The sequence below is a fragment of the Mauremys mutica genome, chromosome 13 (assembly GCF_020497125.1).
Source record: "Mauremys mutica isolate MM-2020 ecotype Southern chromosome 13, ASM2049712v1, whole genome shotgun sequence".
Lineage (NCBI taxonomy): Eukaryota > Metazoa > Chordata > Testudines > Geoemydidae > Mauremys > Mauremys mutica.
In genome coordinates, this window is record NC_059084.1 from 50,570,492 (window position 1) to 50,636,692 (window position 66,201).

Here is a 66,201-nt window from a genome sequence, read left to right on the forward strand (position 1 = left end):
GCAGTGTGGACTCTCACTACTCACTGCACTCAACACCCCTCCCTCTGCAGTTTGGCCCGGCTGAAGTCCAGCACCCGCTGCATCGTACTCCAAAGTAGAAGGTTGGGTATAACCCCTGGACATACACAAATCTGGAGCTGTCCCTGGGCCCCACCTCCTCTTGAGACCTTCCCTTCCCCCAGCTCCCATCCCCCTCCCTGCTGATGATTTTTTTCATTTGACTCTCTCCTCTTGTTATTGTCTTTCAGTAAAAGAACTGTGTTGATTTGAAAGCAAACTTTATTACGTGAAAGCAAAAAGAGCCCTGCAAAGCAACGTACAATTATGTTAAGGCCCCTTCTTGCATCCTGTGCACCAATCACCTCCTAGCATTACAGGCACTGCGATCCCGAGCATACAACAAATATTAGTGGCTTTCAGCTTCAAATTGCTGCTTCAAGGCATCCCTGATCCTTATGGCCCATGCTGTGTCCCTCTAATAGCCCTGGTCTCTGGCTGTTCAAATTCAGATTCCAGGCACTGAGCCTCTGCGGTCCAGTCCTGAGTAACTCTTTCACCCTTCCCTTCACAAATATTATGGAGCGTACAGCACACAGCTCTAAGCATAGGAATATTGCCATTGGCCATGTCCAGCTTCCCATACAGGCATCGCCAGCAGGCTTTTAAATGGCAAAAAGCACACTCCACAGTCATTCTGCACTTGTTCAGCCTGTTGTTGAACCTCCCTTGCTGCTGTCAAGGTTCCCTGTGTAGGGTTTCATGAGCCATGGCATTAAGGGGTAAGGGGTCTCCTAGTATCACAATGGGCATTTTGACTTCCCCTACAGTGATCTTCTGGTGTGGATAGAAAGTCCCTGCTTGCAACTTCTTGAACAGGCCAGTGTTCTGAAAGGTGTGTGCATCATGCACCTTTCTGGACCAGCCTGCGTTAATGTCTGTGAAATGCCCACAGTGATCCACAAGCACCCGGAGAACCATTGAGAAATACCCTTTGTGATTAATGTACTTGGTGGCTAGGTGGTCTAGTGCCAGAATAGGAATGTGCATGCCATCTATCGTCCCTCTGCAGCTAGGGAAACCTATTTGTGCAAAGCCATCCACAATGTCACGCACGTTGCCCAGAGTCACGGTCTTTCAGAGCAGGATGTGATTAATGACCCTGCACACTTCCATCAACATGACTCCAATGGTCGACTTTCCCACTCCAAACTGGTTAATGATGGATCGGTAGCAGTCTGCAGTAGCCATCTTCAACAGTGCAATCGCCACACACTTCTCCAGTGACAGGGCAGCTATCATTCTTGTGCCGCAGGGCTGGGGCGAGTTCATCACCCACTCCCAAGAATGTGGCTTTCCTCATGCAAAAGTTCTGCAGCCACTGCTCATCATCCCAGACGTGAATCACAATGTGATCCCACCACTCAGTGCTTGTTTCCTGAGCCCAGAAGTGGCGTTCCACTGTGGTCAGCACCTCCGTGAATGCCACAAGCAATCTCGTGTCGAAGCTACTACGTGTGGAGAAATCAATGTCGCACTCCTCTTGTCTTTGTAGTTTAAGGAATAACTCCACTGCCACTCGTGATGTGTTGGTCAGAGCGAGCAGCATTCTGGTCAACAGCTTGGGATCCATTCCTGCAGCATAAAAGAGGCAGTGTGCGCAGTACCCAAACCATTGAAAGATGGCACCAAATGTAGATGGAAGCACAGGGATTGCTGGGATGCAAAGCAATGTATCTTGGGGCATTGGGACAGGACTCAGGATGCCCCATGACCACTTCCACCTTCCCACAAGTCTTAGCGGCAAAAGAGAAAGAGGTGCTCTGTGGGATAGCTGCCCAGAGTGCACCACTCCGACTAGCGCTGCAAGTGCCGCAAGTATGAACACGCTATTGCGCAGGCAGCTGGCAATGTGAACACACAGCAGCATTTTTTCTTCTGTGCTCTCTGAGCGGTGCTGTAACTGCCGGCGCTGTAATTTTGCAAGTGTAGACATGCCCAAAAGTAACCCTTCAAACCCGAAGGAAGCCTTCTGTGTGAAGTTGTTTATTCCTGTTGATTAACCACAAATGAGCCACTGTGAGATTGAGGATCAAAGACTTTGCTAAATGCATTTGTCTCTCTTCGCTGCAGGAAGTTCAGGGGGACACCCCGGATTCCTAGACTCCTGCTGTTACAGGATGGCTAGTCTTGCCTCCCATAGCCGGGAAGAAATAGAACCCAAGCGTTCTGGTAATGGGATAGCAAAGCCTGGCATTGGCTGACCGGAACATTTATTCAGAACAAACAGCTTTCAAGGTGCTCAGACTTCTAGGAGTGTGTCGCTGTCGTGACTTCTGATGGGGGTGCTGTGCTCTGTGTATTACACCCATTGGGCTAAGGGACAATGCACCATCTCCAGGGACAACCCCAACCACCTCTTGTATTTACAAATGAGCAACCTGAGAGACCTGAGGACACCACCCTGTATTAGTGAGTGACAGATACTGGGTGAGGAAAGACTCATAGACTTTAGGGCTATCAGGGACCACCCTGATCATCTAGTCTAGCCACAGAACCACACCCACCCACTCCTGTAACAGACCCCTACCCTCTGGCTGAGCTACTGAAGACCTCAAATCATGGTTTAAAGACTGTCTGAGCTCAGCTAAAAACCTTTGTGTCCCTCAAGGTCTATTTAACCTACAAAAACTTAATTGGGAGAAAAGAGACAATTCTGGGAACCCATGGATTTTATTTAATCTCATTCCTTTCAGTCCTAGGACCAATCCTATTCAACTTATTCATAAATGATCTGGAGAAAGGGGTAAACAGTGAGGTGGCAAAGTTTGCAGATGATACGAAACTGCTCAAGATAGTTAAGACCAAAGCAGATTGTGAAGAACTTCAAAAAGATCTCACAAAATAAACTGATTGGGCAACAAAATGGCAAATGAAATTTAACACAGATAAATGTAAAGTAATGCACATTGGGAAAAATAACCCCAACTATACATACAATATGATGGGAGCTAATTTAGCTACAACTAATCAGGAAAAAGATCTTGGAGTCATCATGGATAGTTCTCTGAAGACGTCTACGCAGTGTGCAGAGGTGATCAAAAAAGCAAACAGGATGTTAGGAATATTAAAAAGGGGATAGAGAATAAGACTGAGAATATATTATTGCCCTTATATAAATTGATGGTACGTTCACATCTCGAATACTGCATACAGATGTGATCTTCTCATCTCAAAAAAGATATACTGGCACTAGAAAAGGTTCAGAAAAGGGCAACTAAAATGATTAGGGGTTTGGAGCAGGTCCCATACGAGGAGAGATTAAAGAGGCTAGGACTCTTCAGCTTGGAAAAGAGGAGACTAAGGGGGGATATGATAGAGGTATATAAAATCATGAGTGATGTGGAGAAAGTAGATAAGGAAAAGTTATTTACTTCTTCCCATAATACAAGAACTAGGGGTCACCAAATGAAATTAATAGACAGCAGGTTTAAAACAAATAAAAGGAAGTTCTTCTTCACGCAGTGCACAGTCAACTTGCGGAATGCCTTACTGAGGAGATTGTGAAGGCTAGGACTATAACAGGGTTTAAAAGAGAACTGGATAAATTCATGGTGGTTAAGTCCATACATGGCTGTTAGCCAAGATGGGTAAGGAATGGTGTCCCTAATCTCTGTTCGTCAGAGGATGGAGATGGATGGCAGGACAGAGATCACTTGATCATTGCCTGTTAGGTTTATTCCCTCTGGGGTACCTGGCATTGGCCACTGTCGGTAGACAGGATACTGGGCTAGATGGACCTTTGGTCTGAACCAGTACGGCCGTTCTTATGTTCTTATGTTATGTACTCCGTCTCCTTGGGCACACTTGCTCCCCATTCATGGTGCCACCCTGCTCTAGCAGTGAGTTTTCCATTCACAGCAAACTGCAGCATGAGGTTTCAGCTACCATACTTCCTACCCCTCCCTTTCTTGTTGATAGCAGCCAAGGGAATGCTGGGAAATTTAGTTCTTTCTCTGCTCCAGGGCTGGCTCTATAGGCAGGGAGCTAACCAAGGAACTACAGTTCCCAGGGCCCCCTGTTGGTTCTCAGCACCCAAGGTGGATCCCTGCCAGTTGCCGCCCCTGCAAATGGGCTGCCCCAAGCCCCTGCTTGCTTTGCTGGTGCCTAGAGCCGCCCCTGAAGACAATAACCACTGGTGAAGGGCTGCCACTGTGAGAGGCCCCACATTGGTTATAGTGAATTAATCACCTTCCACTGCATTAATACCATAAACATCCCACATTGCTTAAAGAGGCAGATCCTCAGGTGGTGTAAATCCAGAGTAACTGGAGTCTAGTGAAAGCAGCTGCGGTGACTTTACACCAGCGGAGGATTTGGCCCCAGGAGCAATTCGCTCCATCCGTTGGATCTGATGCAAACCCCAATGTGCTTGTTCCATTTACACTGACAGATGCTGTCCTGTGAGTCGGACACAGAGACGGCTTCGGGAGAGGCAGCGTGCCAGGTCTCCGAGGGGAGAGCGACTCAGAATCAGGGGCGGCTCCAGGCCCCAGCTGGTCCCAGGGCTTCGGTGGAGCATCCGCAGGCACGTCTGCGGGAGGTCTACCAGCCGTGGGACGGGCGACTGGCAGAGCGCCCCCCGCGGCGTGCCACCCTGCTTTGGGTGGCGAAATGGCTTGTGCCGCCCCTGCTCAGAACAGGACTCACTCCGGATTGGGGTTCACAGATGAAGCGAGGGATCTCTGCGCCGCATACCCAGTGGGGCTCTAGACCAGAAAGGAGGCACATTGCCCGGGAACGGAAGGGTTAAAACTGCCGGGAGGTTTGTGTTACATTCACCCGGGTACCGGTCCCGTCCGAGCCCGGAGCGGTGTGTGTGTCACTGCTGCCCCCGCGGGGCTGCCGGGAGAAGGGCGATTCCGCAGCCTGGGTTTTTGTATGACCACAAACCGGTTTCGTGTCACTGTGTCTCTCGCACAGTAATAGCGGGCGGTGTCCTCGGGCTTCAGGCCGGTCATTTGCAGATACAGCTCACTCTTGGGATTATCCCTGGAGATGGTGAATCGGCCTTTCACTGAATCAGGGTAGTATATAGTACTCCCATCAGTGCTTATAAAAGCGACCCATTCTAGTCCCTTGCCAGGAGCCTGTCGGACCCAGTCCATATGGTAGCTGCTGAAGGTGAAGCCGGAGGCTTTGCAGGAGAGGCGGAGAGAGTCTCCGGGCTTTTTCACATCCCCTCCGGACTCCACCAGCTGCACCTGGGACCAGACACCTGAGAATAAAGACAGGCCATTAATATCGGTATAAAAACAGCGGTAACACAATATTCTTCTCTGTCTGTCAGTTATTCAGAGGAGGAAAATACCTTCCAAAGCTGCTAGAGCGAAAATTACAAGAATCAAAAATCCCATTTTCCCAAGTGCTGGAGGGGAAAGTTCTCAGGGACTGGCTGGTCACTGCACAGACCCAGGGGCTGCGGATTGTGTCTCCGGGTGCAGCCTGGGCAGAGAGAGGCTCAGATTTAAACAGGAAACTGTCTCCCTCATTTGCATGTCCCCGCTTTATAAGAGACACACACTCCTGCTGCCAGTGATCTGAGTGACTCGCCCTAGGGCTCCGGGTGCGGGAGTCAGAGTGTCCCGTCCTGTGTCTGTGCAGCCCCGGCACAGGGCGCTGGGGTGCTCCTGACACTTTCGGACCCCTGGGATGCATGAACTCTCTTGGGAAGGAGGTAACACTTTCTGTTGAGATTCAGTGTATCACTCTAATTAATATGTCTCCCCAGTCTGGTGATTCACAGAGGCTCACAATACAACCACTTAAATATGACGTTACTCTATGGGATACATATGTTACAAGTGACATTAATGCATGCAACAACTCACAGTATTCAAAAATCCTAAACCCTAAACATGTTCTTATCATTCTAATACCTAATTTAGCAATACTAGCACACAGGTGAGACAGACCGGTTCCATCAGCTTTCACACACCTCTGGCCCTGATACACAGGAATTGTCAGTTGCGTCGGCCCTGCTTTCTAGCCAAGAGTCTTCGCCCTGAAAGCCTAATCCCAAAACTATAATGGAGGCTTTGCAGTGAGTACAACAGACATTGGACCAGACACTAGAATCATCTATATGAATTTCAGGCAGTTGTTCATTCTTCCCTTAAGCAAATGCTTATTCAGAAGCCCACCGCAGGTTGTTAGTTGCAGAAACATAGAGCTAGGCCGACTCCCGTTGGAGCCCTACTGAGAGTAATTCACATGGTTAATGGAAGGAGTCTCTCTTTTATAAGGAGCGGGATATGCAAATGAAGAAGACAGTGTCCTGTTTAAATCTGTCCCTCTCTCTGCCCAGGTTGTACCCGGAGAGACAATCCGCAGCCCCCTGGATCTCTGCAGTTGCCAGCCAACCCCCCTGAGAACTTTCCCCTCTAAAACCAGGTGAAATGAGACTTTAGCTCCATTTAGTTTTCATTTTTGAAGCTTTGGGAGGTATTTATGTCCCGAGTAATTTGCACAGTCAGGTGACTGTTATACTATTCCTCTTTCTATGTGATTTGTATCGTGGCTTCCTTCCCAAGTGTAGCTGGTGGAGTCCGGAGAGGATGTGAAAAAGCCCGGAGACTCTCAGGGCGATTCACCAGCTCCAGAGACAATTCAATTAACACGGCACAATTACAAATGACCGGCCTGAAGCCCGAGGACACCGCCCGGTATCACTGTGCGAGAGAGACAGTGAGGGGAAGCCGGTCTGAGCTCAGACAAAAGGGGAAGGGGTTTCCTAGGGGTGGCGCTCTGGTTCCACACCAGAACGGACACAAAGTATCTCCCCGTATGGACACCGCACACAGCTGTAATGGGAGAGAGCCTGACTCCATCTGCCCCTGGGGCGCGCAAGGAGCAGATGCCCAGGGTGGATGTCAGAGGGGCAGGAGAAAAGAACAGAGCCCTTGCTCTGTGGATGCCTCCAGTGACTCTCTGATCAGACACTCTCCAGGTTACGTATCAGAGGGGGAGCCCTGTTAGTGTGGATCTGTAAAAAGCAACAAAGAGTCCTGTGTCACGTTATAGACTAATAACAGAAGTATTGGAGCATGAGCTTTCCTGGGTGAATAGCCATGCGTCTGACGAAGTGAATATTCACCCACGAAAGCTCATGCTCCAATACGTCTGTTAGTCTATAAGGTGCCACAGGACTCTCTGCTGCTTTCTCCAGGTTAAGGCTCCCCCTTCTCCCAGTGCGGTCAGTGGAGAAGCCGAGCCCTTAGTGCAGGTCAGGGGGCATGCAGAGCCCTGAGTGAGGGTTGTTTGACAGGCAGGGTGGGGTCAGTGATCGCTGAGTGATCTCCCCCCTCAGCCCATTGATCATCCTCTGGATAAAAATCCACCCTTTTGTAGAGGGGGCAGCACAAGCGTCTATGCACCTCCTGAGTGGCGCCGAAGCTTTTGAGGATCTGATGCCCAGATCCACATTCCCACCACAATCCAAAGGAAACACGTCTGTGAGTTTCATGCTCCGTGGTGGGAAGAGGAAGGCCAAAGTGGGTATGGATCCAACATAAATATGAATGGGAAGGGGAATCGAAACGGAAGTATCCAGGGGGTATTAATCAGAACCTGAATCGGAATGGGGATATGAAGTGGAGTATGAATAGGACTGCAAAGGGAAATAGGAACTGCTATATGACTATGAACTCCTATGGATGGGATTGGCAATATGAATGGGAGGGTGTAAATAACTCTCTTGTTTCTATTCTTATTTAATAAATCTTCACATAGCATAGGATTGGCAAAAGGGGCACGAATCCATAGGTCTCATGCTCTCGAACAGCTCTGGAACAGTCACTGGGAGGAGCCCTTCAGTGTGTCAGCCCCAGTGGGGTCACACTCTCACTAGGGTAAGCCACAGGGATTCACCACCTCTTGGGACCAAAACTTAGAGAGTTCAGCCCCCCTGCTTCACGCCATGGGCTCCCTTCAGTGAGTCCACCTGAGTTGCGCACCTGAGGAAGACGTGTACCCCGAAAGGGAGCAATTCACTGTGAACTTCCTTAAGCTGACACTAGGTGAGTTCTTGAAATCACTAGTTTATGTTCCCTTTGGAGGTGAAATTTGCACTTGGGGTGTGTTTTGTTTGTTCTCTTCTGTTGGTTGATTTGTTTGTTCCATATTTTTGTTTGTTTGTTTATTTGGTTGCTTGGAGTGGGTGTTTAAGTAGAAGAGGTCCTGCAGTGAGAGTCCTTCTTGGTATGGTTGAAAGGAGCTGCAAAGTAGAACTTCACTCGCCTAAAAAACAAGGAGGAGTCTGGTGGCACCTTAAAGACTAACAGATTTATTTGGGCATAAGCTTTTGTGGGTTAAAACCCACTTCTTCAGATGCATGGAGTGAAAATTACAGATGCAGGCATTGTTATACATGAAGAGAAGGGAGTTACCTCACAAGTGGAGAACTTAGGCATCTTTGAATTTCAGGCCTAATTAATTCATTTAACTGTAGAGAGACATAACCAGACAGGTCTCAATATGAAGCAGTAGGAGGCTCTGTAAGATATTTAGGACATCAGTTTTTTAACGGGAAATCCAACATCTTCTCCTCCCTAAGCTCCCTAAATATCAAGGGATAGATTCACAAACGGATTTAGGAACTTAATGACCACATTAGAATCCTCAATCCTACAATCAGGCCTAAAATGGGATTGAAGCCCCACCCCAGCTGTCCCTGAATTCTGTAGACTCCTGAGCTCACTTTGCACCTCAGTTTTTGCAGTAAAAGTTCCCTGGGCACCTATATTTCTGCCTGTGAGTATGGACTTTGCAGGCCCAGGTCTTTTCTCCATGGTGTGGCAGTGTGCAGCACAAGGCTGTAACCTGTAGAGCGCAGCAGCCCATTGTGGTTAAAATGCCCCATGTAGACCCTGCTAGTGCACAGAGATATTGTTCTGGTTCAAACAGGGAGGAGTTAGAGCTTCAAGCTGGAGCACTGAGCAATTCTGGGAAGGAGATAAACTCCCCTCCTTTCAGAGTGAGATGAATCTAAGAAGGAGGGCGGATTATGAGAAGTCTTCCCCTTTTGAGCAGGTGAGTTAATAATTGCCATATATTGGGCTGCTTCCTATAAAATAGTGGGTGCTGACCCCTCTGGGAGACAGAAGGTTGAGCTAGGTGGGCCCTTGGGAGAGCGTTAGTGCTGGCAATTCTTAAGGTCCCAGGTTAGGTCCATCAATGGCTATTAGCCAGGATGGGCTGGGATGGTGTCTCTAGCCTCTGTTTGTCAGAAGCCTGGAATGGGCGACAGAGGATGGATCACTTGATGATCACTGATTCTGTGCATTCCTTCAGAAGTACCTGGTATTGGCCACTGTCAGAAGACAGGATACTGGGCTAGATAGACCTTTGGTCTGACCCAATCTGGTGGTTCTCATGTTCTTATTCCTGGGGCCTTTCCCTTCATTTCTTAGGGACACCATAGACAAAATGCAGCAGCCAGGACTCCTGGGTTCCACTCCCAGCCTTGGGAGCTCTGATGCAATAGTTGCCTTTCAGTGCTAAGGGATTAGATTCTGGAGTGCTTGTAACGCAAGGCAGAAGCAGTGTTGGCAGCTGCTCTTCCCTGGGGCTCATAAACCCAGACTGGTTCTCCACAAGGTTAGTTTTAGTGCAGGCTCTAATAGGATTTACCTCACTGTGTGTATCTGACACAGTAATACACGGAGGTGTCTGCGGGCTGCAGGCCGGTCAGTTGGAGGGACACTTGGCCTTTGGAGGTGTCTCTGGTGATGGCGAGTCGACTTTTGAGAGCATTGCTATAAGCAGTGCCCCCATCAGCCCAGATACCTCCCATCCAGTCCAACCCTTTCCCCGCTGGCTGGCGGGCCCAGTGCACCGCGTAGCTAGTGAGAGAGAATCCGGACACGGTGCAGGTCAGTCTGAGGGTATCTCCAGGTTTCTTGATTCCCCGTCTGGACTCCACCAGGTTGATCTTGGAATAGACACCTGCAGAGATAAAGGGGGAATATTGCAGTGATTACCGGAGGCGCAGTTATTAGGGAACACGCGGTACCGGCTGCGGAGCGGCAGCGCAGGTCCCGCCTGTACCCGCGGGGAGCAGCAGGAGGAGGCGATGGCCAGGCTGGGGGTCATGTCTGCGGCTGGCGGCTCGGTCCCCAGGCGGGATGGGAAGCTGAAGCCCGGCGCTGGCTCTGAGCGGGGTGAGCGGCTGGGACTGGGCTATGAACAGGGCCCCGGGGAGCTCATTTGCATGGGCCGGGGGTGGGGACAGTATAACGGGGGGACCCAGGAGGTGTGTGATGCAGCGTCGCGTTGTTAAGTCTCCTGGCAGGTGGATTCCAGAGTCCAGCTGTGACACGGAATGTTCCCTTCTGCTCTTTCTTCTGCCCGCCGGAGATTTGCAACTATGAACGAACTGGATGGAGACAGTCTGTCTGTCTATCTTCTGCTCTATTGATCGCCATAGACATCTATCTGTCTATCTATCCCCATACGCCCCATCTATCTATCTATCTATCTATCTATCTATCTATCTATCTATCTATCTATCTATCTATCTATCTATCTATCTATCTATCCTCACCCACTGTATCTATCTATCCCCATACACCCTATCTATCTATCTATCTATCTATCTATCTATCTATCTATCTATCTATCTATCTATCTATCTATCTATCCTCACCCACTGTATCTATCTATCCCCATACACCCTATCTATCTATCTATCTATCTATCTATCTATCTATCTATCTATCTATCTATCTATCTATCTATCTATCTATCTATCCCCATACGCCCCCTCTATCTATCTATCTATCCTCACCCACTGTATCTATCTATCCCCATACACCCCATCTATCTATCTATCCATCCTCTCCCCTTTTTATGTTGGTGTCAATATTATAAATTAGGAGCCAGTTTCATTACTGAACCATTCCTTGTTCATGAGAATCTGGAAAATTAAGATGGAGACAAACTGTACAGAAATGCTTCGGGAAAATGTTGGGGGCTGTATTGTTGGAAAGAAGGTTGGAGTCAAACTCCTCAGTCTGAGGAGAAGGGTCAGTGCTGCGGGGGCAGGAGAAAAGTCGCCCCTGGTGCTCAGTAGCTGACAGGCCCCTGTGAGGCCCCTTTACAAAGAGGTGAATTTCACACACAGGATCACCAATGGGCTGCCGGGGAAGGTCACTTCTAGTTTATTGGCCAGAACCCTCCGGCCCATAATCCGCACTCCGGACTCCGCGTTCCCACCGCTCTTCACTGAGGGCTCAGCTTCTCCAGTGACTTCGCTGGGAGATGGAGGGAGCCTTAAAGTGGAGCGTGTCTGATCAGAAAAAAAAACAGGAGTACTTGTGGCACCTTAAAGACTAACAAATTTATTGTAGCATGAGCTTTCGTGAGCTAAAGCTCACTTCTTCAGATGCATCTTTAGCTCACGAAAGCTCATGCTACAATAAATTTGTTAGTCTTTAAGGTGCCACAAGTACTCCTGTTTTTTTTTTTTTTTTTTGCGGATACAGACTAACACGGCTGCTACTCTGAAACCTGTCTGATCAGAGAATCACTGGGGGCGTACACAGGGCGAGGGCGGAGCCAGCTGACCCTCCCTGCTCCGCTGAAACACACTCTGGGCATCTGCTCCCTGCAATAACTGATAACTGGTTATCGATAACTGAAAGGATTCTCCCTTATTCCTCTCCTTAGTGCTGCCGGATGGTTGGTGGGTACTGAACAAAGCCGTAGAGATGTAGCTAGAACACTCATTTAAATCAGGCTTGCAGGTTCAATTGGGTGAGTGCCTGGCCCGCATCTCATTGCATCGCTAGGTCCCTTCTGGTACCAATGTTTTAATCTGTTTGAATGAATGGGCCAGAACACCAGCTATAGTCAGTCGGGGTAGCAGCCTTGGGATCCGCGGAGCTTCCAGAATTAACACCTGTGAGGCTCTGACCCCAGAACGATTGTCCTCCTTTCGGCCTTGCCCAAAGCTCAGTAAAGTCAGAGAAAGTTTTCAGACTCGATTGAAATGAGCATCCGATGAGCCCCGAAATGCATTTATCTTCCTGAAGGTGTCAGACGTTGTACTGTGAATCCGGGTAAGTGTCGGTCACCCAGAGAACGGTGGGTGTGAGTGGGGATAGCTAGCTAGATATATAGATCCATTCAGGTCTTTTATAACATTAGTTATGAAAACAAAACATCAGGTCACACATTTCTGAGAGACAAAGCCTGAATTTAGCCCTTTCCTTGGGCAAGTCTGATCAGTGGACTTTCTCCAGCAACATCATCTGGTAAAATGTGAACAGCCAGTACCGAGGAGCTGCCCATTTGTGGCCTGGATAGAGTGAGCCCATCGACCTAGGGCACCTGCTGACAGCCCCGTTCAACTCCCAACCTCCCAGGGTGAAATATGCATGGAAATCCCTCGGGGGGCGGGGACGAAGGGTTCCTGTTTAAATACAGGTAGGTTAATGGGGTTACACTGAGAGAGGGAGTTGGGAGGATGAGAGATCCGCGATGTGACATGGCCCTAGGTTCTCACACCGGCTGGATGGGCGTTGTTTGATGAGGTCCATACACGTGAGACAGTGCGCAGGGCAGGGAGTCGATTAGTTATGGAAGTTGTTTAACACCTTTGCGCACATAGAACAGAAATACCCAATGATCGATAGTCTCATTGGGGGTAGCCCCGTGCCTGGTTCTGGCTGTCAGTGTTACTGGCTTTGTTTCTCGCGTTTTATTTCCGCCCTGCCCCTCCCCGCGCGCCCGATTTTAAGAGTGTGTAGAATGGGAGTCTTGATTTGCACATAGAATTGATTAAAAATCAGAGGGAAAGGTCCAGGTCCAGCCCTTTTCACTCAGGAGGGGACCGGCCCCTGGACCTGTGCCTTGGCTGAAGCTGTATTTGGCCAGAGCAGGGCACCTTGACATGAACACGCTGTTTCCTCTTTTCAGTTTCCAGTCCCGGGAGTGTCAGGGTCTCACCAGCTGGGACTTTCCCTGCTGACCGCAACGGGAGGTTTTTGTCTGAGCTCAGCCCGGCTTCGCCTCACTGTGTCTCTCGCACAGTAATAGCGGGCGGTGTCCTCGGGCTTCAGGCCGGTCAGTTGCAGATACAGCAGGTTGTTGGGGTTGTCTCTGGAGATGGTGAATCGGCCTTTGACCGCGTCGGCGTAACGCACAGTGCTGCCGGCCCAATAGCTTATAGCTGCGACCCAGTCCAGGCCCTTGCCAGGAGCCTGCCGGACCCAGCTCATCCAGTAGTCACCGAAGGTGAACCCGGAGGCTTTGCAGGAGAGGCGGAGAGAGTCTCCGGGCTTTTTCACATCCCCTCCGGACTCCACCAGCTGCACCTGGGACCGCGCGCCTGGGAATAAAGACAGGTTACAAACACATTGGTATTACAGTCAATAACTCAATAGTCTGCAGGGCATTCAGGGGCTAACCTACCTCCCAGAGCTGCTACAATGAAAACGAAATGGAGCCAAATCCTCATTTTCCCTGGTGCTGGAGGGGGAAGTTCTCAGGGACTGGCTGGTCACTGCACAGACTCAGGGGGCTGCGGATTGTCTCTCCGTGTGCAGCCTGGGCAGAGGGAGGAACAGATTTAAACAGGAAACTCTCATCCCGATTTGCATATCCCCCTCCTTATAAGGCACACAAACCCGCTCCCTGCATGCTCGGAGGTATTTGGCCGGTGGCTCTGAGGGAGGGAGTCGGACTGGTGCTAACTCTGTGTCTGGGCAGCGCCCAGTGCGTGCGGGGCCATCCTGACCACACTGCTGCACAAAGAGCTCCCTTGAATCCCCTCCCATCGCTCCAGGTGTAAGGGCTGAAGGGAATGGAAAGCTCCACCACGGGCTTTAGGGGACTGTGGACCAGACCCTTAGAAGGAAGAATATCAGGCGGGTGAGCAGGGCAGCATCGTTTGAAAATCTGGTTTTCTGTTGAGGCCAGAGGTGTTTGTGCCTGATGTGCTCGGTCTATAGTGGCATGTTGTCGTTTTTCAGAGAAATCTGAGAGTATTTCTATCCATCCCCCAACAACCCACAGAAGCATCTTGCCAGTCATCACTTTTAGGCACCTCCAGAAACCCAAGTGCTAGTTATCACACCTTGAACAAATGAGTCCCCAAATATTCTTCTTGTGCAGCCTGCATTTTAACTTCAGTGTCCGATCAGTGCCACGTTTAACCATGTGAGTGCTCAAGTTGTTGCAGTTTTTTATTGACACATGATCGAATATGGGTGCAGAGATCCGAAACCAGCTAACAGATTTGTTAGCACTCTGCCTGTTGATCCTGTTCTAAGAAGGACAATTCTGCAGTTTGAATTTTTGGATTAGCCCTACCAGGATTCCCCTCACGGTGTGTCCCGCACAGTAATAGCGGGCGGTGTCCTCGGCTTTCACGCCGGACATTTGCAGATACAGCTCACCTGAAGATGGTGAATCGGCCTTTCACTGAATCAACAAACTACGTACTATCCCCGCTAGGGATAATATAAGCAGCCAATTCCCAGGAACCTGCCGGACCCAGCTCATGCCATAGCTGCTGAAGGTGAAGCCGGAGGCTTTGCGGGAGAGGCGGAGGGAGTCTCCGGGCTTTTTCACATCCCCTCCGGACTCCACCAGCGCCTGGGACCGGACACCTGCAAGTAAAGACAGGTTGTAAATATCGGTATAAAAACAGCGATAATTTAATATTAATCTAACTCCACCAGTTATTCAGAGGTAGAAAATACCTTCTAAAGGCTCTACAGAGAAAATTAAAAGGAGCACAAATCTCATTTTTCCTGGTGTTGAAAGGGAAAGTTCTCAGGGACTGGCTGGTCACTGCACAGACCCAGGGGCTGCGGATTGTGTCTCCGGGTGCAGCCTGGGCAGAGAGAGGCACAGATTTAAACAGGAAACCGTCTTCCTCATTTGCATGTCCCCTATAAAATACACACACTCTTGTTGCCAGTGATTTGATTGATTCGCGCTAGGGCTCCAGGTGCATGAGTGAGACTGTCCCGTTCTGTGTATCTGTGCAGCGCCGGGCACAGGGTGCTGGGGTCCTCCTGACACTTTCGGGCCCATGGGAGGAATGAACAGCTCCCTGCAGTGATTGTATTTCCTCACCCAGGACCTGAGGGCCTGCGTATTGTGCGGCGATATGCGGGGAGGGGACTCATCTCTGGAGCCCTGTCCCATGAGGAGAGGAGCCATGCAACGTCCGGCCAGTGGGGTCAGCTCTGCGGAGGAGTCGTGTCCCAGGGATCCACTGGACACGGAAGATTTAACCTCCCGCTGGGTGGGATTTGGGACGGAAGCCCCTCCTCTTTCCCTTCCTTCCTAGCATTGACCAGCTGCATTGAAATGATCCATGACACTTGGAACAGGATCTTGTATTAACTCCGCTGGCTGTTAATTGCACGGCGTGACCCCTGGTTTTTGTATGTGGGGGAAAGGGTAAATAATTAGTTCCCTCTTCACTTTTCCCACCACCATTCATTAGTGTATAGACCTCTGTCACATCTCCCCTGGAGCCTTCTTCTTTCTAGATAGATAAGATAGATAGAGGGGGCTTATGGAGATAGATAGATAGATAGAGAGAGAGAGAGAGAGAGATGGGGTTTATGGGGATAGATAGATGGATGGGGTTTATGGAGATAGATAGATAGATTAAATTAGATTAGATTCAGCAATGACAATATTCCTCAAGGGCTTTTGTAACTCAACTTTACGTGCTTCATCACTGTTTATATTTCCTGCCATGGTAGCGTCAGACCAATGATTCCTGCAAGAAGTTAGGGAATATAGAACATGAAAGGATTTTATGCAGTGCTCCGGACGTTCAGTCAAATTCTAACTATTTCATCTGCTCAGTTCTGAGCATAAACCGGTGCCTTTGACATAACATTGACTATTGGGGTTAATTCCTATATTTTCTTAAATTTAGCCATTTTAAGAGCCAAACACAGTATTTTGGTGATGGGCTTTGTGACTGGTCCAGTCTCTCACACAGTGATACCGGGCTGTGTCCTCGGGTCTCCAGCAGCTCGTTTGTAAATCCAGCCGGCCCCCGGGATTGTCTCGGGAGACAATGAATCTCCCCTTCGCTGAATCGGTGTAGTGTGAACTCTTTCCTGTGTACTTCGCCCTGGAGACCCCGCTCCAGACGCTTCCCAGGAGCCTGAGTTTAACCCTGAGACATTACTAGCGAGGTGGAGTCAAAGGGCACCTGCAGGTTTTCTATGTGCAAATGAGCAGTTTGTGTAGGTACAGAGTTAAAAAATGATGTTTTCCAACCCTCAATGCCCTTTTTCAGGCGTGTCTCCAAGGCTGTGCTGTGCTGTTTTTTCATTGCCGCCTCCCTTGCTGGACGGGAGAAGGGGACTGAAGGGTTAAAATCCATATGCACTTTATATAACAACCTGGTACGTGAATTGTACCAGCTCTTTTCCAGACCCAAAGTCCAGAGTTTGGTCAGGAGACCAGAGGCCTAGCAAATAGTGATTAGCTAAGAGAAAGCTGGGTAAACAGATAACCGCCTTTGCTAGGATATGCTTGGTCAGTAGAAATGACAGATGTTGAAGCAATAACTAAATAATTATGTTTCATCTAATGCTTCAGATTGAACAAAGGATCCCTGTTCCTATTGTGTCAGTCTCTTCTGTAGGGAACGTTCTTTCCACAGATCCAACCTTGAGTTTATGAAAAGTTGGCACATGTCAGTATAAGATATGGCATCCTTCCAGCTCCCTTCCCAGGGACCAATGCCTGCCTTAAGACATAAAGGGGACAATCTTTATTGCCATATACTTTCACTGTTCCTTTGCTTTAACCACTAGGAATGTACCTTTTGGACAATCAAAGGAGTTGCTCCATTCCTATGGACTCCAAATAAGAATTCAATATATATATTTATATTAATAATATTTTATCAAAGTATTAATTAAATGTTAACTTGCTAACTTGAGACCATGGGCGGAGACATTATGTAACCTTTTAACCATTGGCTAATGTGCTATCTTGTCTTGCTGCAAAACCTATCCCGGAGTGTGGAACTGCCTACCCTGTCACTTTCCCCCGCCCACGGAAAATCTATATATTCTTTTGTAATCAATTGATTGACAGTGTCTCTGAGCCTAATAAGCCAGGTGACACTCCACCAGCGCTGTGTGTAATAAACTCCTATGCTTTACATGGTGTGGATTTATGTCCTTCAGGGACCCTGCACCCCACCCCCTCTCTCTGTCTCTCATGTGTTGTCAGAGTGGTACCGGTATGGTGCTCTGCTCTCTCCTTGTTGATATCACTCGGCTGCGTGCGTGAGTTCCCTCTGTGTGCTGCCCCAGCTCTGCGCAGATAGCTGACACAGTAGACCCGACGAGAACCCCCAATAACCACAGAGTCCAGTAAGATGCAAAGTCACGTCGGCTAGGTTTATTGCGACCTCGGACACAATGGCAGTTCCCTGTAGGTTTCTTAGCCTAATTCAGGGCATACTACGAGAAAGTGCCTCTTGGCAATGGACCCGGCTCAGTGGTGGGACTTTCCACTCCCCCTTCGGCCGGACAAAGACACCGCCCCAAGGATGCATTCTTATACACAGATACAAACAAGTTACACATCACACCTGACATATTGAGGTGCAACCCCTCTACGTAGCAAGGTACAATCCCTCTACGTATTAAGGTGCCGCCTTCTACCTTGTACATGTTGGTTCGATCAAAACAACTCTATCCATCATTTTACCCTTTTGCCCCTGTCATTGGGATTGGCCAGCCTGTTCTTTGTTATCTGTGTGGAATGTGCAAGTATGTGAATGTTCTGATATCTAGTGTTCAGTACCTTTTAGGTACGTATCTTCTTGCAGCATCAGCCCTTTCCTTGCCAGCTTCTGTGAGCAGGGACTGCCTCTGGCTCACAGCTTAACTTTGCTTTATGTTAGCAAAGTCTTGACCATTACTTTAGTTTAGGCCTCAGGCCTCATACCAGGCCTCTGATACCAAGGTTTATATCTTAGGGCCTCCTCTTACTACATTCCCCCACTTTTTGTCTTTTTATGGGGAGGATGTTTACCCATCGTCCTGGAAAAGCATAATGCATGGACTATAGATAACCCAGTGGGCTAAACACTGTTATGTGGTTACCTTATTTTACCATCCATACACTCATGCCCCATCTGTCTGTTTAGTCTGCACATTCCCTCGTACGACTATTAGACAGACTTTATTATTCAATTATTTTAGTCCCTTATGTTGGGCCTGGGAATGTTAGGCCCGGGACCATGACTGAGGAATGTAATATTATGATTGCGCTTTAGAGGCACTCCCAAATAATTAATCTATATGAATTATATGGATATGGCATATATATTTGTAGTGTGTATGGGCATATATGTATAGTATAAATGTGTACATATGACCACCTTATATCCAAGCATAACCATGTTTTTCTAGTCTGCTGGTGTACTTTGGCCCTTTTACTTTTGTGACACAGATAGAAACACACTCTTATTAGGGCAATTCAAGTGACTATCTCTCTCATTATTAGTAGTAGGCTGAGTGTTTTGAAATACTGGGATAGGGATTGTGATAGTGTGTCCCACACTGCTATGTATATGAGAAGTAAAACTGAAATTTGGAGTAGTGACACTACCACTGAGGCCTTTATATATAAATATATAGTAATTAGTTACTACATGTACTGTCCATTCATGGTATAGGTTATCCTTAAAGCTGGTTGTCACCCTCTGGTCAGCTTTACTGGGCAGGAAACAGAAGTGGGTAGCTTCTTTGTTCCATTGGTTGATGTAGATCCAGTTTTTTTTTTATGGATGCTGTCTTCCAGATAACCTACTGAATGGACAGTAACCAATTTATGAAATATTGCTGTGTCAGGATTTAATATTGGTACCCAGACACTGAACAAGATTGTTTTGAATAACATGTGCCTGAGTTAGGATGCAGTGTTACTGACCCAAATTATGACTGGTACTAACAGGCAATTTGTTTACCCAATTTGTAGTTACTATGTAACTTAGTTTCTTTACCAATTTGTTTTTTCCTTGTCTTCATGTTGTTTGCTGCTATTCATTTGTTGATTTTTACCTGTGTGTTGATTAAACAATTTAGCAAGGTTATACATATTGTACATCAATCATACAATACAGCAATAATACAGCAATACAATAATAATACAGTAGTAGAGCAATCATACAGTTGTTTTTACACAGTAACCAAGTTGAAATTAAATGACAGTTTTTCTGGTCCAGCTAATGGTTTTTAGCTGATTGTTAAATTAATTGTCCATATATTGTAGATAAAGGTGTACTTGACCAGTCTCTTATTTATAAAACACTTCATTTTTCTTTTCTTGATGCTTGGGGGTTTCTTCACTGTATACAGATATGAACTGGTGTCTTCAGGGTGTGATATTTTCTGGTGTCTTTGGTCTGTGGGATGCAACTTAAACAACTTTTGTTAGTTAACATAGTAAAGTTTTTTTTTGTTTGTTTGCTTTTCAGTAACCCAAACTTAATACACAGTTTTAACTTAGTTTCTTTACAATGTAATAAGAACAATGTAATAGGGACCGAGTCTTTTATAACACAAGCTATACTTTTGCAATTGTTGTATAGACATTCATTTTCATTTGGGGTGCATTACTAATATTTAATACTAAATGTAATGCTTAATGGCTACAATAAATGGTCACAATCTTCCATAAGAAGGTATATTGCTTTCCCTTGCTGAACACTTTGTTTCAGCAAAAGAGTTAGTAATATAATTTTAACTAGCTTTTTAGAGTTAATTTGCTTGTGATACCAATTTCACTCTTGTTAACTGTTTAGAAGCACAAACCTTAACAACCATTGCTTCCCATTAACACAACATAACAAAAGAAAAGCATATAAAATTAAACCAACTATAAAATTAAACCAAAATAAATTTTAAATACAGATACATGCAAATACTTTGAGGGTATTTGAAGGTATACTTTTATGATGCTTTGTTATGTTTGGGAGACAAAGGTGGAAACCTGTTGAAAATGTTAAAACCTGTTGAAATTGTTTCATTAGCTTTATGCATAAATTGTTATTTTAAAACATCTTGGTTATGACATTTTTATAACTATATTTAAAAGTGCAAACAAGTTTATAAAAAGCATAAACAAGGAATTGACATTTTGTTAATATTATCTTTACCTTAATGTTGAGGTTTCCCCTTACATTTTTTCTTTGAATAACAAATTAAAAAAAAAATTAAAAAACAAAACTGTGATTGATAAAAGAGAATTCTTTTTGTTTGCAATTGCATTATTTGTTGAGGCAGAAATATATGTACATATATTTGTAACTGATACCTTTTTGAACTTTGCACAAAAAATTGGTGTTAATAATATGATTATACCCCAACCATGATCTTAAAATACTGTGGTACCACATTTTATATATATTTTTAAAAGGGTATAAAATTGACTTTTGTTGCAACAAAATAAAAATAATTTTAAAAAATAGTCACGTGACACACCCAACATAGACATAAGACACACACATGACATACAGGACAAACTTACAATTAAAAACAAATGGTGCCAAAATTCTATTAATAACTATACAAAATAACACAACCAAAAATAAAAAGTAAAAAGGGTTAAACATTTGAATAAACAAGTTATTACCTTATTTAAAACTTGTAGCATAAATTTGATAAAAAATATATTAATATTTGCCAAATGTATTGTATTAATTTGGTAACCAGGAATTTTGCATTACTTTATATTTAACATTATTTTAAAACTTTGCTATATGGAAATAAGAAAAGCCCATGTTTCCAATATTAGTTAGTACTTAGAATTATAAGCAGAGAGTGCTTTTCTGTTGCTTGGCAACCATATCTTCAAGAAAGTTAGGAATAATTCCAGCTGTTGCATTCCTGAAGGGTTAAAATAATTAATTTACTGGATTTAAAGTTTTTATCTTGTTGATTTTTTGTTTCTTGTTTTGTTCTGTTTTCAATTGCTTTATTTTTGGAGGTTTCTGTAAAAACTATAACTTTTAACTTTTAAAACAAAAAGAGAGCCAAAGTGAGGAGAGGCGGAGGGGGGGAAGGAGGTGGGTGAAGAGCAACCTAGCTCTTCCTAGGAAGGTAGCGAGACCTGAGCCAAGAGAGATTAACTCTATCAAGGTATTTGAAAGTACAGGCAGCAGCAGCAAGTTTAGCAAACTGATAAAACATATAAAAGACAAAACTTAATTGATATGTACAAATATTTGAGAAAGAAGGTTATACTTTCAGATATGAGCGCGGAGTGTGGTTCCATGGGTCAAAGCAATTGGGAACCTACACAGTTGGGAATTGCGCCCCTGGTTTTTATCCTGGCTGTGAGAGGAGATTGGGGGTAGTTACCTGCTCTTGTAAAACCTGAATTTGTTCCCCCAGTGTCTGTTGCTTTTGTGTGCATGCCAAATGGATAGTGGGAGTGCCCTTTTTTGCTGCAGTTAACTGTTTTGGGGCAGCTCCATGTATTAATGCATCAATTGTAGGTGTTAACCCACTTAATTTCAGTTTTTTACTTTGAAATTCTTTTTTATTTACTTCCCTGCGATCAAGTCGCAGCTCCTGTGTGCTAAAGTGCTCTGTGAACTGTTCCATTTTTTCCTTCATTTGATTTACCAATTTAGTGAGAGTATTGTTTGCTACTTCTATACACTTACTTGTCCCGTTCTGACAGGCACCAGTCTAGGTTCCGGTTTAAGTTTAACTGGAACCTGGCTTTTATCATAAGGTGATGGTTGCAATGCAGTGGACCCCATTTCATCTTTTAATTTTACTAGGGCCACCTTTTTCCACTTCTGTCCCCATTCTTCAGGCACAGGGTAGCTACCTGAAGCCTGCTGTTTACCACCAATATTTATAACAGGGGACGGCACATGTATTTTTTGTAAGTTCCTTACAGCTGTTTCCAGTGTTTCACTCTGTTCCTGTACTGGTTGTCTCTGGGCTGCTTGCCACCCTGCAAGGGGGGTGGGATCATTCCAGGGCTGTGTAGCTTCTTTTGATTCTTTTAACTCTTTCTTTGTTACTGTTACTTGCTTGGCCAGCATGCCAGCATGCTGTTTAAGCCATTTCACTGCCATAGACAGGAGTTGCAAAATTCTTGCTTTTTTACTTTTATTACTATTTCTTAGAGCCTCGGTCTGTACCGTCGCTCTACATATGCCAGTCCATGTTTCCCCACTCTCTTTTTTAAATTCATAAGGACCCCCTTTACTGGCAGTCCAGCGGGTCCAGGAGTTATCAAACTCCATGGGGCTCAAAAGGGAGAGGGTCAGGGGGTTCCCTAGCACGAGGTTTGCTGCCATGTTGGATTGCGATTCTTACCACGGCAGGTTCGCTTACTCACCAGATCAGCGGTCGGGGTCACCAGTGTTGTCAGAGTGGTACCGGTATGGTGCTCTGCTCTCTCCTTGTTGATATCACTCGGCTGCGTGCGTGAGTTCCCTCTGTGTGCTGCCCCAGCTCTGCGCAGATAGCTGACACAGCAGACCCGACGAGAACCCCCAATAACCACAGAGTCCAGTAAGATGCAAAGTCACGTCGGCTAGGTTTATTGCGACCTCGGACACAATGGCAGTTCCCTGTAGGTTTCTTAGCCTAATTCAGGGCATACTACGAGAAAGTGCCTCTTGGCAATGGACCCGGCTCAGTGGCGGGACTTTCCACTCCCCCTTCGGCCGGACAAAGACACCGCCCCAAGGATGCATTCTTATACACAGATACAAACAAGTTACACATCACACCTGACATATTGAGGTGCAACCCCTCTACGTAGCAAGGTACAATCCCTCTACGTATTAAGGTGCCGCCTTCTACCTTGTACATGTTGGTTCGATCAAAACAACTCTATCCATCATTTTACCCTTTTGCCCCTGTCATTGGGATTGGCCAGCCTGTTCTTTGTTATCTGTGTGGAATGTGCAAGTATGTGAATGTTCTGATATCTAGTGTTCAGTACCTTTTAGGTACGTATCTTCTTGCAGCATCAGCCCTTTCCTTGCCAGCTTCTGTGAGCAGGGCCTGCCTCTGGCTCACAGCTTAACTTTGCTTTATGTTAGCAAAGTCTTGACCATTACTTTAGTTTAGGCCTCAGGCCTCATACCAGGCCTCTGATACCAAGGTTTATATCTTAGGGCCTCCTCTTACTACATCATGGATCCCCCCATTTTGTATTATTATTAAAAACAGAAAATAAATATTTTGGGGGTTATTTCTTTATTCATTTAACCAAGGATTTTTGTCTCCTAGGAAAATGCTCCTTGTGCCAGAGAAGCCTGCATTGGTGGAAACATTATTCAAATAAACAGACAAAGAAACAAAAAACAAAACAAGAAAAGAAAAGAAACAAATCGTGCGTTCTAGTGCCAAAAGCAGAGAGAGCGGTGTGTTTCCGCTGGAGTGTGTCACTGATACTGACAGTGGTGACACTGAGCGGAATCCCAGCATGGTGAATTGAAGAGGGTCCTAGATGGAACCGGAATGAACCGGGTTGAGGCTCTGTGACCTGTGTTATGCAGGAGGTCAGACTAGTTTATCATCCTGCTCCTTTCCAGCCTTTAGGTCTATGAATCTGTGACTGTCCAGGACACTGTGAGTGGGCTCAGAATTTGTCCCCAGAAGAGGAAAGAAAGAGGAAGGGACCCAAATATTTTTTCTCTCCTTTGTGGGAACTGGTGTAAACTCTTTGGTCTTCAGTAAGATCAAAACAGGAGGAATAAGATGAGTAAAAAGGGGTTGTTGTTGCTAGACCTCTTCCCATAACTGATCTCATTTTCACTTACAGATCCTGGGCGCCTCCAACCTTCTTCACTAATTATTGCAGGGAGAGGTTTTTGTCTTAGCTCAGCCCGGCTTCCCCTCACCGTGCTTCCCCCGCACAGTGATACCGGGCGGTGTCCTCGGGCTTCAGGCCAGTCAGTTGCAGATACAGCAGGTAGTTGGAGTTGTCCCTGGAGATGGTGAATCGGCCTTTCACTGCATCAGAATACTAGATATTTCGCCCTCTGTTGCCGATGAATGACACCCACTCCAGTCCCTGCCCGGGAGCCTGCCGGACCCAATGTATATTGTAGCTGCTGAAGGTGAAGCCGGAGGCTTTGCAGGAGAGGCGGAGAGAGTCTCCGGGCTTTTTCACATCCCCTCCGGACTCCACCAACCCCTGGGACCGGGCACCTGGGAAGAAAGACACAATAGAAATCACACAGAAAGAGCAATAGTATCACATTCACCTGACTGTGCAAATTACTCGGGAGACAAAAATACCTTCCAAAGCTGCAAAAATTAAAACTAAGTGGAGCCAAAGCCTCATTTTCCCGGGTGCTGGAGGTGAAAGTTCTCAGGGACTGGCTGGTCACTGCACAGACTCAGGGGGCTGCGGATTGTGTCTCCAGGTGCCAGGGGCGGCTCTAGACATTTCACGCCCCAAGCACGGGGGCATGCCGCGAGGGGCGCTCTGCTGGTCACCGGAGCCGCGGGACCAGCAGACCCTCTGCAGACATGCCTCCGAAGGCAGCCTGCCTGCGGCCCTCCCGGCGACCGGCATAGCGGCCCCCCGCGGCATGCCCCCAAGCACGCGCTTGGCGTGCTGGGACCTGGAGCCGCCCCTGGGTGAATCAGTGTGGTCAGATGGCCCCGCACTCGCTGGGCGCTGCGCAGGCAGAGCGTTAGCACCAGTCCGACTCCCTCTCCTAGAGCGACTGGCCAAATAACTCTGATCATTCAGGCAAAGGGTTTGTGTCTCTCCTATAAGCAGCGGAATATGCAAATAAGGGTGAGAGTTTTCTGTTTAAATCTGTGCCTCCCTCTGCCCAGGCTGCACCCTAATGATTCCCAGCATTCTGCTCATTGTTTTGACCGCCACTGCACATTCAGTGGATGTTTTCAGAGAACTATCCACAATGACGCCAAGATCTCTTTCTTGAGTGGTAACAGCTAATCTAGACCCCACCATTGTATATGTACAGTTGAGATTATGTTTTCCAATGTGCATTACTTTGCATTTATCAACATTAAATTTCATCTGCTGTTTTGTTGCCCAGTCAGCCAGGTTTTTATAGACTGTATTCTGAAGCATATAAGGGTTTATGGGGCCCAGCGTGTTACTCCCCCATCCCAGTCACAAGGTGCCGGCCTTGGGATGTCTGCTGTGTGTGGCACTAGATTTGGCTAAAAAGCTGAGTAAAGTTTAATCATTTCAAGCGGAACACACTCCGGAGCTTGTCTCCTGTGAGAGCCCAGCGCCCGGACTGTCAGTGTCACAAACCAGCTGGGACTTCCCCTGCTGACCGCAACGGGAGGTTTTAGTCTGAGCTCAGCCCGGCTTCGCCTCACTGTGTCTTTCTCTGACACAGTGATACCGGCCGGTGTCCTCGGGCTTCAGCCCGGTCAGTTGCAGGTAGATCAGCTTCTTGGAGCTGTCTGTAGAGGTGGTGAATCGCCCTTTCACGGGATTTCCGTAATGTGTAGTTGCTCCCTTAATTGCTGATACCCACTGCAGCCCCTGCCCGGGAGCCTGGCGGAGCCAGTGCATCCAGGCGCTGTCTATGTTGAACCCCGAGGTGGTGCAGGTCAGTCTGAGGGAGTCTCCGGGCTTTTTCACATCCCCGCCGGACTCCAGCAGCTGGATTTGTGACCGGACACCTGGAATAAACACATGTTAAAATCATGTCAGTGCGAATTGCCAACAATCCATCCCGCTGACTCCCCTGCCCATACAAGGGGAGAAAATACCTCCCAACGCTGCTGCAATGAAAACTAGATGGAGCCCAAGACTCATTTTCCTGGTGTGGGAGGGGAAAGGTCTCTGGTGGATCAGTTGGCAACTGCACAGACACAGGGGGCTGCGGATTCTCTCTGGGTGCAGCCTGGGCAGAGATTTAAACTGGAAACTCTCACTTTTATTTGCATACGCCCCTCCTTATGGCAGATAAAACTCCTTCCAGTGACTCACTGGATGAGTGCCCTGGTCTGTTCATTCCCTCTGGGGCACCTGGCACTGGTCAGTGTGGGAAAACAGGACAGTGGGCTAGAGGACAATTGGTCTGACCCAGGCTGGCCCTTCTTATGATCTCACACCTTGGTCTGGGGGCCTAGTGCTGGGGAATAAAAGGATTGGGAAAGGTTTGAACTCAGCAAGGGTTTAACAGACTCTCACCCTTTGGTGTTGCCCCAGCAGCTAAGTGGCCTATGCTCGGTCTACAGGCCCAGCCTTGACACCCCTGGAGCGGACACGACTCTCCTCTTCGCAGTCAGGGAAGTGACTTTAATCGCTGCCAGGCTTTCTGCGCTCTCAGCTCTCCACATTTACAGGGACAGGCAAGAACCGATATCTGACAGGTGTTTGTTGGTGTCCAGTTCCCCCCCCCCAAAAAAAACAGAAACAAAAAACGTTGAGAAACTGTCAGTTCACTGATTGCCCCGCTCCTCCCCAGACATCCCTTTCTGATGTTCTGATATTGGTTTTGAAAGCGCGGGTTTCATAGTTTCACTGGGTGTACAGTGTTCTGTTCTTGTCATGGCTGGGGGCATCAGTCCGAGAGCAGATGTATCGAAAGGAGAATGAGGACCCCATGCGAGCAGCCACCAGACAGGGCCACCAGCCCTGCGCTCTCTCCTCCTAATTCCCTCTGACACCTCCCCTCCTGGGTGCTGCTTCTCTCGGCACGATCCCAATAAGTCCTGAACGGACCCCGACTAGCCCACTGCCGTCAACACCAACACTTGGTACTTCCCTGGAATTAAGGGCTGCCAGTTGAGACCTTTATCTCCACGGTCACTGTATTAAATTGCTGGACCTACATTGCCGGCTGGACCTTTAGCTCCGCCCTCGGACAGCAGCAGAGATTCTGGACTGTGATTGTCAATCGTGAGGTTGGATCCCTTATCCATGAGGCCCCTTTGAAAATCCCAACCCCGCCTCATGGATAAGGAATCCCACCTCACGATTGACAATTTATTATTTCTCTTGAGACTCTAGGAGAGGGGGGTCAGACTGTCTCTTACTGGAGGGGTGTGGTGGGCCCTGCTCAGTGTGGTGGGATCCTGAGTGTATTTTGTATAATAATAATAATAATGAATAGATCCCCTGGAAGAGCACAATTCCATAGACTCAATGTTAGGGCCTGTTTCTGTCCACATTACTTGGTGATGGAGGATTCTCAGATCCTGGCAGTGTTGTGCTGCATAATGGGTCAAATTATTTGTTCGCTCTCGATAAAAGAAAGGAAGGAATATTCATAAGATAGGGTGAATCTCAGCTCCGCAGCTCCGGCGCTGGGAGAGAGTTGGGACTGATTCCCCTTCCCAGCAGTGACCGGCTCCACGGAACTGTGCGGTGCCCAGAGGGGAATGTTCCCCGGCAGGTTTAGCCATATGGAGAAGGGGCCAATTGCTCTGCTCCCTGGAGATCCCCCGTTAACTCCAGTGCGAGGCGAGCAGCGCTTTGCTATGCACTGGGGTGGGGGACGTAGTCAGGACATCAAAGAGTTAATCCGCGATGTCAGAGTTTTCGGTCCTGAGACCCTTCCCCCTCTTGAGCCGAAGACAGGAGAGTTCTGCTTGTATCATGGCTGCCCCCATGCGGCAGGCGCGGGAAGTTCCGCAGCTCTGGTTTTTGTACGAGCATCCACAGGTTCACTCTCAGGGTATGTGTAGCGCAGTGATCCTGGGCGGTGTCCTCGGCCTTCAGGCCGGTCAGTTGCAGATACAGCAGGTTTATCCCTGGAGATGATGACTCTCCCTTGAGCAGCCGGGGAGTACCAGTGGCTTGATCCATCCGTCCAGGGCCAGGTCTAGGTTTTTTGCTGCCCCAAGCAAAAGAAAGATTTTGGCTGCCCCCCCCCACCCCAGTCCTGGGCTCTCCCCTGCACTCCCCTGCTGCCCCATCCCTGGGGTCTCCCACCCACACCCCCATGCCACCCCAGCGCTGGGCTTCCCCCTTTTCCTCACCAGTGCCCTCCCCCGCACTCCCCTGCTGCCCCAGCCCTGGGCTCTCCCCCCAACCTGCACCCTCCTGCTGCCCCAGCCCTGGGTCACTGGCAACTCGCTCCCAGGGTGGGTCATTCAGCAGGAATTTTGGATGTGCAGGGAACACAGACAGGATTGGTTCCCATGTGGTTACAGAGCTGCAGTAAAGTGGAACAATTTTCAGCTTGTGTGATTGGAGGATATCTGGATGCATATTATAAGACTGTCCTCCATAAATGAGGAAAAGTTGAGGTGCCTTTATTATTCTTTCGTTCCACTCTTTGTTTCTATGGGGAATTTGCCAATGTAATATCACTGTCTTCCTTTTAAACAAATAAAACTTTTTTTTTAAAAAGGCAATGGCTGTTGAAAATAGCAATTCCAGTCCTAAAAACCACTGGGAAGCATTTCTTGCTCAATTGTATTATACTTTTTCTACCACAAGTTACAGTGGGTCAGTATATTTGATTTGGGAGAAATGAAGTAACAGGTTCCCAAATTGAGCTTGAGCACTCCTGACTTTTGAGGTGTTCAAATCTGGAAGTTGGGTGCTAGATTCCCTTTCTGAATATTAGCTAAATCTGGAAAGGAAAAGTCAATTTCTGCTTCCATGGCTCAGAAGTGGAAATCCTCCTACGAGCCTGGTACTGTATCTAAAGCTGCCCAGGTACAGTAGAGCCTCCCCTCCCTCACTTTTCATTTTAAATTCTAGTGGGATCCACATACCTCCCTTGCTAGGCTTCAGATAGAGAGGGGCACTGTCCATTTAGTCCACCCAATTCCTTCTTTGGGGGCTGCAAGGTGGGGTCACATCAGAATCCCTAATCCAGTCTGGGGAAGTCTGCTGAAGGGGATATCTGGGGCAAAACCTACTGCTTGGCCACAGTTGTTCCCCGTTCACAGTGCCACCCCTTTCAACTCACAGCAAGCTGCAGCATGGCTCAGCTACCTCCCTCCCTCTCCCTCCCTTTCTTGTTGACAGCTGCCAGAGCATTGCTGGGAAATGTAGTTCTTTCCCTGCTCCAAGGCTGGCTCTATAGGCAAGGAACTACAGCTCCCAGGGCCCCCTGTTGGTTCTCAGCTCCCTTGCTGGATCCCTGCCAGCTGCCCCGTGGCTCTGTTTCTGCAGGGTAGTGAGAGGGGAGGAAGTGAGTTCAAAAAAAAGGGGGGGGGGAATGGCCAGAATGACGCCCCCTGCAAATGTGCTGCTCCAAGCACCTGCTTGTTTTGCTGGTGCCTAGAGCTGGCCCTGCATCAGTCTTTATCTCAGCCATCCAGTACAGCCCCTTCCCAGGAGGCTGTCAGTTCTGCCATTTAACCAGGAGAACAAAATACCTTCCAAAGCTGCTACAGTGAAAACAATTGCGATCCAAAGTCTCATTTCCCCAGTTTTCAGAGGGGAAACTACTCAGGGGACTGGCTGGTAACTGCACAGACCCAGGGGCTGCGGATTGTGTCTCCGGGTGCAGTCTGGGCAGAGAGAGGCACAGATTTAAACAGGAAACTGTCACTCCTATTGGCATATTCACCCCACCCCCAATAATGCAGGCAAACTCCTTCCCCTAATTATGTGAATGTGTGGTTCCAGGGCTCAGAGAGGAGTCACATCCTCCCTTCCTGTGTGTCTGTGCAGTGCCCAGCCCCAGGCTGGTGGAGTATAAAGAAGCAGCTGCTGGGTGTGAGCCCAATTTCCCTGTTATGAATTTAGGGTCTGACTGGCATCAAATTATACGGTCGTGGGGAACAGGTCCCCGGAGCCACTGCCCATGAGAACAGCGGGTCAGTCACTAGGGAGGGGTCGGGTCACAGAGTTGCACTGGGCTGAGATACCCGCTGGAGAGTTAAAATTCCCTTGTGTGGTGAACACTGTGTGTCTGGGAGTCTTTCTTTAGGTGAGGATGCTGGCAGAGCTGAAGGGAGATAATTATTAAAAATCGAGATTTATATTGGTGAGCATGGGGCAGGGCAGCCCCCGACTCGCTGGAGGGCGGGGTACTAAAGAAGAAGATATAAGGTTATTGGGGTTAAGGGACATTTATTATCCACCTCCCTGCACCTCAAACTACTGACACTGTTGTAAAAAGTGGAATAGGGACAATGAGGCAGAATCAGACACGGGGGAAGAAAGTGAACTGTGACATTAGGCTGGTGGGCCCCGGGTGGGAGGAAGAGGAAATGATGGGGGGATTTGGGGAGCGGAGAAGTTACTTTCATTTGGGGCATGGTGTAGTCCCATTCGGGTGGCTGATCCCCAGAAACAAAGCAGGGAGGTCTCAGCTCCCCCGCTCCCCCCCCCCCCCGCCAGCCAGAAGTGTCCCTCTATGGTCCCTTTGTTGTTTTTGAAAGCCTGCGTGTCACCGGTTTACTCTGTCAAATATTCCCTGATTGTATGGCCGGGCGATGGTGAATCACCCCAGGCCAGATGAACTCACAAGGAAAATGAGAATCCTGGAGCAGCAGACACCAGGAAACGCCTGAAGCCTTGGAATTTCTGATCCTGGTGCCCCCTCACCTCTCACCTATGGGTCTCTGCTTCTACCTGCGTCACAGCCTCTCCCGGAGCGATTCCAGCCAACCTCGCGGCAATGCATCCCAGCTGGGCCTCAGCGCAATCCCCGGGTTATTGGTGCACAAAGTCTGAGGGTTGGGGGGCTTCTCTCCCTGGTCGCTGTATTAAAACTGGGAAATCTATTGTGGGTTGGCTCCTTCGCTCCCCCCACTGAGGTCAGGAATGCCGGAATGCCATCTTCAGAACCCCAGCCCTGCCCCGTTCCAGGGGGAGCGGAGCGGGCTGGGTCCAGGAACTGAGTGATCCCTGCACCACAGGCTGAGCTGGGCCTGGTGCCGCCAGGGGTGACGCTGCAAGGGAAGGAAAGGGTTAACACCTGCTAGCAGGTTCTCATTACTCTGTGCCAGGTCTCACTGCTGTGCCTCGCCTGGAGCTGTTTGTGCATCTGCTGCCCTCGTGTGGCGAGCGGGGAAAGGGGGATTCCGCAGCCTGGGTTTTTGCACCACCACAAGTAGGTTTGTGTCACTGTGTCTCTCGCACAGTAATACCGGGCGGTGTCCTCGGCTCTCAGGCCGGTCATTTGCAGGTACACCAGGCTGTTGGAATTATCCCTGGAGATGGTGAATCGCCCTTTAACCGAGTCTGCATAGCGTGTGGTGCTACTATCCGTGCTAATCTCAGAGACCCACTCCAGCCCCTTTCCGGGAGCCTGCCGGACCCAGCTCATCCAGTAGCTGCTGAAGGTGAACCCGGAGGCTTTGCAGGAGAGGCGGAGAGAGTCTCCGGGCTTTTTCACATCCCCTCCGGACTCCACCAGCTGCACCTGGGACCGGACACCTGCGAATAAACAGACACTTAGAAAACAGATGTAGAACAATAAATCTTTTGATTCTGTAATGTGTTCACGGGTAGGAAAATACCTTCCCAGGCTGCTACAGTGAAAACTAAATGGACCCAAAGATTCATTTTCTCTGGTCTGACAGGGGCAAGTTCTATGGGAGAGTCTCTGCGAACAGCACAGACCCAGGGGCTGCGGATTGTCTCTCTGGGTGCAGCCTGGGCAGGGAGAGAGACAGATTTATACAGGAACCTGTCACCCCTATTTGCATATTCTCCTCTTTATAGGAGGCTGAGATTCATTATATGCCCTAGGGCAGAGAGAGGGATTCAGATGATCTTTCATCCGTGAGTGCAGCGCCCAGCACAGTGCGCTGGGATCCTGTTTATACATTTGGATAATAAAAGAATGAACCAGACGCCCTCAGTGAAGACAATTTCCCTGACACGACCTCAGGGCCCGATTGCTGTCAGTTTCGGTGGGGGAGGGGAGGAGACTCAGCACTGGAGCCCCTGCCCAGGCGTAGTGGGGCTGTGGTACGGCGGGTCAGTGGGGTCAGTGCCAGGGGAGGGGTCGGGTCACAGGGTTCCACTGGGCTGGGACACACCTGGAGACAGAATAATGCCCCAGGGCGCTGGGAAATAGCTGGGACTGATCCCCGGCCCAGCCTCTTTCCCAGAAGCGGCGGCTCCACTGACCCGGGCTCTGCCTGGTAGGAAATATTTCCCGGTAGCTTTAACCACCCGGGACAATCGCGGTTCGCTTCATCCCCTGGAGCTCCCTCGGGAATTGCAAGGAGCGGAGCGGTTGGAGTGAGGCAGGCAGCGCTCTGCTCTGTATTGGTGCTTTCTGCTCTGCCTCCCTCGGCTGTAAAACACTGGTCACTCCACGGAAGTGACTGGATTTTCACACAGTGTAAAACTTTCACTTATGCAGGATAAAATGACAAGAGCCGTTATAATATTCCCTGGGATTCCTCATCCCCTACTCAGAGAAGATGAAATTTCCTAGTTTTTCTTTAAACCTGACCAAGAACCTAACCCTGCCCTTGTGCCTAGCCCTAAGTGTATCCTAATCAAATCCGGACACAATGTTTACTTAAAGCCTAATTCTCACCCTAACCCACAAAATTATGATTTAACCCAAAAGCCCAATGAGCCGGGTTGGTCACAGAACCCCCTTTGGAAACTGCCAACTGATGTGCCAAGACTACTTCTGTCCCTGCTTTCCTGCACTGGCAGCTTGGGACTTCAGTGCCCTGCCTGGTTTGAACCAGACCCACTAGCCTGCTGCAAACCCAGACCCAGCTCTGAACCACATCCCCTAACAGCTGTAGGCTTAAACTGAAAGCAGCTCACAGAGCTGTTCCTGTCTTTAACACTCAGATGCCCAACTCCCAATGGGGTCCAAACCTAAATAAATCCGTTTTACTCATAGATTGTTCTCCCTCTGTAACACTGATAGAGAGATATGCACAGCTGTTTCTCCCCCCCCCCATTAATACACACTCTGGGTTAATCAATAAGTAAAAAGTTATTTTATTAAATACAGAAGGTAGGATTTAAGTGGTTCCAAGCAGTAACGGACAGAACAAAGTGAATTACCAAGTAAAATAAAATAAAACACACAAATCTAAGCCTAATACAGTAATACAACTGAATACAGATAAAATCTCACCCTGAGAGATGTTTCAATAAATCTCTTTCACAGACTGGACACCTTCCTAGTCTGGGCACAATCCTTTCCCCTGGTACAGCCCTTGTTCAAGCACAGGTGGTAGCAAGGGGATGTCTCATGATGGCTGCTCCCTTTGTTCTGTTCCACCCATTTATATATCTTTTGCATAAAGCAGGAATCCTTTGTCCCACCCCCTCCTTCTCAATGGAAAAGCACCAGGTTAAAGATGGATTCCAGTTCAGGTGACATGATCACATGTCACTGTAAGACTTCATTACCTACTTGCCAGCACACACGTATACAGGGAGACTTACAGGTAAAACACACCCATCTGCAGACAATTGTCCTGGTTAATTGGAGTCATCAAGATTCCAAACCACCATTAATGGCCCACATTTTGCATAATTACAATAGGCCTTCAGAGTTATATTTCATATTTCTAGTTTCAGATACAAGAGTGGTACATTTATACAAATAGGATGACCACACTCAATAGATTATAAGCTTTGTAATGATACCTTACAAGAGACCTTTTGCATGAAGCATATTCCAGTTACATTATGTTTAAACTCATTAGCATATTTTCATAAAATCATATAGAGTGCCACTTCACACCCAACTTTAACCCTGGTTCTAATAATAACTCCATCTGCAAACTTTACCCTTACTGTAACACTGACTCAGACATTAAAGTGAATCTGGGCCCTAATACTTACATTTACCCATACTGAACCATTCCCTTACCCCTACCATAAAGTTAACCCCAATTCTACCTTTAAACCTAACCCTAACCTTAACCCCAATCATACCCTTATCTCTAACCTTAACCCTAACCCAAACCCTAACCCTAATTATACCTTTGTATATGACCTTAACCCTATCACTAATCCTAACCTTAAACCAAATCATACCCTTATCTCCAACCTTAATCCTATCCCTAACCCTAATTAACCCTAATCATATCCTTATCTCTAACCCTAACCTCAATCCTAATCATACCCATATGACTAACCTTAATGCTATCTGTAACCCTAAATTTAGGCATAACCCTAACCACAACACTCTGATTTATTCTATTTTATGAACATATATTTTAACAAGGCTGAATTTTCCACTTCTGAAATTTGGCTCAGTGAACTCTAATTGCTGGGAGGTGTGTGTGTGTTTTTCCCACTAGAAGCCCCAAGCGTTGGATTAATTGCAACATTCTGCACAGGGGCAGCCACATGGCATGAAAGTTAAGCTTGGAATTGCAAGACCATTCGAGAATAAATTCTGTATAGCAGTGGTCTCCAAAGTGGAGTGCGCAAGAGGATCCTTGGGAGTGTCCAGCGCAGCCAGAGGAGCGCTTTTTTTTGCTGCATCAGTTCAGGCGGGAGTCCGAGTGGCTTTTTTTTTTTTTTGGCTTTGGCAAAAATGGTAGAGCCAGCGTGGTAGGGGGTGCATATTCAACATTTGTTTACTGATAGAGGTGCGCAATCAAAAAAGTTTGGAGACCACTGTTGTAGAGATAGTGAGGGAGCTGCGTATTCTTGTCACTCTGGTGAGAGGAAGAACAATTGTGATCTGCTAAAATTACTGTCTATTTTATGCAAAACATCCAATTTTCTGGTAAGAGCAATGGATGCGAGAATGAGGCTGTTATTAAAGGAGAGTAAATAGGGTGCCTAGTTTTGTGTAGGTTCTCAGATTTAATCTCCTCACATTTTACAGACTTTGGGCATCCCAAAAGGAGAACACCCACTCAGAGGGAAGGTTTTTCTGTGAGCTTCTGCCGATGGGTTCGGTCAAAGAGACCCCTTTGGCACTGTCACCTGATGTGCTGAAATTACCTTTGAGCCTGTTTTCCCTGCCAGCTAGGGACTCCAGAACCCTGCTTTGTTGAGGCAGACACACTAGCCTGCTGCAGCACAGACCCAGGATCTGGGCCATGCCCCCAAAGCCTGCAGACTTTAACTAAAATCAGCTCAGCAGCTTACTTGTCTCCAGCACCCAGACACCCAGTTCCCAATGGGATCCAAACCCCAAATAAATCCATTTTATTCTGCATAAAGCTTATACAGGGTAAATTAGTGAATTGTTCACTCTCTATATGACTGATGGAGAGATATCCACAGCTGTTTGCTCCCCCAATCACTTACTCTGAGTTTATTAATAAACAAAAGTAATTTTATTAAGTGTAAAAAGTAGGATTTAGGTGCTTTCAAGTAATAACAACTAGCCCAAGACTAATATATTAAGAAACTGATTACAGGTAATATCTCACCTGCAAAGATATTCCAATAAACTACTTTCACAGATTAGACTCCTTCCTAGTCTGGGCCCAATCCTTTCTCCTGCTACAGTCTTCGTTAGATCCAGCAGACATCTCAGGTGATAAACAGGGGTTTTCTCATGACTGGCAGCCTCCTTTTCCTTCTCTACCACTTTTATAGCTTTGGCACAAGGTGGGAATCTTTTGTCTGTGCTTGTCCCCACTGCGGCCTCATCAGTGGAAAAGTACAAGGATTCAGATGGATTCCAGTATCGTGTTACATGGTCACATGTCACTTTAAGACACCCCCCAGTCTCCATACTTCTTGGGTTGGCCCACAGTACACAGGAAGGTTTGCAGGTAAATAAACCATTTACAGCCAATTGTCCTAGTTAGTGGGAGCCATCAAGTTTCTAAACCACCATTAATGGCCCACATTTTGCACAATTACAATAGGACCTCAGAGTTATACTTCATATTTCTAGATTCAGATACAAACATGATACATGAACACAATAGGATGAATATATTCAGTACGTTACCTTTGTTATGATGCCTTACAAGAGACCTTTGGCATAAAGCATATTCCAGTTACATCATATTCACACTCATAAGCATATTTCCATAAAACATATGGAGTGCAACATCACACTTCTACTACAGTTAGTCTCTCACAGTAATACCAGGAGATGTCCTCATGTCTCAGTCTGTTCATGTATCAATACAACAGGTCTCTGTGGTTGTCCCTGGAGATGGTAAATTGTCCTTTTACTGAACTGGAGTTATCTGTGATGCTTCTAGATCTGTCTATGATGCAGACCCATTCCAATCCCCTTCCAGAGCATCCCACCCAGCCAGGACCTGCTGAAGGCGAACCCGGAGGCTTTGGAAGAGAAGGGAGAGAATCTCTTAGCTTTTTCACATCCCCTCCAGACTTTGCCAGCTGGACCTTTCTCCAGGCACCTGCAAATCAACACATGATATGAATCAGGAGATTCTTGACTAAGGCATCTCAGGCGTCTCCACTATTCTGGGAGAGAAAATCTTCTCTGAGTGCGGCGAGATTGTGGAGGAGATGGAACCAAAACATCATTTATCTGCTTGGGCCGGGAGTTCTCAGAGGATTTCCTTTTTCACTGCCCGGACCCAGAAGACTCAGGCTTCTCAATTCCAGAGCTGCAGGGTTTGGGGAATGGCAGCAGGGGTGGCTCTAGGGATTTTGCCGCCCCAAGCACGGCAGGAAGGCTGCCTTCGGCGGCTTACCTGCGGAGGTCCGAAGCCGCGGGATCAGCGGACTTTCCACAGGCAAGACGCTGAAGGCAGCCTGCCTGCCGCCCCAAGCACGCGCTTGGCGTGCTGGGGCCTGGAGCCGCCCCTGAATGGCAGAGTTTAAGCAGGGAGCCGAGTAACTTTATTTGCATATCCTGCAGTTAGTAAGGGGCTGAGAAACCCAGCCCCTAATGGACTTGAAATTCCAAGATTGGAGCTCAGAAATGACAATGACATTTCCAGAGACTTTGACAAAGGTTGTGTCAGGATTCCTTCCCCACTCTGAACTCTGGGGTACAGATGTGGGGACATGCATGAAAGACCCCCTAAGCTTATTTCTACCAGCTTTGGTTAAAAATTTCCCCAAGGCACAAATTCCTTCCTTGCCTTAGTATTGCTGCCACTACCAAGTGATTTAGACAAAGAATGAGGGGAAGGACCACCTGGAGTCCTATTCCCCCCAAAATCTTCCCCCAAGCCCTGCACCCGCCCTTTCCTGGGGAAGGCTTGAGAATAATATCCTCACCAATTGGTACAGGTGAACACAGACCCAAACCCTTGGATGTTAAGAACAATGAAAAATCAATCAGGTTCTTAAAACAAGAATTTTAATTAAAGAAAAGGTAAAAGAATCACCTCTGCCACCAGGGTTATCTGAGCATCTTAACCCTTTACACATAAAAGAGGAATTAACCCTTTACAGGGTAAAGAGCGATTTTATGCTACCCGTAGCTGTATGTTTATGACAGGCTGTATGACTTTATCCTTAATATTCTGCCTGATACTTAATCAGAGAGTCAACATTGTCCTTAACAGAGAACTTGAGGGCCACTATCAAATTTCCCTCCTCTGCACATAGGCCAAGTTTTCAAAAAATATTATAATTCTATCAAATTGTGTTCGATTTTTTGAGATGCCTTAGAAGGAGCTTCATTTTCAAAGTTTGGGTACTCAGCACATTCTGTCAGGAAAGTCCCATTTAAGAATTTCAAGATGGTCACCCAAAATGTGAGAGATTTAAAACCACTTAAGAAAACATTACCTATTTTAGGATGAGGGAAGACAGGGAGAGAGAGAAATATTTAATTTTACAGCATTGAATGGGAACTTTTTTTGGAGCCAATTTTAAAAGGCACGAAGGGCAGCTAGACAGCCACTTTTTGTACAAGATTTGTTGCAAATATATAACAGTGGTTGCAGCAATGATCTCTATGGTCATATTTTAATCAGATGATGTCAGACCAACAACAATGAAACATCAATAAGCAAGAAGGCATAAATGAGAACCCTTACCACTTATTGATAAGCAGTTATCAGCTATTGATTATCGATAGAAAATCAACCACAAGACTGTAATTCTGAAAATAGAAAGAGAGAGAGGCTCCCTGCTTATAATTTGGGAATGGGTATTGAAGCATGAGGCTCCCTGGCAAAGACATCCTTTACTCAAATGTCAATGAAATCTAGAGAGCAGGCTAGAAGATAGTGTCTCTTATAAGGAGGGGGGTATGCACATAGTGGTTACAACTTTCTACTTAAATCTCCCCCTCTCTCTCCTTCTGCCCAGGAGGCACCCAGAGAACAAAATGTGAGTACAAAACATGATTGCTGGACCCAGACTAGAAGGAGGCTAGTCTGTAAAAGAAGCTTATTGGAACATCTCTGAGGGTGAGATTTCATCTGTAATCACTTTCTTACTGTGTTAGGCTTAGACTTGTGTGTTTTATTTTATTTTGCTTGGTAATTCACTTTGTTCTGTCTGTTATTACTTGGAACCACTTAAATCCTACTTTTTATATTTAATAAAATCACTTTTAACTTATTAATTAACCCAGAGCATGTATTAATATGGGGGGGAAACAGCTGTGCATATCTCTCTCTCTCAGTGTTATAGAGTGTGAACAATTTATGAGTTTACCCTGCATAAGCTTTATACTGGGTAAAATGTGTTTATTTGGGGTTTGAGCCCCATTGGGAGCTGGGTGTCTGGGTGCTGGAGACAGGAGCACTTCTTAAGCTGTTTTCAGTTAAGCCTGCAGCTTTTGGGGGACGTGGTTCAGACCTGGGTCTGTGTTCATAGCAGGCTGGTGTGTCTGGCACAAACAGGCAGGGCACTGATGTCCCAAGCTGCCAGGGAAAAGAGGCTCAGATATAGTCTCAGCACATCAGGTGGCAGTTCCAAAGGGGATTTCTGCGATTCAACCCATCACAGAGGGGACTTAATCATCAGCAGTTCATTTTCCTTCTTGAAGACACTAGCACTGAACACCAGGACTTACTTTAAAATACAAATGCCTTAAACATCTGAAGCTCCCCTGGAGTAAACTGGCAAACGTAACCACAGATGAATCACCAAATTTAACTGGGAAAAACGTAGGACTTTTAAAAAGAATTCAGGACAAAGTAAAAGAAGATGACCCTGATAAAGAGGTGATTTTTCTGCATTGTATTCTGCAAAAATGTCCTGGACATGGATCATGTTTTTTGCACAGTAGTGGAAATAGTGAGCTTCATAAGAGCGAGGGAACTTAATCATTGGCAGTTCATTTCCCTTCTTGAAGACACTGCTGTTGAACACCAGGACTTACTTTATCATACAAATGTTCACTGACTTAGCCTAGGAAAGGTAATGCAGTGAGTGTGGGAGCTCAGAGATGAATTTAGCACTTTTCTGGAGATGCAGGGGAAAGAAAATGATTTCCCTGAATTAAAGAATTCAAACTGGGTGTGCAACCTCTCTTTGGTGTGGATATCTTGGCACATTTAAATGAACTTAATGTAGACCTGCAAGGAAAGAATGTGTTTGTACACAATTTATATTCTCACGTGACAGCTTTCAAAGCCAAGTTAGTCTTGTTTCAAAACAAATTAAAGACAAAGTGTTTGCTCACTTTCCAACACTGTAATACTCTGAAGTGTCGCCAGAGCAGAGAGAAAAGTACAGCAAAATTTTGAGTGACTTGCACAGAGAATTTTCTCGTTGATTCTCTAACTTTGAGAAGAGAGGGAAGACACTGGAGCTGTTGTCATGCCCATTGTCATTTGACTACAAGAAAGCGCCACAAGAATTACAAGTGGAGCTCATTGATCTCCAGTGTGATTCCACATTGATGGAAAAATACAATTCAGAAAAACTGGATGAGTTTTATGCCTCCTTGAGTGAAACAAAGTTCCCAAATATCCACAAGGTGGCACAGCAAATCTCAGTTTTCTTCGGCTACACCTCTGTGTGCAAACAAACATTTTCCCTGCTGAATTACAACAAATCTCGCTACAGTTAACTGACCAGCATCTCAGCTTGGTATTGCAGATTTCCACAATGAGATTGACAGTGGATTTTCATGCCATTGTAAAAAAATGGTGACCAACTGCATTGTTCACATTAATCAAAGAGGGTGTGGAAAGGAATTAAGTTTGGTTTAATTATTATAATCCGTTGTTATGATGGTATATTTATCATAGTAAGTAAGGTTTTATGTTTATTTCCACTAAAATGTATCTTTATTAAATAGAGTTTATTTTAATATCTCTGAATTGTTAATTTTGTGAGTGTTCATGGCCCGTCCTACAATTTCTATATCCAGATGCGGCCCTCAGGCCAAAAAGTTTGCCCACCTCTGTCCTAGAGGCACTCATGAATCACACAGAGAAATACACCAGAGCCAAATCCCCCCAGCTCCCAGCACTGTAGCTCAGGAATATACTGTCTTGCACTGCTCAAGATGAGAATTGCAGTTTTATTAATTGGTTCACCACTGTATCAATAGAAAGTGGATATACAGCTGTCTTTATAAAAGCTGTGCAGATTTATCAGGCAAAGTCACTGGTAAAGATAAACAATTAAAGAAGTTTATTGACTACAAAAGATTGATTTTAGTGATATTAAGTGATAGGCAAAAAGTCAGAGTTAATTACAAAAAGAAATAAAATATAAGCACACAGTCTAATCTCTCGACCTTGTTAGACTGGGCAGTAACTAGGCTAAGCAGTTTTTTTTCACCCCACTGGATATTTCAGTACTTAGTATACAGATTTCACCCTCAAAATCTGGCCCAATCTCCCCTGTTTGAGTCTGGTCTTCTTCTCAGTGTCTTAGTTGCTTGCAGAGTAGGTGATGGCAGGAGAAAGGCCAAGCATGTGGCCACTGTGTCTGTTTTATACTCTCAGTCTATGAGGGTAAACACAAGTTTTGGAAAACACAATTCCAGGCATGTCTGGGTCCATTTCTGGTATCCAGGCAAGGTTGAGTAATTCCCCTGGTGTGGCCTTATGCATGTGACTCATGAATTGTAGAATTGTAGCTCCCTTGCTGGAGGATCGTTGTTGGTGAGTTTTAGTGACCACCATACAACACAATTCTCATAACTTCATATGCATTAATGAAACACATCTATCGATAGAGAAATGACTTTCTGCAGATCATAACCTTTCCCTGAGGCCTTTCAAGGCATGCTTCATATGTAGGATAAGGATTATATAGCAATGAGGAATATAGGGGTTCCAGGATGCTCCCTTAAGGTATAGAATGTCACAACACTAACCTTAGGCAAAACCCTAACACTCCGATTTATGCCATTTTATGTACATATATTTTAATGAGGCTGAATTTTCCTCTCCTTAAATTTCGCTACGTGACCTCTCATTGGTGGGAGGAGTGTATGTGTGTTTTCTCCAGTAGAAGCCTCAGTGTCTCAAGCTGTTCCTGTGCAGATACAGTGGTTGTCCCTGGAGATGGTAAATCACCCTTTCACCGAATCAGCGGAATCTGTGTCGCTTCCAGAGCTGTCTGTGGAATCATGCCACACCACATTCCGATCCTCTTTTGGGGGACCCAACCCAGCCAGGACCCATTGAAAGTGAACCCAGAGACTTTGCAGGAGAGGCAGAGAGTGTCTTGAGGCCTTTGGAGTCTATGACTCCACCAGCTGGACTTTGGATAGGGCATCTGCAAATCAAGACATGTTAAGAATCGGGAGATTCTGACTGAGAAGAAACCTCAGGGCCCTCCACTGTTTTGGAGAGAAAATCAGCTCTGAGAACAGCGAGAGTGTGGAGGAGATGGAGCCAAAGTCTCATTTCTCTGCCTGTGTCAGGGGTTCTCAGAGATTAACTCTTTCACTGCCTGGCCTCACAAGGCTCTGGCTTCTCAGTGCAGAGCTGCAGGGTCGGGAGAAGGACAGGGTTTAAGCAGGGAGCTAAGTAACCATATTTGCATATCCTGGTCTCAGTAAGGGGCTGATAAACCCAGACTTTAAATCCCAAAATCGGAGCTCAGACATGAAAGTGTGTGACTATGTCATTAATACACGCCTGATACTTGATCAAAGAGTCAACAGTGTCCCTAACAGAGAACTCTTGGTACCCAGGTCCTATGGAAAGTGAACGGTATTAGGGCCCCAGCCTGTGTTACACCTTTGAAAATTTCCCCTACAGCAGAGATACATGGTAAGCAATATTTTGGTCTAGTTCAGCCCCTCGTTCTAAGCCTGGGAACGGCTCATGAAGTTGACATTCTATGTACCCGGGCTTGGTGGAGATGAATAAAGTTCAGCCTGTGAAATGTTAGTAACCCGTTTCTGTGGAGTCTTCACCAGCAGGTTATTTATGTTGTGACTCCGATCACCTGACAAATTGGGTTTCTGCCCCTGTTCTATACATCAGTTGATGTCGACTCTAGAAATGAGAGGTGAAACTTGATCCTGTTCTTAAGTATAGGAGGCGCTGAGCATCAGAACAGGATCACATCCCATCTGCTTTGCAGAGGTTAACAATGGAGCACATAGGGCAGAGCAGGGGAGAATCTGGATTGTTCATCTCTGACATCTGCCTGGGATTGGGAAATTCCTCTGGGTGAACTATGCCTTGTGTTTGGAGGTGATGGTATAACGGAGGCAGCCGAGTGCACGTGTAAAAGTGGATCTCCGTAAACATTTATTTTGTTATGAGTTGGTTCTATGAGGCTGAATCTTGGGCAGAGAAGGCAACACCTTAGGGGAAATGTGGTAAAAACAGAGAAGTTGGCTCCTGTAAAGAGGGCAGGACCGGGCCTTTGAAATATTAAAGGACACACCATACATAGGTGGGGCTCACTAGGGGTCAGGCCTTTGTGCTGGGCTCTTGGCACTGGGGTGAACTTCACCCACAGAGATTTATTAATGGGTTGAAGGGGAAGAGATTTATCCCGCTGAGCACCATGCAGGCACAGAGCCAGAGTGAGGTGTTGGCTGTTTGCTCTTATCAATGTGCTCTTGAACCAATGACTCAGACTTTCTCCCCCATGAAACAGAAGGCCTGGACTCTGTTCCCACCTCTAACATAATAGTAGGGCTCTAGTGTCTGGACTCCTTGTTCATTGCCTAAGCCATGGGATGGAAGAATAATCAAGTTGATATAGCCTGAGTCAAGGTATGAACATTCCTGGGGTCTTTCGTCTCACTTCTGAGCAGACTGATAGAAAAATTGGTAGAACAGGGCCCCTGGGAGTCAGGACTCCTGGGTTCCATGCTCAGTGCTGGTATTTCTGAATCACTGAGTGACTTTGGGTGATTCGGGGTTTAACTCCCAAGTGCTTGTAACTAGATGTGGAATCTGGAAGCAAAAGATTAACCAAGTAGAGAGACCGCGGTGTTGGCAGCTGCTGCTCTCTGCTCCTCACACGGGAAGGCTGCTTCTCTGCAAGGTTGGTTTTAGTGGGGGCTGTAATAGGTTTCCCCTCACTGTGTGTCCGGCACAGTGGTACACGGAGGTGTCTGCGGGCTGCAGGCCGGTCAGTTGCAGGAACACTTGGCTTTGGGAGGTGTCTCTGCTGATGGTGAGCCGATTTTTGAAAGCATCATTAAACTTATTGCTTCCATCACTCCAGATAACTCCCAGCCAGTCCAGCCCTTTCCCCACGGGCTGGCGGGCCCACTGCACCGCGTAGCTAGTGAGAGAGAATCTGGACACGGTGCAGGTCAGTCTGAGGGTCTCGCCAGGTTTCTTGACTCCCCCTCCGGACTCCACCAGGCTGGCCTGGGAATAGACACCTGCAGAGATAAATGGGGAATATTGCAGTGATTCCCGGAGGCGCAGTTATTAGGGAACACGCGGTACCGGCCGCGGAGCGGCAGCGCAGGTCCCGCCCGTACCCGCGGGGAGTAGCAGGAGGAAGGCGATGGCCAGGCTGGGGGTCATGTCTGCGGCTGGCGGCTCGGTCCCCAGGCGGGATGGGAAGCTGAAGCCCGGCGCTGGCTCTGAGCGGGGTGAGCGGCCGGGTCTGGGCTATGAACAGGCCCCCGGGGAGCTCATTTGCATGGGCCGGGGGGTGGGGACAATATAATGGGGGGCCCAGGAGGTGTGTGACAGTGCATCGCCCTTAATTCTAGTGGCAGGTGGGTTAGAGAGTCCAACTCTTTAAACCTCCATTCAATTTGCAAATATAGAATCACTGAACGAACGCAGTTGCGTGATCATCTATCTATCTATCCCCATGCCCCCTCCCACCATCCATTAAGTATCATTTAGTTAATAGGTATGTGTATAATCTTTCTTTCTTTCTTTCTCTCTTCACTAGTAAGGGCTCGGTGCTGTCTCGTATAGTTATGACCTGCGGTGTTCCCCGTCAGCAGACAGTAGGGAGTTATGGAAATGTAGTGTGAGTTCCTCCTTAGCTCCGCCCCTTTACACAACCTGAGGTATTGGATTGTGAGCTTCGGATGTGAGGTGGGTAAGTAAATCCACGAGACTCCTTTGAAAATCCCAACCGTGACTCACACCCAGGAGAAGCGGAGTGTGGGTGCATACAGGAAGTGATGATCTCTCCCCCACAGGCCCACAGTGGGTTTGTGCCGCAATGGGTGACATAGCCAGAGAATTATAGGGTTAAAACCAATTTTCCCATAGCTGTATTGAGTATGAATCTGCTGCCCCCACGCGGCGCACTGGAGAAAGAAATTCTGCAGGTTGAATTTTTTGTATTAACACTATTGGGACTCCCGTCGCTGTGTCTCTGGCACGGTGATACCGGGTGGTGTCCTCGGTCTCGGGCTGTTCATTTGCAAATACAGGAGGTTGTTGGGATTATCGCTGGGGGTGACGAATCGCCCTTTGACAGAGTGGAGTAGTGTGTAGTTCCACACTCGGATAGAGGAGGGAGACCCACTCCAGCCCCTCCCCGGGGCCCTGCCGGACCCAGTGCATCCGGTAGCTGCTGAAGGTGAACCCGGAGGCTTTTCAGGGGAGATGGAGTGAGTCTCCGGGCCTTTTTCACATCCCCTCCGGACTCCATCAGCAGCTGGGAACGGGTACCTGGGACAGACACTGGGAGAAATTACCCTTCAAGCTGCTACAATGAAAAGGAATTGCAGCCAAAGTCTCATTTTGCCTGGTGTGGGAGGGGAAAGTTCTCACGGGGGTGTTGGGTGTTGGCTGGTAACCGCTTGTCTCTAGGCCCACAGCTTAGGCATGGAGAGAGAGAGAGATTTAAACAGGAACCTGTCCCCCCTATTTGCATATCCCCCTCCTTATAAGAGACTCAATCTCCTTCCCTTACTGGTATGAATGACTGCACTCGGTTCAGAGACCAGTCTGGCTCTCGCGGGGAGCGGCGAGTTCCTCATTTTTCCTGTGCATAAGGAAGACGTGAATGTCTTTAAAGACACCGCTCCCCATAACGTGTGTTCAGGGCCTGCTTATAATGAAGTTACCTGGTAGTGGGAGACTCCTGGGCCGCGAGGCTGTGGAACGGCCGGTCACTGGGGGTCAGTGACTCGGGTGGGGTCAGGTCCCAGGATCCAACTGGGCTGAGACTCTCTCTAGCAGGTGAAAATTCCTCGGGGCGCTGAGCGAGGGCTGGGAGTGAATTCCCTGCCCATCCGCCTTCCCAGCAATGTCCGGCTCCGCTGGAAAGTGCAGGCAGGGGGCAGAGGGAAATGTGTCCTGGGAAGTTCAGACAGGGCCGGCTGTAGGAAGTGTGGGGCCTGATTTGAACAGTTTCCTCGGGCTGTCAGGGATGACTATAAAAAATGTAAAAAACCACATGGGGCTTGTACTCAGGGGGCGGGGCTCTGGGTCCTCCTCTCGCTCCAGATCTCCGGCGGCACTGAAGGACCCGCTGCCAAAGTGCTGCCGAAGACCCAGAGCAAGCGAAGGACGCACCGCCAAAGACCCAGAGCGCCGCCAAGTGAGTTAAAATTGAAAAGGCGCCTCTAGCCAGGGAAGGGATCCTCACTGGGCACGGGGCCCTCTGAGGTGCGGGGCGATTCTGGGGAATTGGTGGAATTGGCCTAAAGCTCTGAACTGTTCAGATGTGGGTCAAGGGCCAAGTGCTGCTTTCTTTCCTCTCTGGGAGTTTCCCATTTGTCTCAATGAGGCTTCTGGTTTGAGGAGAGCTGGTAGCGCTCAGAGAAAGGTCCAGGGCCGCCTGGGGGGGTGGGAAGTGGGGCAATTTGCCCCAGGCCCCACAGGGGCCCCCACAAGAGTTTTTCAGGGCCCCAGGAGCCTCTTCCGCTCCGGGTCTTCGGTAATTCGGTGGCAGGGGCCCCCGCCATGGGTCTTTGGGGCACTTTGACAGCGGGTCGCAGAGCTGAAGGACCCCCCCACTGCCGAACAGGGCCCCTCACGGCTGAAGACCCCAGACCCCCTGAATCCTCTGGGCAGCCCTGGAAGGGTCTGTGCTTTGAACTGCAGGGGGCTACACCCCTCTCTGGAGTTAAACAGTGAAAACATAAAGGACAGTGGGGTTTGTTTGTTTGGTTTTTTGGAGGGGGAGGGAGGTATCGGGTTTTTTTACCCAGGGCTGCCCAGAGGATTAGGGGGCCTGGGGCAAAGCAATGTTGGGGGCCACTTCCATAAGAAGAAGAGTTGCAATACTATAGAATCCTGTATTCTCGTGGGGGCCGGGGGCAGATTGCCCCACTTGCCCCCAGGGCGGCCCTGCTCCCCTCAGGTGCCTTACTGCGCTCTCACCTTATAAACGTTACAGGGATTGGCAACATTTGCACCAGGCCCTGGGGTAAGCACACTGGTTGGCCGGGCTGCGGCTGCAGGTTCGGCCCATAATGCTGCTAAGGCCACTGGGGCGGCGGCGGGAAGTGGCGGCCAGCACATCCCTCGGCCCACGCTGCTTCCCGCTCCCCCCATTGGCCAGGAGCGGCAAACCACAGCCAGTGGGAGCCCAATGGGCTGAACCTGCAGAGCAGTAGGTAAACAAACCGGCCCAGCCAAAGGTTGCCTATCCCTGTTATAAACCATCGCAGTTCCAAGGTATCCCAGTGACGGGACCCTGCATTGGCTGACACGTCTGTGCTAGCCCCTCTGTGCTCTCCTCTTCCCAGATGTGCTGGTCCCTCGCACACCCCTGAAATTCAGGACTGAGGGCTTCTGAGCTTGATGCAAACTGGGTAGCTTGGAAACGGTCCCGATTTCCATTTAAACCCTACATGGACTGGAGCCCAGAGAGGCAAACCTGATTGGAAACAGTGGGGTCTGCGCTCGGAGAGGTTCTTGATTTCAGCTCCATTGGGATTTTGAGAGTGGCCCGGCAAACCCTTCCTAGCCTAGTAACCCTTACCCCACATATTGTTCCACCGGAGCCAGTGGGGTCAGTCCCATTAGTAGGGATGGCAAGACCTTAAAGAGAACTAGACCCTGCAGACGTTTGTCTGGTCCAGCCCCGGGCTCTGTTCCCAGCACTCCCTTTCTGGCACTTTGGTGGCACTTCAGCAGCAGCGCAAAGGAAGAGCGGGATGGAGGGACCCGGAATTCCAGGGGCGGCATTCCAGGAGGTTTTTTTTTTTTTTTTTTTTTTTGCTTCGGTAGTTGCTCTCTGGGAGGGTTTTTTGCTCGGGGTGGCAAAAGATCTAGAGCCAGCCCTGGCCGAGATTTATCAATGGGCTGAGAGGCGAGAGATTTAGCCCGCTCACAACCTTGCAGGCATAGAGCCAGACTCCAGAGTGGGATGTTGGTGGCTTTTTCCTTTCTGTCCACAAGCCCTTGAGCCAAGGACTCAGACTTTGTCCTCCAGGAAACAGAAGGCCTGGGCTCTGTTCCTGGCTCCCATATGACAGCCGGGCTCTAGTGTCAGCAGCGGGCACCAGTGTAAAGACTCCGTGTTTATTTCCCCAGCCATGGTGGGAGGGAAGAATAATCTAGTTGCTATAGCGTGAGTCTAGGTATGAATATCCCTGGGGTCTTTCCTTCCCTTTGTTAGCACAATGATAGACACATTGGCAGAGCAAGGTCTCGGGAGTCAGGACTCCTGGGTTCCATTCCCAGGCTCGGTGTCGCTGATTCACTGTGTGATTTCGGGCGATATGGAGTTTAACTCACAAGCGCTTGTAACTTGCTGAGGAATCTGCCTGAAGCAAAAAACGAACCAAGCAGAGAGACCGCGGTGCTGGCAGCTGCTGCTCTCGGCGCGTCACACGGGAAGGCTGGTTCTCTGCACGGTTAGTTTTAGGCCGGGCTCTGATAGGTTTCCTCTCACTGTGTGTCTGGCACAGTAATACACGGAGGTGTCTGCGGGCTGCAGGCCGGTCAGTTGCAGGAACACTTGGCTTTTGGAGTTGTCTTTGGTGATGCTGAGGCGATTTTTGAGAGCATTGCTATAAGCAGTGCCCCCACCCGTCCAGATAATTCCCAGCCAGTCCAGCCCTTTCCCCGCTGGCTGGCGGACCCAGTTCACCTCGTAGCTAGTGAGAGAGAATCCGGACACGGTGCAGGTCAGTCTGAGGGTCTCCCCGGGCTTCCTGACTCCCCCACCGGACTCCACCAGGCTGACCTGGGAATAGACACCTGCAGAGATAAAGGGGGAATATTGCAGTGATTCCGGAGGCGCAGTTATTAGGGAACACGCGGTACCGGCCGCGGAGCGGCAGCGCAGATCCCGCCCGTACCCGCGGGGAGCAGCAGGAGGAAGGCGATGGCCAGGCTGGGGGTCATGTCTGCGGCTGGCGGCTCGGTCCCCAGGCGGGATGGGAAGCTGAAGCCCGGCGGTGGCTCTGAGCGGGGTGAGCGGCCGGGACTGGGCTATGAACAGAGCCCCGGGGAGCTCATTTGCATGGGCCGGGGGGAGGGGGCGGGGGGGCGTGGAGACAATATAAAATGGGATCCAGGACGTGTGACGCTGAATCGTGTTGTTAAATGTAACGGCAGGTGGGTCACAGAGTCCACTAACTGCATTTCCTTTGCACCTTTTAATTTGAAAATATATAACCACTAAATGAAAGCAGTTGAGTGATCTATCCATCCCCATCCACCCCCTCTGTCTGTCTATCCCCATCCACCCCATTTATCTATCTATCTATCCCCATCCACCCCCTCTATCTATCCATCCCCATCCACCCCCTCTATCTATCTAATCTCTGTCTTTATTCCCTTCAGTGCTGTGGCCAATGTTACATACGAGCAATTATTTATATCACCGAGCCATTCCTTTGCAGGATGATTTGGAGAATGAGTATGGAAAGAGTTTATAAAGATGGTTCATGAAACTTATTCTCCAGGTTATAATGATCAAAAGGATATTGGAGTCAAGTTGCTTAGTGCCACAGACAAAGAATAAAAGTTACGCAGCCACAGGCGGCTTAGGTGGGGTTCAGTAGGTGCAAAGGCCTTTGTGTTGGCCCCTTTACAAAGAAAGTCCTTTATCACAGACTCCCTCCCTTCCTGCGATAAATGTGAGGGGGGGGGTTAGCATCCTTGTGTAACTCCCCAACCATGCACTTAGCTACAGAATCCTCCTTAGCAGCTGTACCCTAATTGCCTTACCTGTAAAGGGTTAAGAGGTAAACTTAATGTGAGTTGGCACCTGGCCAGGGGAACCAATAGGGAAGCTGAACCCTTTCAAATTGTGACAAACTGCTGGGTGTAGGGGTCTTTTGTTCTCTCGCTGCAGGGGGACAGGGCAGCAGCTTTGCTGTAAGAAGCTTGGGCCCAGGTATAAAAAATCATCAGTATCATACCTAGAAACTGCTCATTTGGAACCCCAGATATGGAAGTAGAAATGTTAGAATGACACAACCAGAGATTTTCTTATTTTGGTTTGTGGATTCCTCTGTGCTAACCCCAGGTGCTTTAGTTTCCTTGTTGTAACCTTTAAGCTGGACCCCAAGAAAGTTATTCTTGGTTCTTAATCCTGGCAGTTGTTCTTTTAAAATCTAGCAATAGCCTGAGTGCCCGGATGTATTTTTCTTTTCTTTTATCCCCCCCCCCCCTCTTTTTTTTCTAAATTACCTTTTTAAAGAACATGGTTGGATTTCTGGGTCTTCAGAGGTTTGTGAACTTTTTTTTTTAGTTAGCTGGTGGCAACAGCTGATTTTTTATTTTTATCTTTTCCTTTCTCAGCTCTTCAGGGTGTGTGTGAAAAGGCCTGGGTGTACCTCCCAGGGAGGAATTCCCAAGTGCGCCTTCCTGGGCTCTGAAAGGGGTTCTGCTCTTGGGTGGTGTCAGCTCTACTAACCCAAGGCCAGGTAAAGCTGTGACCTTGGGAGTTTAATACAAGCAGGGAGTGGCCAGTGTTAATTTTTAGGGTCCTTGCAGGCTCTCACCTTCTGCACTCGGAGTCCCAGAGTGGGGAATCAGCCTTGACACTTCCAGTCAATGATCCTCTCTTCAGGAAGAGGTTTTTGTTTCAGCTCAGACTAGCTCCCCCTCGCTGTGTCTCTGGCACAGTAATACAGGGCAATGTCCTCGGGTTTCAGGACAGTCATTTGCAAATATACCGTGTTGACGGAATTGTTTCTGGAGATGGTGACTTGCCCTTGGACAGCCTGAAAATGCCATTGGCTCTATCCACTTGGGGAGTTAACCCTAGCCAACCACTCAAGACTCTTCCCAGGAGCCTGATGGACCCAGTCCATATCCATAGTCTTCTAATCTGAACCCGGAGGCTTTGCAGGAGAGGCGGAGAGAGTTTCCAGGCTTTTATACATCCCCTCCGGACTCTACTAGCGGCACCTGAGACCGGGCACCCGGGAATAAAGACGCTTTATAGATGTTAGTATAAAAAGAGTGAACATTCAATTGTCACCTTTAAACTTGACACCAATAAAACTATTCTTGGTGTTTAATCCTTGCAGTTGTTCTTCTGATGACTCTGCAAATTACTGAGGGTACAAAACTATCTTTAAAAGATGTTATAGCAAAAAGTGAGTGAATCCAAGGTCCCATTTCCCCCAGTGATTGAAGGGGAAGTTCTCAGGGCCGGGGATTGGTTGGTAACTGCACAATTGCAGAGCTCTGGATTATCTCTGTGGGTGCAGCCTTGGCAGAGTGAGACAAATTTAAACAGGAAAGTGTCGCCTCTATTTGCATATCCCGCTTCTTATAAGAGACACAAACCCCTTCTATTGATGTTCTGAATACCTGCACTGGAGTTCAGATAGAAGGAGTCAGACTTCTCCATTGCTATATGTTTCCAACCAGTGATGTGATGTTCTACCTCCGTTGCAGCAGAGAAATAATGACAGGAGGTCAATGACCTCCCATTCCGAGGCATTAATGGCTAGAGGTTGAACCAAAATCTTTTGTGGTCAAAGGAAATGTCCTCTCTGGCCTGAGTGGCTTTGGATCACCCCTGAGAGACAAGAATATTTGGCTACCTACCTGGCAGGACAGATGAAAATGAAAGTACCTGTGGTTATTGGAGTCAGATATGTGTGACAATGTATCCTCTCTTTTTAGATGGGATTGGAAGTAGAGCTGTAGACTTGCAATTCCAATGGAGGATAATGGAGTTAGGTTCCCAACTCCCCCTGACCATCACAAGGATTTTGGCACCTAACTCTCTTAGGCTCCTTTATAAATCAGAGCCAGAGTTTATAGCTCGTCTGCAGTTTTCACCCCCAAACAGTCTCTGGCTGCATTGTGCATTTTCAATGAAGTGTATAAGCGCCTTTCTGACCCTTCACTGCTGCTGTGATTGTCAAAGGAACCTCAGGGAGTCAGGCACTCAGTAAGCCCTGCATTCCAGCATCAATGGGAATTAAAGGCCTAATTCCTCCAATTCCCTTTAAAAAACACTCGTGTAAATACAACTATTTTCTTTTAACTGATTCCCGAGTGATAATGTACCGGAACAGAGGAAAGATGGTGGAAAGGTTAATTTTCACCTGTAGCAGAAATCCATTTCTGTATATTTATAATAGGCTGGATCACCCAGGTGTCCCTAACTGGCACAGTAACACAAAGCAGTGCGGTCAGATCTCAGGCTTCTCATTTGGAATCCAACGGGTAGTTGTATTATTGTATCATGCTGTTCTATGGAGGAAGGAGTGTTTTTGTGTTTTTTAGCCTGCTATAGATTCTTGCCTCTCCTACCCACATTCCCTGTAAGCTTCCTCTTCATTGTTTTGGTTGTGTTTTTCGTAAAGGGTATGGTTTGGGGCTGTAATGAATCAATAAAAAGACTACTTAAATATATCAAAAATAATTCCACCACTCCTTGAGGGGCAGAGAGATTGTGACTGGTGGGAAAGGAGGGGGCGGGGCACTTCAGAGAAGTTTTATATTTGTATAAACTGCTCACCGTTATCTGCTGTTTCTGTTAAAAGATCCCAAAGAAATAAAGAAAAGAAGCAATAATTTGGGTGGCTATGGTAACATAGGTTACTTCCTACAGCCTTTAGAGAGGCTAAAGTTTTCCTTGGGAAGTTGATAACGTGACCAAAATCTCATCTTCCTGGAGGTGGAGAAATGAATGTGTCCAAGGATGGGGAGTAAATGAGAAACTGTAGAGAAGCCAGAGCCCCTGTATACAGGGAGATTCAAGGACATAGGTATCAAGACTGATTCCCCACTCTGGCACTGCAAGTACAGAAGGTGGGGGCCCACAAGGACTATAAAAATTAATACTGGCCACCAGCGGCGGCTCCAGGCACCAGTGCTCCAAGCACGTGCCTGGGGCAGCAAGCGGTGGCGGGCACCCTGCCGGTCCCTGGAGGGCGGCAGTCAGGCAGTCTTTGGTGGCACGCCTGCAGGAGGTCTGCCAGTCCCACGGATTCAGCGTCAATTCGGCGGTGGGTACGCCGAAGCCGCGGGACTGGCAGACCTCCCACAGGCAAGCTGCCGAATACGCGGGTCCGAGGACCTCCCGCAGGCAAGCACCAAAGGCAGCCTGCCTGCCGTGCTTGGTGCAGCAAAAAAGCTAGAGCCGCCCCTGCTGGCCACTCCAGGCTTGTGTTAAACTCCCAAGGTTGCAGCTTTTCTCTGACCTTGGGTTGGTAGATGCTGCCACCACCCAAGTGCAGAACCCCTTTGAGAGCCCAGGAAGGTGCACTTAGGAATTCCTCCCTGTGGGGTACCCTCAAGCCCTTTCACACCCCACACGCCCTGGAAGAGCTGAGAAAGGAAAAGAAAAAAGAATCAGATGTTGCCACTAGCTAATTAAAAAACATGTGCACAAACCTCTTAAGACACAGAAATCCAATCATGTTCTTAAAAAGATAAATTTTATTTAAAAAAAGAAAGAAAGAAAAGACATCTGGAATCTCAGGCTATTGCTAGGTTTTAAAAGAGCAACAATGATTAAGCACCAAGAATAGCTTTCCTGGAGTCCAGCTTAAATGTTACCAAGCAAAACACCTGGGGTTAGCACAGAGGAATCCACAAGCCATAAAGAAATAAAAAGAAACAAACCTAATCATGTCTTCCTAGACATGTCCTGATCTACTTACATATCTGGGGTTTTGAATTAATAGTTTCTTGGTATGATACTGATGATTTTTCATACCTGGCCCCAAGCTTCTTACAGCATAGCTGCTGCCCTTTCTGCCTGTGGAGTCAAAAGAATAAAAGACAGACCGACAAAGGGGGAGGGTTTTTTTATCAATTAAAAAAAGTTCTAGCCTTCCCATTCGCTCTTTTGGCCAGGTGCCCACTCACTTCCTTTTACCTATGCACAGCAGTGAGACTTTTCAACCCTTTACAGGTAAAGCAAGGAGAGAACAGCTGCCAAGAAGGATTTTATAGCTAACTGACTGGCTCAGTGTCCATAAAAGGGAGCTACCCCAGCCCCCCATTTATCACAGGAGGCATGGCAGGTTTCGAAAGTGGGCATTTGGTTATTAGTTTGCATAGACACTTATAAATATAAGAGACACTGTCTCCAGCGCGAGTTCTGACCTCTATGACCAAAAGTGTGTGTGTGTTGGGGGGGGTAGTATCCATCAGTGATGGATCAATCAATAAACAGATCATAGAATCACAGAAAAGTAGGACTGGAAAGGGATCTCCGGAAGTCATTAAGTCCAGTGTGCTATGGCTCATGAGCAGCCTGAGGCCAAGAGAAATGAGACAATGGGTGGGAAGGGAGTCAGATAATTACATAACCTATTTAATAGCCTTTTAAGCAGAAATTACACAGCTCTACGGCACTGATCAACAGTGTTTTGGGGAGCAGTCCTCTGCTCTTTGCTGGTTGTCCTGGTCCATGTTTTTCTTTATCCTGGTTTTTCCCAGCAGACAGAAAATGGGGGTTCACATGGGGAAAATTTTGGCCCTTTCTTTGGCTCAATAGAATCTATTATGAAGCATATAAAGGTTTATGGGACCCAGCATGTCACTCCCCTATTCCAGGGAGGAGGTGCCGGCCTCGAGATCTCTGCTGTGTGTGCCACTAGACCTGGCTGAAGAGCTGAGTAAATGTTAACCATTTCTAAGGGAACACACTGTTGTCTCCTGTGAGAGCCCAACGCCCGGACTGTCAGTGTCAAACCAGCTGGGACTTCCCTTGCTGACCGCAACAGGTGGTTTTTGTCTGAGCTCAGCCCGGCTTCGCCTCACAGTGTCTTTCTCTAACACTGTGATACAAGGCGGTGTCCTCGGGTTTCAGGCTGGTCACGTGCAGGTATAGAATTGTCTGTGGAAGTGGCGGATCACTTTAAGAAATCCAACTTCCATATGTTTTTCCACATTCTTCCTGTTGAATATTCTCCCGAACCTCTGGCATCTCGACAATATACACAAACCACTCCATTGTCCTCATCACATGTGAATATTTCACAGAGTTTAACAAGCATTACACTATGTGACTTCGGTGTAACCCTCTCTATAGTCTCCTCCAGCCATCCAGATTTAAATGAAGTCGCTGTTCTTTTATGCTTTAGACCACTAGAAAGTGACATTTTGGGCTTGATTTTTTACCAGATTGGTTTATTTAAAATTAATACTTTTATTATATGGCTACTATTTCAATGCGCTGAACAGTGTGACTTGACAAAAGGGGCAAACAGGAGATCATTCAGATCAGGATACCGGAAGTTTGTGGGTAGCAAAAAAATGGGGCAAAAAACCGTGGGAAAATGGTAAAACATCCTGAGTAAATGTATGAAGTCAAATGCCCTTGAAAGGTTTCAATCACGAAAACAACACTGTTCATTTCAGGGAAATCTTTGCAGTTCCTTACCAACTATGGCCAAGCAATTTGACTGATTCGCATGTACTTGAGTTTGTACACAGGCAAATGAACAGACTACAGGGAGATGTGTGGGTCCCAACCGTCCTGATGTGATCAACATTCCATGTTCAAAATGCTGGTGGAGAGGGGTACGATTCATTGCCCTCCTTATCCTTTCCGTCTCTTGCCAGCTAGTAGAATCCGGCTGTGTTGACAGATGGCGGGCGAACAATGTCGAAAGTTACCCATAAATGATATTTCAGCCTCACTCTGATGTAGTATTTCATTTTTTGTGTGCACTGTGTTTCGCCATGTGCGTGGGGGTTTGGATCTGTGCGCACACGCACACATGCACAGTTTACAGGGAACAGTGCTCTTCAGAGGTTAATATGCAGCTCCTTGCATAGGCACTGACTCCAGGGCTGGAGCTACAGACACCAACTTTCCAATGGGGGGGTGCTCACTGCTTAACCCCCTGCTCTGCCCTGGGCCCTGTCCCCACTCCATCCCATCCTCCAATGCCCCCCACCTCTTCCTGCGAACGTCCTGTGCCCTCCCCCCTCTTCATCCCCTCTCAGAGCCTCCTGCATGTAAAACAGCTGATCACGGCAAGCAGGAGACATGCGGGGCGGGGGGGGGGGGTGGAGGGGGAGGCGCTGGCAACTGGGGGGAGCTCATGTGGGGGGGTGATGATGTGTTACTGGGGCTCTTTGGCAATGTACATTGGTAAATTCTGGCTCCTTCTCAGGCTCAGGTTGGTCACCCCTGGACTTAGGTGCTTGGACCACAGCCACTCCCAACTCCAACACTAATAATAAAAATGTCAATATTAGTAATAATAATTTCATTTGGTGGCCCCTAGTTCTTATAATGTGGAAACAGTTAAATAACTTTTCCTTATTCACTTTCTCCACATCACTCATGATTTTATAGACCTCTATCATATTCCCCCTTAGTCTCCTCTTTTCCAAGCTGAAGAGTCCTAGCCTCTTTAATCTCTCCTCATATGGGACCCATTCCAACCCCCCTAATAATTTTAGTTGTCCTTCTCTGAACCTTTTCTAATGCCAGACCAGTATATCTTTTTTGAGATGAGGGGACCACATAAGAACATAACATAAGAACGGCCGTACTGGGTCAGACCAAAGGTCCATCTAGCCCAGTATCTGTCTACCGACAGTGGCCAATGCCAGGTGCCCCAGAGGGAGTGAACCTAACAAGCAATGATCAAATGATCTCTCTCCCACCATCCATCTGTATCCTCTGATGAACAGAGGCTAGGGATACCATTCTTACCCAGTGTGCACAGTATTGGAGATGTGGGCATTACACATCTATATTTGTATATGCAGCTGTGAAATGAAGCATGGGGAAGAAAGTGAAATTAAACCACTGGGTTTGTTTACTCTCCTTTGCATCCGAAGAAGTGGGTATTCACCCACGAAAGCTCATGCTGCAAAACGTCTGTTAGTCTATAAGGTGCCACAGGATTCTTTGCTGCTTTTACAGAACCAGACTAACACGGCTACCACTCTGATACTTTGTACCGAATGGGCTCGTTGTTCCTTGCAGCCCTTGAGCACCACCGGGAGATACATTCTCATGCAGTTGGGGAGGAAGCTTTTGGCAGAGGTCAGGTTGGTTTCCTTTCCCTCTGCTGTCTGCACGGTAAATACAGGGCGGGGGTCTCTTCTGGACTCAGGCTGCCAAGTTTTTGCAGAACTGGGATTAGAGCCCACGTGTCCCAAGAGCAGCCCAGCGGGCCAGCAACTACCCTGCCGTGCCCCCAAATAAACTCTCCTAATGGAGCCGTCTCAGCGGGACAGCGCTGCTTCCCTGCATCAGGCTGGCTTGCGGCAAAGGAGGGAAGGGCCTGGGCCCTGCCACCCCTGATTACACAGGTACCAAACCTGGGCAAGATGAGGCGATTGCCCTACAAACAGCAGCAGGGGCTGCAGTGAAAGGGGAATGCTCGGTGCTCGTCCGGCAGAGTCCTTCGGGGTAGGACTGAGACTCCGGCCAGGCAGGGTAATTGATGGGGCTGAGTGTAAATCCCCCCAGTCCCGGTGAGAAAGGGCCGGTCCCTGGATCCTGCTTTCTGTGGCCCTAGGGTTGCCTAAAGCAGCCGGTGAATCCGAACCGTTCCAAACCGAACAGACTGACTCGCTGGTGAGAACCCCAGCAGCTGGACAGGCGGCATCAAAGCAGCCGGGAGTTTCTGTGCTAATCGCAGTGGGAGGTTTTTGTCTGAGCTCAGCCCGGCTTCCCCTCACTGTGAATCCCGCACAGTGATACCGGGCGGTGTCCTCGGGCTTCAGGCCGGTCATTTCCAGGAACAACAGACTGTTGGGGTCATCACTGGTGACGGTGAATCGCCCTTTTACTGAGTCACTGTAGTATATGCTGGTGCTGTAAATGTAGGCGACCCACTCCAGCCCCTTCCCGGGAGCCTGTCGGACCCAGCTCATCCGGTGGCTGCTGAAGGCGAACCCGGAACCTTTGCAGGAGAGGCGGAGAGAGTTTCCGGGCTTTTTCACATCCCCTCCGGACTCCACCAGCTGCACCTGCGACTGGACACCTGAGAATAAAGACAGGTTTCAAATTACTCCAATTTCAGTGGCAACAGTGTAATGTTCCCTGTTCCTCCAGCGCAGTTACGGGGCTAAAATACCTTCTAAAGCGGCTACAATGAAAAACAAACGGAGCCAAAGGACCATTTTCCCTGGTGTTGGAGGGGAAAGTTCTCAGGGGAATTGGCTGATAAATGCACAGACACAAGTGGTTCTGGATTATCTCTACGGGAGCAACCTGGGCGGGGGAAGGGGGGCGGGGGGGTTGAAGGGGAATTTGAATATTCTTTATTCCGTATTTGCATATTCTCCTCCTTTTAAGAGAAACAAAATCTGATGTGATGTGTTACATGCAGTAGGACTCAGAGGGAGGGAGTCAGATTATTCCAGCCCGTGTGTTTGTGCAGCGCCAGGCACAGTGCGGTGGGATGCTAAATACATTTTTGACAAAGGGAAAATAAAGAGATGTTTGGAAGGTGCTCGATTCCCCCGAAGGAAATTTTGGGGCTGGATTACAGCAACGTTATTTGGCCACGGGAGACTCAGAGATGCCTGTGGAGATTTGCCACATAATGAGGAAAATTAACTTGGAGCTCTGGGAGAGAACTAGGAACCAGGGCTGCCTGGGGGAGAGGGGGCAAGTGGGGCAATTTTCCCCAGACCCCGGGCCCTGCAGGGGCCCCCATGAGAACATAGTATTCTATAGTATTGCAACCCACAGTGCCAGGGCGGGGAGAGGCAGAGCCCAGCTCTGAGCAGGGCAGCCGGGGATAATGCCCCACCGGGGGACCCCCACGGCTCGGGCACCTCGGGGTCAGTGTCCGTCCTCTCGACTCTGCCTGCACAGGGCTGGGGAAGCAGCTGGCAGCACCTGCCCCTCTCAGCCCTTTCACCCCCCATCCCGCTCACAGCCTCTCCACTTGTACCTCCCCCATCGCTCCTTCACCCGCACCCCTTCCCCTTGTAGCCTCCCCCAGCCCTCTCCCCCCGCACCTCTTCTCCCACAACCCTCCTGACACCCCCCTCTCCTCCTCCACGAGTACAGCACACCCCGCTTCTCTGCCAGTGTGGAGCCCCCAAGCACCACCACAACTGCTCCCCTGCCTGAACCCTCCTTCCTAGATCCCCATCCCTTTCCAGGTTTGAGGGTTAGTCCCTGTGCCTTCCGTGTGCATTTGGAGCACTAAAGACGGGGTGCAGGGGATGGGGGGCGAGATTTATGCTAAAGTGAAATGAAAATAGGCGAAACGGTTTGATCCCACTGCAAGTGTTAATGGGGATTGCTGTGGTGAACGAGGTGGTCACGTTCTCAGGGGGGAGAGAGCCCAGGGCTGGGGTGGCAGTGGGGACAGGTGGGGGAGGGCACTGGTGTGGGGGGGGGAGAGCCCAGGACTGGGTGGGGGCAGCCAAATTTTTTTTTTGCTTGGGGCAGCAAAAAACCTAGAGCCGGCCCTGCCCCCGCTGCTGTGTGAACAGGGATGATACAGCCCTGCGGTGAGCACGGGGCAGGGCAGCCCCCGGCTCGCTGGACGAGGGGGCGGGTTGGTGCGAAAGGAGAAGATTAAGGTTACCGGGGTTAAAGGGACATTATCCACCTCCCTGCACCTCAAACTACTGACATTGTTGTAAAAACTGGGACAGGGACAATGAGGCAGAATCAGACACGGGGGAAGAAAGTGAACTGTGACATTCGGCTGGTGGGCCCCGGGTGGGAGGGAGAGAGGAAATGAGGGGGGATTGGGGGAGGGGAGAAGTTACTCTCCTTTGGGGCCATGGTGGGTCCCAGTGGGGTGGCTGGTTCCCAGAAACAAAGCAGGGAGGTCTAAGCTCCCCCGCTCCCCCCCCCCAGCCAGAAGTGTCCCTCTACGGTCCCTCTGCTCTTTTTGAAAGCCTGGGTGTCACCGGTTTACTCTGTAAACATTCCCCGATTTCATCTGACCTGGGCTGGTCCGGACATGCACTCACAAGAAAAATGAGACGCCTGGAGCAGCAGACACCAGGAACCGCCTCGAGCCTTGGGCTCTCTGATCCTGGTGCCCCCTCACCTCTCACCTATGGGTCTCTGCTTCTACCTGCGTCACAGCCTCTCCCGGAGCGATTCCAGCCAACCTCGCGGCACAGCATCCCAGCTGGGCCTCAGCGCAATCCCCGCGTTATTGGTGCACAAAGTCTGAGGGTTGGGGGGCTTCTCTCCCTGGTCGCTGTATTAAATCTGGGAAATCTATTGTGGGTTGGCTCCTTCGCTCCCCCCATTGAGGTCAGGAATGCCGGAATGCCATCTTCAGAACCCCAGCCCTGCCCCGTTCCAGGGGGAGCGGAGCGGGCTGGGTCCAGGATCTCGGTGATCCCTGCACCACAGGCTGAGCTGGGCCTGGTGCCGCCATGGGTGACGCTGCAAGGGAAGGAAAGGGTTAACACCTGCTAGCAGGTTCTCATTACTCCATGCCAGGTGTCACTGCTGTGCCTCGTGCGGAGCTGTTTGTGCATCTGCTGCCCTCGTGTGGCGAGCGGGGAAAGGGGGATTCCGCAGCCTGGGTTTTTGTATTACCACAAGTAGGTTTGTGTCATTGTGTAAAAATAATATCACTTGCACAGTAATACCGGGCGGTGTCCTCGGCTCTCAGGCCGGTCATTTGCAGGTACACGAGGCTGTTGGAATTATCCCTGGAGATGGTGAATCGCCCTTTAACCGAGTCTGCATAGCGTGTGGTGCTACTATCCGTGCTAATCTCAGAGACATATTCCAGCCCCTTCCCGGGAGCCTGGCGGACCCAGCTCATCCAGTGACTGCTGAAGGCGAACCCGGAGGCTTTGCAGGAGAGGCGGAGAGACTCTCCAGGCTTTTTCACATCCCCTCCGGACTCCACCAGCTGGATCTGGGACCGGACACCTGCGAATAAACAGACACTTAGAAAACAGATGTAAAACAATAAATCTTTTGATTCTGCAATGTGTTCACGGGTAGGAAAATACCTTCCCAGGCTGCTAAAGTGAAAACTAAATGGACCCAAAGATTCATTTTCCCTGGTCTGACAGGGGAAAGTTCTATGGGAGAGTCTCTGCGAACAGCCCAGACCCAGGGGGCTGCGGATTGTCTCTACGGGTGCAGCCTGGGCAGGGAGAGAGACAGATTTATACAGGAACCTGTCACCCCTATTTGCATATCCTCCTCTTTATAGGAGGCTGAGATTTCTTTCTTTAGTGGTCTTCATTATACGTACTAGGGCAGAGAGAAGGATTCAGATGGTCTCCTTTCATCCGTGCGTGCAGCGCCCAGCACAGTGCGCTGGGACCCTGTTTATACATTTGGATAAGAAAAGAATGAACCAGACGCCCGCAGTGAAGACAATTTCCCTGACACGACCTCAGGGCCCGATTGCTGTTACTTTGGGCGGGGGGGAGAATCAGCCGTGGAGCCCCCGCGCAGGCGTAGTGGGGCTGTGGAACGGCGGGTCAGCGACAGGGGAGGGGTCGGGTCACAGGGTTCCACTGGGCTGGGACACACCTGGAGACAGAATAACGCCCCAGGGCGCTGGGAAATAGCTGGGACTGATCCCCGGCCCAGCCCCCTTTCCTAGAAGCGGCGGCTCCACTGACCCGGGCTCTGCCTGGTAGGAAATATTTCCCGGTAGCTTTAACCACCCGGGACAATCGCGGTTCGCTTCACTCCCTGGAGCTCCCTCGGGAATTGCAAGGAGCGGAGCGGCTGGAGTGAGGCAGGCAGCGCTCTGCTCTGTATTGGTGCTTTCTGCTCTGCCTCCCTCGGCTGTAAAACACTGGTCACTCCACCGAAGTGACTGGATTTTCACAGTGTAAAACTTTCACTTACGCAGGATAAAATGACAAGAGCCGTTATAATATTCCCTGGGATTCCTCATCCCCGACTCAGAGAAGATGAAATTTCCTAGTTTTTACTTTAAATCTGACCAAAAACTTAACGATGTCTGTGCACCTAATAAGTGTATCCTCAACAAATCCGGACACAGTGTTTACTTAAAGGCTAATTCTTACTCTAGCCCACAAAATTATGATTTAATCTAAACGCCCATTTTTAATCCTGGCTCTAATTATAACAGTAGCTGCAAACTTTACCTTACTGTTACACTGACTCAGACATTAAAGTGAATCTGGGCCCTGATACTTATATTTACCCCTAATGAACCATTCCCTTACCCCTATCATGTCAACCCCAATCCTGCCTTTAAGCCTAATGCTAACCCTAACCTTAACCCCAATCATACCTTTATCTCCAGCCTTAACCCCATCCCAAACCCTAATCTACTCTTATCTCTAACCTTAACCCTAAATTTAGGCATAACCCAAACAGCAACACTCTGATTGATTCTGTTTTATGTACTGTGGCAGAGCTCTGACCTTGCCCCCGTGGATCCTGCACTTCTAGGTGGCTTATGCCAGCCTCAGTGGCTCACTGTGACCCTCCCCGTAGCCCTTCTCTCTCTAGGGCCAGGGTTACAGTCTACTGAGCCCTTTTCATCATAGGCCAGCAAGGAGGTTGGTGAGAGAACTCCCACAGTCTCTGTTGTCCCTGGGGGCTTATTTCAGAACAGTTCAGCCTCCTGTCCTGACAGGGGCCTGACTTCCCCTCCCAGGAGATGTTCCTGTAGTGGTGGGTTGGGGAGAACCCAGGCCCACCCTGTACTCTGGGTTCCAGCCTAATGGCAGCAGCTGTTGGCAACCAACCTTTCACTGCCAGAGTTGCTACATTTCCCTGGGCCACTTCCCCGCAGGTCTCCTGTTTCTCCCTTCTTCACCCTTACTTTGGGGCTCCCTTATGGATGGTCTGAGGTTGTTTTCAGTAACCAGCCCTTCAGCTGCACTTCCTCTCCTCTAGCTCCCCACTACCTGATTGGAGTGAGCCCTTTGTATAGTATCAGCAGGGCCTTAATTAGAGTCAGGTGGTCACATTAACGTAATGGCCTCACCTGACTCTTTGCAGGTTAATTAGAGTCAGGTGTTCTCATTAGCCTGGAGCAGCCCCTGCTCTGCTCACTCAGAGAACAGAAAACTGTTAATCCAGTGGCCAGTATATCTGCCTTCTGCTAGTCTGCTGTACCCAACTGGCCTGGGTCTATCACAGTACATATATTTTAATAAGGCTGAATTTTCTACTTCCGAAATCTTGCTCAGTGATCTCTAATTGCTGGGAGGTGTGTGTGTGTGTTTTTCCCACTAGAAGCCCCAAGCGTTGGATTAATTGCAACATTCTGCGCAGGGCCAGCCCCTTGGCAAGCGAGTAAAGTCTGGAATTGCAAGACCACTCGGGAATACATTTCAGAGGCAAGTATCAGAGGGGTAGCCGTGTTAGTCTGGTTCTGTAAAAGCAGCAACGAATCCTGTGGCACCTTATAGACTAACAGACGTTTTGCAGCATGAGCTTTCGTGGGTGAATGCCCACTTCGTCGGATGCAAGTAGTGGAAATTTCCAGGGGCAGGTATATATAAGCAAGCAAGAAGCAAGCTGGAGATAACGAGGTTAGATCAATCAGGGAGGATGGATTATTGTTTAATCCTGTGGATTAAACAAAGACTGTGAATGGCTTGCCAACTACAGAACCAGTTTCTCCTCCCTTGGTTTTCACACCTCAACTGCTAGAACAGGGTCTCATCCTCCCTGATTGATCTAACCTCGTTATCTCCAGCTTGCTTCTTGCTTGCTTATATATACCTGCCCCTGGAAATTTCCACTACTTGCATCCGACGAAGTGGGCATTCACCCACGAAAGCTCATGCTGCAATACGTCTGTTAGTCTATAAGGTGCCACAGGATTCTTTGCTGATTTTAGAGGGAGTGTTCTTGTCACTCTGATGACAGGAAGGAGGAGAGCACTCTGTTCAAATTATTACGTATCTTATGTCAAACATCCGACTTCCTGGTGAGAGCGATGGAGGCGAGAACGGGGCGTTATTAAAGGAACGGAAGTAGATGACCTACTTTTGTGTAGGTGCTCAGATTGAATCCCTTTACATTTTACAGACCTTTGGTGCCCCGAAGGGAGACATCCACTCAGAGAGAAAGTTTTTGTCTGAGCTTCTACTCCAGCGAGTCTCTCGCAGTAATACTGGGTGGTGTTCATGTGTCAATACAGCAGGTCTCCGTGGTTGTCCCTGGAGATGGCAAATTGGCATTTTACTGATTTGGTGTTATCTGTGCTCCTTCCAGAGCTGTCTATGGAGCAGATCCATTCCGGGGACCCAGCTTATCCAGGACCTGCTGAAGGTGAAGCCGGAGGCTTTGCAGGAGAAGGGGAGAGAGTCTCCGGGCTTTTTCACATCCTCTCCGGACTCTACCTGCCTCCGGGCACCTGCAAATCAACACATGATAAGAATCAGGAGATTCTTGACTGAGAAGATATCTCAGGAGTCTCCGCTATTCTGAGGGAGAAAATCTCTGAGTGCGGCGAGACTGTGGCGGAGATGGAGCCAAAACCTCATTTATCTGCCTGGGTCGGGAGTTCTCGGGGGATTTCCTCTTTCACCCCCTGGACCCAGAAGTCTCTGGCTTCTCGATGCCAGAGCTGCAGGGTCTGGGGAATGGCAGGGTTTAAGCAGGGAGCTAAGTAACCTTATTTGCATATCCTGCTGTTAGTAAGGGGCTGAGAAACCCAGCCCCTAATGGACTTGAAATCCCGAGGTCGGAGCTCAGACAGGACAGTGACAATTCCAGAGAGTCTGGCAAAAGCTGTGTGACTTTATCCTTAACACGCTGCCTGATACTTAATCAGAGAGTCAACACTGTGCTTAACAGAGAACTCGGGGGCCACTGTCAAATTTCCCTCCTCTGCACATAGGCCAAGCTTTCAAAAATAACTATTCTAATAGTGTCAAATTGTGTTCGATTTTTTGAGACGCCTTAGAAGGGGCTTCATTCTCCGAGTCTGGGGACTCTCCGACAGGAGAGGGTTTCCCTCTCTGACAGAAAAGTCCCATTTAAGAATTCCAGATGGGCACCCAAAATGTGAGAGACTTAACACCACTTAAGAAACCATTGCCTATTTTAGGATGAGGGAAGACAGGCAAAGAGAAAGATGATTAATTTTACAGCATCGAATTGGAACGTTTTCTGAAGCCAATTTTCAAAGGCAGGAAGGGCAGTCGGACAGCCAACTCCCACGGATAGTGAATTCTCTTTGGGCACCTAACTTGTTTTTGCCCCGTTCACAATCTCCCGTTGTTCCTCTAGAGCCAGGAAGGAGGGTGAACGTGTTGCTAGGGATGGTGGGGTGAATAATGCGCAGCTGCGGAATGTTTATTTGGCTGTGGAGCATTCACCATTAGTGGGTTTTTTGGAGTGACTAGTGACCTGATTACATGGGCTTCCCCTCCTACTCTATACGTTAGCTGAAGTCGACTCTAGTAATCAAACTGCCCCTGGTCTTATTGTGTCTGAGGTGCACGGGGAGTGGGGAGGGAGGGGTGCGCCTCAGGACAGGCCGCCATCCAGCCCACTGGGAGAGAGAGAACACAATCCGCAGAGCAGCTAAGAATCAGGATGGTTCCTCTCTAACCAGCTGCGTGGGGCAGAGGTGGAGTTCCTCTACGTGAGCTGTACCTTGTGTCTGGAGGGGACATTGCAACTGGGGGCGCCCAGCACACCTCTAAAAATGGGTCTCGGTTAATCTTTATGTTTATTGTGAAATGGTTTGTGAGGCTGAATGTGGGACACCGAGCCAGGGATGGGAGCGATGTAGGGAAAGGCTGTAAGAACAGAGCGGTCCGCCCTGGAAAGAAGGCAGCACTAGGGCTGTGAAATATTTAAATCCCACTTCATGCTGATGTAGGGCTCACTCCGTGCTTGGGCCCTTGTTCTGGGACCGCTTCCCAACGGTTCATTTCACCCACAGGGAATTACGAGTGGGTTGAGGGGGCTTGGAGGCTGTGAATCGGCCCTGGATGGTGGGGGAGTAGTAATTCGTGACCGGAGATTTGTGATACTGGAGCAGCCACTCCAGTCCCTTTCCCAGCCGCTGCCTGACCCAAATCATCCACCGGTCGTTAGCAACATATTCCCCTCTTTATAAAAGATACAAACTCCTTCCCTTAATGACCTGAAATTGCTGTCATGGAGCTTCCGATAAGGACTCTCCTTCCTATTTCGGTGTGTGCAGTGCCTACAACTTGGCGGTGGGATCCTGGTGATACTTTCATATGGCTGGAGAAATAAGGAGAGGATGTCAATGACGTTACATAACTAGCCATTAATGTCTAGGGACTGCTCTTAAATCAACTCTGGTGAAGGGAAATATTCCCATTGTCTTTAGTGGGCTTTGGCTCATGTTGTGTGAGAGAAGAATATTTGGCCAGAGAGTAGAACAGATGGGAATTATACAGACCGTGATTATTGGGATCGCAGAAGTGTGAAAATGTATCCTCTCTTTTAAGATTAGGTCGGAATTATAGCTGCAGCCCTGGGAACCCAGATTACATCCTAGAACTTTAAGGGAGTCTAAAATTTACCTTGGGAAATGGTAAAAATGACAAATAATTTGAACCACAATCTCAGCTTCCTGGATGTAGAGAAATAAATTTTTCAAGGAAGGGGAGTACATGAGAAAGTGTGGACAAGCCAGTGTGTCTGTATAGGGGGAGATTCAAGGTCAGAGACAAGGCAGAATTTAACAGGGGCATTTGGCTAATAATTTGCAATGACACATATAAT

General features: G+C 48.3%; 1 protein-coding gene and 3 gene segments (V, D, J or C); all 4 read right to left on the minus strand.

The window, feature by feature from the left end:
* Positions 1–4,967: 4,967 nt before the first annotated feature.
* LOC123348498 lies at positions 4,968–5,414 on the minus strand (the record flags this gene model as incomplete). The annotated part of the segment is given in 2 exon segments: positions 4,968–5,275; positions 5,369–5,414. Coding segments are annotated over 2 exon segments (354 nt in total), but the record flags the coding sequence as incomplete, so codon positions are not given.
* A 4,274-nt stretch (positions 5,415–9,688) lies between these two features.
* On the minus strand, positions 9,689–10,149 carry LOC123347604. The segment is given in 2 exon segments: positions 9,689–10,002; positions 10,038–10,149. Coding segments are annotated over 2 exon segments (426 nt in total).
* A 2,933-nt stretch (positions 10,150–13,082) lies between these two features.
* Positions 13,083–13,516, minus strand: LOC123348505 (the record flags this gene model as incomplete). The annotated part of the segment is given in 2 exon segments: positions 13,083–13,387; positions 13,471–13,516. Coding segments are annotated over 2 exon segments (351 nt in total), but the record flags the coding sequence as incomplete, so codon positions are not given.
* Positions 13,517–43,232: 29,716 nt separating this feature from the next.
* Positions 43,233–60,304, minus strand: LOC123347606. The gene is made up of 6 exons (XM_044984915.1): positions 60,112–60,304; positions 57,299–57,451; positions 48,455–48,559; positions 48,046–48,353; positions 43,709–43,841; positions 43,233–43,606 (listed from the first exon to the last, which is right to left on the minus strand). Exons 1-6 carry the CDS (start codon positions 60,302–60,304, stop codon positions 43,233–43,235), a joined length of 1,266 nt encoding a protein of 421 aa, XP_044840850.1.
* Between the last annotated feature and the right edge of the window lie 5,897 nt (positions 60,305–66,201).

What these genes read in the sequence shown, in the direction of transcription:
- LOC123347606 (XM_044984915.1), bottom strand. Translation starts at nt 60,304, where the DNA reads ATGAGCTGGGTCCGCCAGGCTCCCGGGAAGGGGCTGGAATATGTCTCT. An exon ending in CGCCCGGTATTACTGTGCAA is followed by an intron (nt 57,452 to 60,111) that starts GTGATATTATTT and finishes TCTCCTGCAAAG; the next exon opens with GTTCCGGGTTCGCCTTCAGC. An exon ending in ATTACTGTGCCAGACACACA is followed by an intron (nt 43,842 to 48,045) that starts GTGAGAGGAAAC and finishes GCCTGTTCATAG; the next exon opens with CCCAGACCCGGCCGCTCACC.